The 53,988-nt window shown below is 36.6% G+C and overlaps 6 protein-coding genes across 9 annotated transcripts in view; 1 reads left to right on the top strand and 5 right to left on the bottom strand.

The window, feature by feature from the left end:
• The window catches only part of LOC110854876 (cytochrome P450 4c3-like), a 3,385-nt gene extending 2,815 nt beyond the window's left edge, over positions 1-570 (bottom strand). Inside the window, exons 1-2 of the mRNA XM_022103303.2 lie at positions 327-570; positions 168-268 (exon numbers count right to left, since the gene is read on the bottom strand). Coding sequence (XP_021958995.2) covers positions 168-268; positions 327-531 — 306 coding nt within the window. The 5' untranslated portion in view covers positions 532-570. The remainder of the gene's footprint in view (positions 1-167; positions 269-326) is intronic.
• A 15,552-nt stretch (positions 571-16,122) lies between these two features.
• Positions 16,123-19,152, bottom strand: LOC110854965. Of its 3 annotated transcripts, none has more exons than XM_022103393.2 (3): positions 18,959-19,152; positions 18,675-18,869; positions 16,123-16,751 (listed from the first exon to the last, which is right to left on the bottom strand). In XM_022103393.2, exons 1-3 carry the CDS (start codon positions 19,077-19,079, stop codon positions 16,606-16,608), a joined length of 462 nt encoding a protein of 153 aa, XP_021959085.1. In that variant the 5' UTR covers positions 19,080-19,152; the 3' UTR covers positions 16,123-16,605. The 3 variants fall into 3 exon arrangements, with proteins under 3 accessions (XP_021959085.1, XP_021959084.1, XP_021959086.1); XM_022103392.2 differs by lacking the exon at positions 16,123-16,751 and adding an exon at positions 18,407-18,607; XM_022103394.2 differs by lacking the exon at positions 16,123-16,751 and adding an exon at positions 18,407-18,575.
• Positions 19,153-20,014: 862 nt separating this feature from the next.
• LOC110855041 lies at positions 20,015-23,125 on the top strand. The gene is made up of 5 exons (XM_022103475.2): positions 20,015-20,231; positions 20,317-20,745; positions 20,831-20,989; positions 21,283-22,186; positions 22,581-23,125. The coding sequence occupies exons 1-5, from the start codon at positions 20,213-20,215 to the stop codon at positions 22,885-22,887; spliced, it is 1,818 nt and encodes a 605-aa protein (XP_021959167.2). The 5' UTR covers positions 20,015-20,212; the 3' UTR covers positions 22,888-23,125.
• Positions 23,126-28,167: 5,042 nt separating this feature from the next.
• On the bottom strand, positions 28,168-32,987 carry LOC118436895. Of its 2 annotated transcripts, none has more exons than XM_035855554.1 (3): positions 32,772-32,987; positions 31,001-31,358; positions 28,168-30,132 (listed from the first exon to the last, which is right to left on the bottom strand). In XM_035855554.1, the coding sequence occupies exons 2-3, from the start codon at positions 31,161-31,163 to the stop codon at positions 29,579-29,581; spliced, it is 717 nt and encodes a 238-aa protein (XP_035711447.1). In that variant the 5' UTR covers positions 31,164-31,358; positions 32,772-32,987; the 3' UTR covers positions 28,168-29,578. The 2 variants fall into 2 exon arrangements, with proteins under 2 accessions (XP_035711447.1, XP_035711448.1); XM_035855555.1 differs by having other exon boundaries at positions 31,001-31,341.
• A 12,900-nt stretch (positions 32,988-45,887) lies between these two features.
• On the bottom strand, positions 45,888-47,967 carry LOC110855028. The gene is made up of 4 exons (XM_022103463.2): positions 47,787-47,967; positions 46,699-46,935; positions 46,301-46,468; positions 45,888-46,223 (listed from the first exon to the last, which is right to left on the bottom strand). Exons 1-4 carry the CDS (start codon positions 47,832-47,834, stop codon positions 46,161-46,163), a joined length of 516 nt encoding a protein of 171 aa, XP_021959155.1. The 5' UTR covers positions 47,835-47,967; the 3' UTR covers positions 45,888-46,160.
• Positions 47,968-49,805: 1,838 nt separating this feature from the next.
• On the bottom strand, positions 49,806-52,037 carry LOC110854995. The gene is made up of 4 exons (XM_022103427.2): positions 51,869-52,037; positions 51,321-51,554; positions 50,626-50,793; positions 49,806-50,020 (listed from the first exon to the last, which is right to left on the bottom strand). Exons 1-4 carry the CDS (start codon positions 51,911-51,913, stop codon positions 49,958-49,960), a joined length of 510 nt encoding a protein of 169 aa, XP_021959119.1. The 5' UTR covers positions 51,914-52,037; the 3' UTR covers positions 49,806-49,957.
• Between the last annotated feature and the right edge of the window lie 1,951 nt (positions 52,038-53,988).

Here is a 53,988-nt window from a genome sequence, read left to right as displayed (position 1 = left end):
AGTTTTTTATTTGCATTTTTTTTAATTAGCTACGATTCAAGAAAACAATTCTGTAAGTATTTATAATACGAAATAAAGCTAATTTTTTAAAAATGTTATTATGAAATTTGCCACCAAATTACCAAATTTGTAATCTATAAATTCTTTCTACTACTTTGTCCACTCACCTGGACATGGTCGCAGTCCGTAATCACCATAAGAGAACGGAACCCAACCCAAAAACGGGACGACCCTTGCACAAAGCGGTTCTTCTTTCGATTGAACAAATCTACGAAAAAGTCATGTTCCCAATTTTACAATTTCTTAAAAATAAGAATTTTTCTTACCCGCCAAATTCGTCAAAGCGATAAACGACCCAATCACCGGAACATATGCCGGTCCACCAAATTTATTTACAAGTTTTCCTCTCGATGAGAAATTGCAGTAGAAAAAATGCACAGCGACCAAAATAATAATTGAAGCGGTACAAAAAACCGCAATCGGGAAGTTTGAGGAGGATAAATTTCCAAGTTCAACTCTAGTGAAGTCCATATTTCCGGAACTATTTCTGGAAATAAGAGGCTTCAACAGTATTAGAAGCATAAACGGTATGTGCTACACGATCCCATGAAGGTTTTATTAACCAACCACAAATATTATAGCATTATACGTGCAACCATACGTGTAACAATTCCATCTTATCGGCATCATTAAACCAATCTTAATTGGGGCGATTTACTCTAATTAATTAAACAAGCCCATTCCACACAAAAGCTTCCTAAATTCTAACGTAATAACTCTAAACATTTGTGAAAAATCCTTCATCATTTTGTACATTAATTTAAATCATCGAGAGTACAAATCAAGCTAATCACCTCACTCATTACAATGTCATTCGCTACTAACGTGGGCCATTGTCTATGATTAGATTGGGTCGGGTGTGCACACAATGTATACGCGCATGCAATAATAAATACCCGAATCTTGTGAATTTATCCGGCTTTCTTATGGTTATTGCAACAACTATGGCTTCAGCCAGCGTATTTAATGTGCCTGTTTGTACTCTTTCGATTCAATCTATTCGTCATGCTCAAGGTAAATGTAATATTCATGGATTAATCAGGCCATCTTGACAGGTAGAAATTAAGCTGATCACTTTTAAATATATATTTACACTCTTAGCAAAACGGTATTGAATCATCACTATTCAGTGTTGCGTTTGCACATTGTGGGGAAGATTTATCACAATGTGGGGTAAATATTATCACATTTTGGTTAAGTCATGTGGGCTCCCCGTTTGAAAAAATTGGGCTCCCCGTTTGTGGGCTCCCCGTTTGTTCAAAAAAAAAACTTCGTGGATAATTTTTTTGAAACTTCCAATATTTTTTACTGGATACGGCATGGGTTTTGAAGAATAATGAGCTTTGTTTGGACCGTGTACGATTTTTTTGACGCCCACAGGAATTTTTCGCCAAAAAGAGGTTGAAGGTCTAAAATCGCCGCCTTGGCGAAAATTAAGAAACTGAAATATACGTTTGCATATCCGGACCCTCTATATGCAAACGTATATTTCAGTTTTTTAATTTTCGCCAAGGCGGCGATTTTTAGACCTTCAACCTCTTTTTGGCGAAAAATTCCTGTGGGCGTCAAAAAAATCGTACACGGTCCAAACAAAGCTCATTATTCTTCAAAACCCATGCCGCATCCAGTAAAAAATATTGCCAGTTTCAAAAAAATTATCCACGTTTTTTTTTCGACGCCTCAAATTTTTTCAGAAAAATAATCCTGACCTTTGACCTATCTGCGACATCAAAAATCGGCGACGAGGAAATTGTCGGCAGATAGTTTTGACATTTTCGTACGGAGTTTCAAAGTTGAAACATTACGGCATCATGTCGAGATAAAAATTTTGCCATCGTAGCTAGACTTCTGTTACATACTGTTATGTATATATGATTATACATAAATAAGTGGTACACAGTGAGAGGAGACAGAGGAGAGTATTTATTAGAAGAGAGTTAAAGATGGAGTGATGTACAGATTCATAACTAATTACATATACATATCTACGTAGGCATACATATACCTAACAATACTGTAATAATGACCATAAACATAAAATTATGCAGAAGTTAAACAAATTTATTTACTTATGATTTTCCCTTAGGATTAGATAAATAATAATAATAAATTTACCCAATTCTCATTTCAAAATTCCACTAAATCGTTAAGCATATTTGGGCCATTTGCATTCCCTGACATTTTTGAAAAGAAAGAATCAAGGATTTCCTTAAATAACCATTTTCTCAAGCCAAACAAATTCAATATTTCGAAAGCTTATTTTTTAAAAATAGGATTTAAATACTGGCGCTCAATTTCTCCCAGTATTTCTTGCGTGGCTGCAAGACGAAGGTCAAGCCTTGTTTTGCAAGTGTAAAGGGGATTGATTCATACCATGTACAAGTTCTCAATATTCCCAAACCTAGTGGTTATCTCTTAAATGGACAAAATGAACTTCAAGGACGTAAAGAAAATTAGTTTTACCTCGTTGTTTGAACTTATTTTTTAAGTTCACTACAATTCACATCTACCATTTATTTTCCCTTTTTCTTTTACACCTCTCACTAGTTATCGCTAGTCTTGATACTGAAAAGTGATAGAAAATTTGCGATAAATAAATAATTTGGAGTAAATTGAAGTATAACGCTTGAGCCAACTTATTTGTTTCAAATATATTTGTTATGCCACAGTGTCACATAACAGAACCTTCACTGTAAATATTTTGAACTACATGTTTATAACTAGGAAGGTTAATGAATTTCCATGTTTGGTCCAAGCTTTGCCGTGTTTTTCTGCCACGTATAAATGTAGTTTTGCTTTTTTCCCCGGGGGCAACCATCAGTTTTATATATCCCTCCATATTTGTTCCAATTCGTTGTGTGTGTCGCATATATGTAAATTATGGATTGAAAAAACCGTGTGAATGTGGCAAGTTCCTGTTACTCTGATTTCACAATTGTTTCCATAAAAACTTTCATATTCCGCCAGAGCACCGCCTATTCCCGGTGTTTCGACACTGATCCGAACCCATAATTTTGCCATACACTCTAAAAAATCTTGTAGTCACATGAGTACTCTGTATGACCGTGTTGATGTAGTAATGATTTCCCAGTGGACAATTTGTAAGTTTTCCTTGCCACAATATGTACATATGTATGTATTACTATAGGTACTGTAGGACTACGAAATAGGTTAAGTTTTTTTTATTTCAGATAGGGCAATTTTGTGAAGCGCTGGGCGTTTAGACTTTTCTCAAAAAGAATAATTGTACACATACATACATCTCTGCGAATATAATCTATACTAAAATGAATAAACTGTCTATACTCTAAATCCATGCAGGATTGAACTTTAACAGAAATTTAGAATTCTGAGAAACTACGCCCCTGCCAGTCTCAAATTCCCTCAATTCATGTTGACGGGGAACTTTGAGACTGGCAGGAGCGTAGTTTCTCAGAATTCTCAATTTCTGTTAAAGTTCAATCCTGCGTGGACTTGGAGTAGGTACGTGGAGAGAGTATGGAAATAAAGGAAATTAACTTGTCGCGTTTTACTAACTAATACTAACCACCAAAAATTCGATTGTTTTTCACACCGCTTTGTTTTAATCGGCATTTTGATTTATTGATAAACAATTTTACACTCAAATATGCATGATTTTCCACACAAGAATTTGTATATATACATAAATTCATACCTACGCTATTCTCACAATAGGAATAAATCAAATTTTTAAAGTATCAAGTTGTCGAGCAGTTTTCGGGATTGTCACAGAACACAGTGTTCCCATATTTTTGCATTTTCTCCAATTCTAACTTAATTTGGGTGTATGGTATAAAGTGTCTTTGTCCCACTTCTATCAACTGCCATGGTGAATTTAGTTTTTTTTCATTCAAACCCTGGTGGCAAGGATGTGTTATGAATTATATGATATGGCCAGCATGCTTGTAATAATTGTGCGCCATAAATTGCCCTGGGACTTTCAAAATCGGGGCTAAGCACCTCCTACCCTTCTATTGTTTCGATAGCATGGTCGAGGTAATTCAAATGCAGTGATATAGCCAAATTTATCTCACTCATAACTAAAGTTTGTTTAAAGTATAGATAAAGATAACTTCAAGTGAGGACATACATATGTATGTATCCTTTTAAGAAACGTATAGTCCATATTAAATTAACATAAAATGTATTCCAAAATTGGAAATACCTACGTATATACATATTAAGATTTGGTATTTATGCATGATGAGTTCCAAAGCCCATATGCCATTTAATGGATTGATTGATATTAAAATATTGTACTGAACTTATTTCTTTTAGCGAATGAGCAAGGAAAAATCTGGCATGTAAAGAAAATAATCTTTTTCTTTGCATGCTATATATTTATTTGGTATTTTTAAAAGGCCAATGCAAAATCAATAGATAAATCCCATTCAGGTATACATACTTATTTCTAATTTTGGCATCTTTTCTTATCATCGACTATATTTTTCCAAACGTAAGCATACTTGAAGTTCTAGCTACTTAGCTTAACCAAATCTGAAATTTAATTTAAATAAGTAAAATCTGCCTACGTGACTGAACTGAATAACCGTGACGACACTGGTATCAAACCAGTATCAAAATTGTTCAACTTATCGGGTCGAAGGCACTGGAACTCTGGTTCTCTCGACTTAGCATTTACCTTTCAAACTATTGTACTAAGTATTGGTCCAATTAAACATTATGGACCAGCACAAACTTTTCATCATACTTGACAAAGTTTTTAAATACTACTCCAAAGTATCTCTTTTATTGCTGCTTAAGGTCGACTTGGACAATAATAAAATCATCCGTATCACAGCAAAGTCCAAAGTCAGATCAGTCTTAAGTAAGATTACCGTGTATGTCTTTACCGCAATAATCGGTATGTTCTATGCACAAGTTTTTCAAATATTGAACAAATCTCGAAAGTCCTTGGATGATGTGGATACAGGGAAAACGGCGGTCTTGGTTTTCTACACGTTAGGCTTGTCTTCACTTGTACCACTAATGATGTTAATGACACATTTCCCAGAGGTCTTGCGTAATTTTCTAAATCCATTGCAAGATTTGAAAGTCATGGTTGAAGGTGAGAAAAATTACGGTGTTGACTATGGTCCGCACAGAATTATGTAAATGACCATTTCCTCTCTAAACGAAAGTTAGAGGGAATGTTCAGTTTCGCTATATAGGCAAACCATGTTCAACCTAGATTTTTGTCATCGTCTTAAATTCGAAAAGCAACTTTTTGGGCACAATATTCAGTGCGACGTTACCACCCGTTAGCGTAAAATTCGTAAACTTTTGGCCACCGCGAGTTCTGCAATAGAAATTGTTTCCTGCGGACCCTGTGCCTTTGAGGCGGTATTTGAGGGTTTGCGCGATTTTGCGCCTTCCAAAACTTGGTGAATTTTTCGCACCTATGCAGTTGCCGCACTACAAATTTTTTCTAAACTCGTGATATGACCGCCACATGTAAGAGCATTACAGTTTCACATCACGAATTTTGAAAAAGAGTTTAAAAAGTTGCTCTTTCAGTCGAACATGATAAAAAAATAATCTGGGTTGAACATGGTTTGTGTCCCCGTTATAAATACGTGAATGCATTTTTCGCAATGTATTTATAATTTTTTGTGCACCACGCCAAACCAAAAGCATAGCATTATTAGCTCACCCTGCGTAGCACGGGAGCTATTGAATTCCTCTTGTCCGTCTGTCTGTCCGTCTGTGTGTTCACGAGTTTTTTGCATCAATTGATGCTAATTAATAATCCCCATATCCATAATAGAATAACTTAGTCCCACCATTGGCATCGAACAATCCGAACGGAAATGGTGCGAATCAATTGGGAAAGTTGATCGAGAAAGTACTCCAACATTGGAATAAGTCGCACCGTTAGTATCAAACAACCGGTTATCAAAAATGACGCTAAGTAATTGGGAGAATCGATGCAACATGCACCAAAAGTTTAGAATAACTGGATGAAAGGTGGTGTCAAAAATTTAACACCACGAGTTCAAGGCCCCGGGAAAAAACCAACATTATTTCAAAATTAGATATTTCATTTGGCTCCTTATTCTGCACCCTTGGTGCAAAATTATATCATTTTTATATGCCTGCTCTTTCTGGTTATCCTGTACCATTGGTGCAAAATTATATGACAATACTATATCTATTTGTTCGATTATCCTGCATCAATGGTGCAAAATTGTATAACTTTTATACTTGTATATTTTGCGCGATTATTCGGCACCTTTGGTAAAGTTATAGCAAATCATTATATATGCGTATCTTACTCGCGAATTGTATTGTAAGTATGGCTTGTCGGGTTACTCCGCACCTTTGGTGCGTAAGTTATAACCAAGTCAATATGACAGGGTGAGCTACTTCTAACGTTACTACGGTTTATTAGCTCACCCTGCGAAGCATGAGAGCTATTGAATTCCTCTTGTCCGTCCGTCCGTCTGTCTGTGTGTTCACGAGTTTTTTGCATCAATTGATGCTAATTAATAATCCCCTTGACCATTATAGAATAAATTAGGCGCACCATTGGTATCGAACAATCCGTGGCGCAAATGGTGCGAATTAATTGTGCAAATGGATCGAGAAAGGACTACAATTTTGGAATAGGTAGCACCGTTCGTAATGAACAGTTGGTTATCCAAGCTGATGCGAAACAATTGGATGAGCATCAACTGTTTCTCACTAGAATGGATCAGGTCCATTTTTTAATAAATTAATAGCACCGTTGGTATCTAACAATCGGTAACAAAAAATGATGCGAAACAATTGGGTTAATTGATGCAAAACGCACCAATGGTACAGAATAGCCGGGAGAATTTATTATATAATTTTGACACAAATTTTTTGAAATTTTATTTGACCCACCACGGTTAATCTCCAGCAGTGGTGCAAAATACTTTGCCATCTTCCTCGTTTTTCTGCACCATTGATGCACAATTGCATAATAATTATTGATCTATTTTATGCTTCGTTTTTCTGCACCACTGGTGCATAATTGCTTAAAAATTATTGATCTATTTTGTTGAACTACTATAATTTTGCACCCAAGGTGCAAAGGTGCCAGATAATTATCATACCCCGGATATTTATGGATTTATGACTTTTTCATTTCGAACACGTCGACCCCCAAACCTTGTAGGGTTACTTATCATCACTTGTGGTTATCAAAAATTAAAAAATGTTTTCAATTTTCAAAAGTATTTTGGACTTTTCGTAAATATAAATATTTTTATCAATATTTCGCCATTTTTTTTAAATATATTTTTTTCGCGAGGCACGAAAAAAATCGAATTAAAATGCATGAATCGTGACATTTTAATTGTTTTTAGTATTTCTCTGTTTTTTAAGTGTGTTTGCATTTTTGATTTTTAATACTTTTTCATAATTTCGTATTTTCATTACACTATAGTGTACATTATAATGTGCACATCTCAGCATTGACCAATTAAGTGCGGCATCGTTGCATCGTTCAGTCTCATTCGATGCTGCATCGTTAACTCAAAAATTTCATTCATTAATTAATGAGTAATTAATTTTGTCACAATGGGACGAATGAAAATAGACAAAAGTTCTCTGAGAAAATCGTGGATTGAGGACCTGAAAGTCAATAACATCATGAAGATTGGCGGGGCTAAAATAATTTGTTTGGTAAGGTTTGAATAAAACATTTGTCAAAAATAATCAACTTTTGTACATATATTTTCATGACTTCATAGTCATGAACATCATGTTCTCATGAACATCATGTTCTTATGAACATTAGTTTGAAATATAATTTGCTCAATGTTAACTTTGCAATTAATAATACAGGCCTGCCAAGATGGATTCAGTTTCAAAGAAAAATGTGAAATGGAGCAACACATTCAAACTAGGAAACATCAGAATTCGGCAAAGAAGTTTCTAAACCAGTCACAACGTCAAAGTCTTCTTAGTGAAACTGTCGAGGCGCCGCCGATTAAAACATTTAATTTGGATTTGTATCGTGCTTTCGTTTCGGCCGGAATTCCATGGAATAAGTTGAAGAATCCGGACCTGGAAGGGTTTCTGCAGAAATACACAGGAAAAACTATCCCAGATGAATCGACATTAAGAAAAAACTATTTGCCAAATATTTACAATTCGGTTGGTTCATCAGTACTGAACAGCATTATTTATTACTTTACTAATACTGTTAAATCATCTTAGGCTATCGAGAAAATTCGTCGCGACGTTGGACTCGACCCAATTTGGTTGCAAATCGATGAAACGACCGATAAGTGTGGGCGATTCATCGCAAACGTCATAATTGGATCCTTAAGGAAGGATAATCCTACCAAGTCTCACCTTATTTGCTCAACTCAACTGGATAAGACGAACAATTCCACAGTGTCCAAATGCCTCTTGGATGCCTTACGTAAAATTTTAGAGTCTTCCGGAAGTCATGAATCATTTGCTTTTTATTCATACATTTTATTTTCATATGACAGAGCTGTTGTGGCCAGGAAGTAAACAAGATGATATTGAAAAGAAATTTCTACTACTTATCACGGATGGAGTTGAATACATGATAAAGGCTGGGAAAAATTTAAAGACGCTATATGGAAAATTACTGCATGTTACGTGTATAGCTCACGGAATGAATAGAGTAGCAGAGGATATTCGCTCCCATTTTCCAGAAGTGGATAAATTCGTTGCAAATATGATGGCTGCGTTCAAGAAAGCACCCCGCCGAATTGCAATTTACAAAGCAAAATATCCAGATCTTCCTCTGCCACCAAGTCCAGTCATTACTCGTTGGGGAACATGGCTTTCAGCGGTTGAATTCTATGCAAACCATTTTGATAAAATCAAGGACATCGTTAAGGATTTACCGGATGATTCAGCTTCAGTGAAAGCTTTAAAAACGTTGGTTTCATCCGCAGAACTGCCAAGAAATTTAGCATTCCTCACGCTAAATTATACATTTTTGGCTGCAAAACTGAAGGAAATGCAGGAGAAAAACTCTTCGTTGCGGCAATCTCTTCAGTACCTCGATGACATTGAGTCAAAGCTATTCTCGGTACGTGGAAACGTCGGGAAATCAGTAATCGAAAAATTCAAGTCAGTCATCGGTAAGAATCCAGATCTGGAAAAATTGAAGGGAATTTCTGCAGTGCTCGAGGGAAATGACGCGGATGACCACGATGACCCTACTTTAGGATTAAATCCTGCAGAAATTGCATCCTTTCAGTTCGCCCCAATAACATCGGTTGAAGCTGAACGCAGTTTCAGCATGCACAAATTTTTACTATCAGACAGACGCCATGGATTAACTCCAGAAAATCTTGAGATGGAACTTATTTCTCACTTTGAGCTTTTACATGACGATGATGATAATTAAAATCTAATTATCTCTGAATAATTAACGTATGATGTAATGATTTTTAGCTGTAGCTCGAATTTACTACTCTTTTGACGTTCGAATGAAGATATTTTTTTAAAAATATTTCGGCGTTTTTTTCAAAAATATAAAATAAATATTTCGGGGTTTATAAAAAAATATTTACCCGGGGTATGGTAATTATATATTACAGGGTGAGCTACTTCTAACGTTACTACGGTTTATTTATGATATATTTAAACCTGTGTCTTCTTTTATACATGACAGAATTCTGCGTCCTCTGTGCTCAAGGTGGGATTATATTTAAGCCCACTCATTTATCTACCGGCCTTCTAATTACTACACAATCATGTCTAATTGTTCCTCTGATCGTGTTACCGTTTGCTGCGGTTTTAGTGGTCGCGATGGATTTCGATCCGACTAAACCGCTTTCGGAATTTGTGGATATTTACAGTCTTCCAAGGTTGCAATTCGCCTTTAGAGTTCTATTATTTTATTAATTATTAGCGCAGACTGCCACCTCGGTAAATGTGCAAATTCAATTCGGATGCATAATGGTGTCAATGTTAGAAAATTTATTCAGCTTCATCAACGTTAAGGTTGGCGAACTTCGAAATTGCACGAATTGTCTCGGTTGGACGAAACGGTTAGAAATACGGCAGTCGAAAATGAAGATTTATAGAAGAATTGCAATCTACTGGAATTACGTGGATGCTAATTTCTGTAAAATAATTGACACAGTTGGATTAATATTTGCACTTCTAACGCAGATTGTTGGAAACTATGCGCTAATTCAGTGTTGGGGCCGGGTAAGATTATCGGTGTGCTTATTTCTCACCGGGTATATGGCAGAGATGTCAGGCTTGATAAGTTTTGGAGTCCAAAATTGCTCTCGCCCGGGGGAAATGTCCAAAAAATTTCGGCAAATTTTGCTGACAGATAAACCCACAAAGTATGGAATGAAATTGATTGCTTCGTTCCAGCCGTTGAAAGTTAGTCTGGGTAATTTTACAGTTATAAATAGAAATACTGCTTTGACTTTGGGCGAAATGGTGGTAGATTATACGTTTACTTTGCTAATTACGTTTTAGGAAATGGGAATGCGTACGTGTGTGGGTATTTAGTATGTACATATGCCTATTTAAAAATATCATAAGCAAATTTAGATATCGTTAGCATGGCACGTTCCCACATTATGGCTGTGATTTTAGTCTCGATTAAATCATGCATCTTTGTTGCGCAGAATATACAATATTTACAATTTGCAAGGCAACGTAAATATACAATCATTGCATGCGCTGTTGGATCGAAAGGTAAATTTCGTTAATTCTAAGGTCTGATTTATCGCGAGAAAAAATTACGAAAATATATATAATGACAGGGCAGGTATAAGTGAGTCAATGAATGAATTTATTAATCTCTTCTTGGAACCACACAGGCCCTTAAAATAGTGTATAATGGGGTACAAGTATAATAATAATAATGTTAAGATTGCTTAATTATTAGACATAAAATTGTGGCCACTATGAGTTCCAATTTCTATGTAAGTATTCCATTCTATTTACTGTGTGGAGTGTACAGGAGAGGGCTAATTGTGGAGAAGAGATTGGAGTGGATGTTTGAATGGTAAAAGAATCGGATATTGAGAGAAGATTGAGGAGTGTCACGGATTTAAATTGAGGAATTGACAGAGTAGAGAGCGGGTTTGCAAAATAACGATCGGATGATGAGGACATAATTATTTAGAACTAAAAACCGTGGGCACATTGTCCTAATCTCCTCACCCCACCTCGGGCATGGCATTTAGGTAATGACGATGAAGGTGATTCCAAAGGATAAATGTGTTGCTTAATTTGCATCTATTTATTTGGTGTTTAATTTGCACCGACAACTTTACCGTTTTTTTAATTCTTATCGTCAGTTAAGAACGTACTAGTTTGATGACAAGCTTGTAAATGTAGAATAATTAGCATTGAAGTTTTCTCAGTTGTCGGCATTGTGCATTGTACAGAAAATTGATAACAACTGGAAAATGTGTAACAAATTCAATACAAAGGAACTAGGATTGAGTAACTGCCAACCTTGAAAGCACTATACTTGGAAACTTTGTTGATTTTATGATAAAATGGGATAAATAAATAATTTGGAGCAGCATACTAACAATGCGATGACGCCAGCGGTCTCGCTCCGATGTTTATGAAAAGAAGGTAAGTTTATTAGCATTAGGAAAATAATTTAACACGTGTTTCAGGATTTTTCATATGCCTAGCTTAAACGAAATTATAATGTAATCCATGATCGAGAGTTGGCATTTGTACAGCGAGATTTTTCTCGCCAGAGAGAAAAACACAGATTCTCGCATACTTAAAATGCGACTACATAAAGTTATTTGCTCTCATTTTGACCGTACCAATTCCACATTGTTCACCTATTGAATCAGGTGGACCCGTGTGTTTGCATTTGCCTGAATCCACGCATTTTCAGCTGTAGAGGAATTTTCGAATAAATTATTGGCCAAAATCAGAATTTTTCAAAATGCTGAACAAAAATACATTATTATTAGGTATTATTAATTAGGCTAATGTGGCAAACTCCTGCTACTTTGATTTCACAATTATTTCCATAAAAACTATCATTTTGAGCCAGAGTACCGCCTATTCCCGGTGTTTCGACACTGATCCGAACCCATAATTTTGCCATACACCCTAAAAAATCCGGTAGTCACAAATGTATGTGCTCTGTACCGGTGATGATGTAGTAATGAGTTCCTAATAATGGACAGTGGATAAGTGTTTCATTACCACAGACCACAATACATATGTATTCCCAAACGTGATGCCTATTAGATATTACCAGTGCTGATGGACTCATGTATGTCTTTAAACTCACCGCTCGTATTGATCTAATACCGGATTCCTAAGGGTGTACATACTTATCTAAGTGCCGTAGATTTACAGATAACCATATTTTTACACCTCATGGTCTTGGTGGCTTTCAGCCACCACTTTCTCCCAAACCCACAATGAAACTCGTATTTGCAACGTTGCTAAAAATTATTATTTCTTTAACAACAATTCCCCAAGGTTTTTCTGCACAGGGAAAACCAGCACCAAGAATTTTAAATTTGAACCCTACTCAGGTATACTCTCACCTGGAAAAGTTAATATCCCCGTTCCCACATTGTTTAGTGCATTTAATAAATTTCCCATATCTGAACATTCCCGAGACGCAAGTTCCCTTAGTTTTAGAGAGATATGGTAAAATTCGAGATTACCATGGAAGCCGTGTACCAAACTATAGAAAAAAATTGATGCACCGGCAGAACGATGGTTTTCGGTGGAAGTGTGTGTTTCATGGATTTTTGTACCCTAAAACTCCAAAAACTTGGAAAGGCGCCAGAGATGTCCTTAGTTTCCCACCTTTTTATACGGAATATTGGACCGGAAACTTTGTCTGGGAACCAATGGCACATCTTTATCGACATCAGGATTACTATGTTTGCTTCACGGGCGAACATTCTCTGAACAAATGGATCCAGTGGGTTATAGGAGTTCAGGGGGGTCAATCTTTTATGGGTATATATATATCTAAGTATTAGGGCATCCAAGTTCGGGTTCTCCGATTTTGCATAACCGGATAAAACCCGGTTTTCGATTTAACCGAAACCCGATTCCACAATTTTAAAAAAGCTTGTGTAAAAAAACATGTCTCAGCACCTTCGAAAACCGGTTTCCGATTTTTAATAACACAAACTGGTTTAAATCTAATACGTTTTCTTGTTGAGACAAAATTTAATCGTTGTGACATACTCACTTTCCAGTTTAGAGTTACCTAGTTTCAATTTTGTATCAAATTTTTGCTTAGTAAATTCAGTTGTATTCTTTCTGAAATTTGCACTGAAATAGGTTTTGCACAGAATTGAAGCCCAGTTTCTTCAAATTTCCCAAAATCTAGTTCATCAAGAACCACTTAAAATAGGAGAAACCGATTTTGGATGCCCTAACCCCACCTCTTGATTTTGATTTCATGTATTACACTGTTCTCCACTTTAAAATTCACTCTTTATAGCTCAATCCCACATCGGAATCGTGTATCTCTCCAAGCTCAAGAATTCTCCCGAGTGGCACATCTTTTGTCGGACCTGTTCCCCGTCCAGCTACACATTTCATCACGTCTCAAATCTAAAACGTTTAGTGTCGACTTTCACCCTATTCTCCGTCACCATTCATCCAGACAAGATTTTCCAAATTTCCGATATTAATTCCCAAACACTGCCATTCTCTGGACGAACAAAATCACCAAATCTTCACCACATCACGATCACCTCGAATCTCAACTTGCTCACGTTTTCTGCAATTTACCCCAATCACAGCTACATTTTTGAGGTAATGTCACTCATCCCAGATTCCATCGAACCGAGACGAACCACAATTCACATCAATTATGTAACCAATGCACCAATTGTTTCTTTGGGTACGAGATCATACCGATTTTTAACTTGCGACGGATTACTTGATAGAAACAAAGAAACGTTAAATTTTCTCGCTTTAATTTCCGCGTATTACCCCGAAGTATGGATTTTTCTACTAGTCGGAGCCACATTAACGGCACTAATTTTCAACAAGATAGCTTCGAACTCGAGTCAAATCCCTGCTGTCATGGTTCCAATTGCCCTCCTCCTCGAACAAGGCGTCGACCTGGCGGGAATTATGAAAGACAAGAGAAACTTAGTAACCATGGTTTTGGCGCCGTGGCTTTTAATGAGTATCGTCCTCACCAATGGGTATAAGGGGCAAAACGTGACAGATTTAATTTCCCCGCGAAAACCATTACTCGTATCAAAATTCGGAGACTTGTTAGATCAAAATTTCACCCTGTACGTCCCCGTACATAAACTGTACCATGCAAGCGTTAAAAAATTCCTGGAAACTTTCGGGCGGAAGACAGACTCAAAATTTCATAACGCCATTTACAAATACGTGACTAAATTTCCACCTGGGCCGCGGGAAGCCTCCTTTTTCGAAAAATTAAAATCTAGAATCTTCATAATTAAGGAGAGACACAACATGACCCTTTTAGACGGGCTGATTTCCTGCAACAAATCAGCCATTGTTCTTGATAATGACGGTGAAATGGATGAGTATGAAGCACAGGTGAAAATTTTGCGACAAAATTTGCACATTGTGAAAAGTAAGGAACGATTGTTTATGCAGAGTCTTGGTTGGGTAGTATCGTTCGGGATGGATGCTAATTTGGTGTCAAGATTTCAATCCATACTTCAAGCCGGGTTGATTACCGTTTGGAAAGAACATGCCCAATTTTTGAGAATAATCAAATTTCGTAGAGTTAATCATTTGGGGAGTCAAATGGGACGGGAGGTAAAAGCTTTGCAACTTGGGGGTAATTTTATGGTGGTATTTTGTCTTTATGCCGTTTTAGTTTCATTTTCTTGTGTATCGATTGTGGCTGAAGTTTTGTTTGGTAGATGCACGAAAACATAGGTTTACATCATACCTGTTCAAAAATTCAGTTTCAATTCAAAGTCGGTCATCCCCGTTTCAGATTGAAGATTTTCATTTACAGTCAGTCATTTTCGGTCAAATTCATTGCACTTCACTACATTTGACTTAATTCCTTACTTTGCCCCATGTATTAAGCTCTGAGAAATTAAAACAGTAAAAAATCCTTCCATTCATCTGACATGAGGCATTTTCATTCAAATGACAGGAATTTTATTTTAATTCATGATCATAATCAGTCTAATGAATGAAAGTGAACAGGTATGGTTCTTATGATGTGTGTAAAATCTTGACGAAAACAACGTGCAAAAAATTCAAAGGTTTATAGAGAAAGTTGAGAACTATAACTACAACTTAATTGCATGAAAAAACGTTTATTTCAATAAGTCACACGAAGTTCTAGCTGAACGGTGGCATTTTTTAACATGCATGACAAAGTATTTCACCGTAAAAAATCTTATATTTACCTATTTATTCCCACCCAATAATGGTGTTAATTAGGAGTTGAGTTCGGATTTGTGCCTAACTTATTTCTGATTGGTAAATGTATCGTTATCATAATGCTTGTTATTACCGTGTCGGTAGAGTTGTAAAAATATGTATTTCAATCAGTTATGTTCTAATACGTTTACAAGTTTTCCAAAAGTGTCTGCATAAATGAATGCAGAGTAGTTAAACATTAGTTACACACACCAGTATCAAGTTTGAGATAAGGTATCTAAGCTTATCGATTTTGTTTTGTGCCACCCGTGCTCAAATATTTGTTCCCCGTCTGCAACATTATCTGAACATCCGATCGAGATAAGTATCACGTACTTTATTCAGTTCCAACCAGTCAGCCGTGGCAAAATAACATTCACACTTCTCACTTTTTGTCGGAATCCGACTGATTTAAAGTTTAAAATGCACAAATTTGCAAGTTTCACTATTCTTATCTTCATTTTGGGGAAAAGTGAATCTGCAAATGTTTCACTTTCACGACATGGTGTGCAAGTTAAGCCAGAGATTGGTATAAAGGGCGTGGTTACAACCGTAAGATGTGGCGGAGTTGGGACCCCTCTCCAACTCCGAATTGATGGGTGCGAAGGATACTGTCAATTCAGGGCGGGACAAGTGTACGAATGCGAGGAGGACTTCATGCCAAGTAAGCTACGCAAAAAATTACAAATTTCAATTTTTTATTTAGGACATTGTTTCTGAGTGTTTAATTGTTGACGGATTTAGCGTTGCAAAAATAATTCGTATTAAATCTTGACCTATGCACGTAAATTAAGTATATGGCGTAATAGCAAGCTGAAGTTTTTGCACTGTTAGAAATCCTCTATGGGCAAATACATATTGATTTCTATGTATTAAACTGATACTGTGTGGTACTTATATGTAGCTTATATGTATGAATACCAATTGATAAATATTATTTTACTGATAGACTTCAAGAATGTGTTACAGCACAATTTTGCGAAATATGTTCCTAAATTTTAAACTTGTCCAAAATTTTATCAAAATTGTGTATGCTTAAAAATGTCATTTTTATTTTTAAAAAACCGCAGGTTCTGCCGCTCCATCGCTTACTCTCGGGGTCGAAATCTGTTATCGTGGCGTATGCTACGTAATCTTAACCGCGGTCATTCCCAACTCCTCCATTCAACCGGGTTTCAGGTACACAGCAAAATATTCCATCGTTCCAAATGACGTCTTTGCAGGGCAAACTATTCGATTCTTTGCATCAATTTGGCACACGGATAACGGAATTGTGGAAGTCTGTGTGGCCGCGGATGCGGATATTTTACCTTTGTGAAAAATTTTAACGAACAAAACTGTAAAATAATAATTATACGAATAAAGCAAATAAAAATGTGGGATCTTTACATTGTTTTTTTATCTTGTCGTATTTCAAATGTACAAATTAAGCACACTAGATTTTTCTTATATTCAGAGTATTCAGTACATATGTACAAGTTGGCATATTTAGTTAGACAAAGGCAAGGATCGCAAAAAAATTTCGGGGTGAAAATTAATTTCGAACTTGCAATTTTGCTTTCGAAATTATGTTGCGTTGTGTACATTCGAACTATTTAGCAACAAATACCATTATTAGCTCGCCCTGCGTAGCACGAGAGCTATTGAATTCCTCCTGTCTGTCCGTCCGTGTGTTCTCGAGTTTTTTTGCATCAATTGATGCTAATTAATAAGTCCCACGACCATTTTAACCCTAATTTGTAGCACAATTGGTATCAAACAATTGTTAACGCAAAATGGTGCGAAATAATTAGAGGGATCGATGTATTCCGCACCAATGGTTAGGATTGACTGAAAGTTCTAGTTAGCCTTCGCAGACATAACTTAACCTTGAAATCGTGTCAAAATTAAGTCCCAATTTTAACCATTTCGGCTGCACCATTGGTGCAACATTATATCAAATTTCTGTTATTCCCCGTTTATTCTGTACCATTGGTGAAAATTATATGATAATTATGCATCCATTTTGTCCGCTTATTTTGCACCAATGGTGCAAAACTATATCCTAACCATTATTCCAGGGTGAGCTACTTCTAACGCTACAACGTTAGAAGTAATACAAATCCCCTTGTCCATTATTGAATCAATTAGTTGCACCATTGGTATCGAAAAATCCATGAGGCAATTGGTGCGAATCAATTCAGAAAATCGATAGTGAAAAGACTACAAGTATGGAATAACTAGCACCTTTGGGGTCGAATAATCGGTTAAAGAAAATGATGCGAAATAATTGGGATCATCTATGCAAAACGCACCAAAAGTACAGAATAACGGGAAGAAATAATTACACAATTTTGATCAATCAGTGTGCAAATGGTGCGACTCAGGTCGGACAATGGATCGACGGAGGACTACAATTTTTAAATAAGTCGCACCGTTAGTATCGAACAATCGGTTGTCCAAAATGATACAAAACAATTGGGAGAATCGATGCAAAATGCACCAACAGTGCAGAATAACTGGAAAAAACAATTACAAAAATTTGACATCCCGAATTAATTCGTTCGTGCCAAAAGTCCAAATTTCGTCAAAATTAAATATTTAATTTCTCGCGTTATCCTACACTATTGGTGCAAAATTATATGATTACCATAAATATCTAATTTCCGTGATTGCTCTGCACCAATGGTGCAAAATTGTATTACACATATGCACTTATTTGGTCGGCTAATTCTGCACCTTTGGTGCAAAATTATAGCAAATCATTATTGCAGGGTGAGCTACTTCTAACGTTACTACGGTTTATTATTTTTTGAACAAGCATCCCATAATAAAAATTATTAACTGAAATATGTATACACAATGTGTATACATATTTCAGTGTATTGTATATGTATTGTATATGTATTGTATTGTGTATTGTATTATGTGTATTACACATAACTGAATAACATATACGGAAAATGGGACGAATCAGAGATAACAGTTACTTAACTATGGAAATTTTATTATAAAATTGAACAACGATACAACGACTTTGAAAAGTCATCATCCCCAATTTTCCTCCTTTTTGGTTTCCCCCGTCCATGTGCACTGTGCGTGGGAGGATAACCGGTTCTAACGTCGTGGTGAATTATGGTGTGTCCAGCAGGTGGCTTAATTTGTAAATCAATAGCGACATTATCCGCTGCAAATAATTGGAATTTTTCCTACTTTGTCGCACCTATTAGCATTTATTCATGAAGTTTTTTTACCTTTGGCCACTCCTGGATGGATGGATGAGTTGACGTCAATCCATGACTGGAGATTGGGTTTGTAATTTTTAAGCTGTCCTTTTTCATCTTCTTGAACTTCTTGGTCAAAATTAGGCTGCTTTCGCTTAACTGCAGGACGAGGTGAGGAAATCATAATGGAATTTCTCGGCTTCGGTACCGGTGGACTGTTCATTTCTTTGATTAAACATAAAATATGGGTACAAAAGTATTTTACATCCGGGACAAATACGTATCAGGTTCATTAAGTTATTTAATATATTTACCTAGCGTTTGATATAAATTTCTAGGTTTTGGAATAGGAAAATATAATTCATTGCTGTTGCCAGGAAGGGACAGAAGACGTCTCGGAAGTACCTTGGGCCTTTCTGGTACTACGATATCCATTTTGGTAATTTTTTAAGTTAGTCCCAAGAAATCTGGCTGAGCTTGACGCTCTCGGACATGAACTGGTAAAAAAAATATCGCGAACTTCGTTAAGCGTATGCATTTTATTTGGGTTTTAGGTATTTACATACATAATACATTCACCTTTACACATTTTTTGTGAAGATCAGTTAAATAATATGTAAAAATGATTACATAATAAATATACATACATACAACACGCAAATACTGAACATGAAATGAGCATTCTTGACAAGATGGCGTATGTATGTATTTTCATATGCAAACGTTAATGAACTGCACAAACATATCTGTATAATCAGAATTCAGATAAGCTGTTTCTCGTTTATCCACCCAGAATTGATTTCCTGGTCAATATTAGATCTTATGTACCCAAACTATGATTTTTTGGCTACAAATTTACAAAGTTCTGTACATACTTTAAGTTTGTGAACACAAAATTGCAAATTTGCACTATAGTTAACAGTTAGTTAACAGTTGTTAAGATGTTCAAAACTTGAGAACCTCTACTCTTTCGACTCGTAATTTGTGAAAATGTAAATTTTGCATAACTTACGGAAAATTTTTCTTTGGATGGATCTGAATGTAAAACCATGCAACTAAATATATATGCAAATAAGGAACATCCACCATTAATTCTAGGATAAATAAATAAGTGTAATAATTCCATGTAAATGGCAGAAGCGAAGGTTCATGTTTGCGTAGTTTATTTAAACAGTGGAGTCAGCGATGTTCACGTTTGATTGTTTAAGGTTTGCTTCCGCATTAACGTTTATTCGTCAAGGTTTTGTGAACATGTACATTAATGCGGAAGATGTTTGTGTGTACAATCCTAAATCATAAACAAAACAAATAAAAATATGAGGTAAAATAAAATATCCGGTATTTATGCCCGGGCAGATTGTAAAGTATTTAATTTGTCAAGTTACAGGTCGTCGACCGATTTCCAGTTCACTTCCATCTAAGTATATGCTGTTGTCAGATTTATTTGCTGGCAGTAGCTTTTGATCCGCATTTCTACAACCGTCGCAATTTCTTCTAGCTGGCGCGAGTAACTTTGTGTCTTCGTCCAAGACCCAAGTCAGGTTCATACATACATAATTGCTGCAAATATGACATCCGACTCAGTTGGTAAGACTTATTTCGTAACAAGTGTGATTTGTAGAACACAACTCAATCCAATGTGTGTATGTACCATGTTCTGTAAATATTTCAGGCCGGAATTTTGCAAAATGCATTTCTAGCCACAGACAAAAAACAGATTGTGGGGAACTTACTTTACTAGAAAACGATGTGGTGGAGCTGTTGCCGACATGTTTTGGAAAAGAGAGAGGCTTTTGCTTGGTCCGGTTCGAATCGAAGGAGGGACTATTTCCTATTGACAAGCTAGATCCTATTATCCAACCAAAAGATGACGAAGTCGACGAGCCGTATCCTACATTACTTGATCCAATTATTATACCGTCCGAAATCCCAATACCACTTCCGGCCCCTCCTGCCACGCCTATTCCTCTCAACCTTGCCGTTCTCGTACCACCCACAGATCTACAATTTCCAATTACTCCACTCATTAAGTCATCGACTATCCTAAATCTGCCCATGACAGATCAGAGTTTAGAACACCAGACCACACTAGCTCAAACAAGTACATACACATATACCACAAATACAATATTGAAATTTAAAACTTACTACAACTACAACGTAAATATTGAAATTTAATTCTTTAGAGGTGGACAACCTACAGAGCCCAGCGGAAATTTTAAGCAGGCTGGTCGCCCTTGGAGCAAAACCCGTCTCCCCAATATTTAAACAAGAACTGGAAGGTTGTATCAAACCAAAACATACTCCTGAAGAAGCCAAATCGGAAAACAAAATCCAGACTTCAGGTTGTCATTTACATTTATTTGCTTTGCACACGCAAATTTGGTTCACGTATAATAATACTTTGTAAAGTAATGCCTTTACCAACACACCTAAAAACAACGTTTTTGACAAACAATTGCACCACTAATTTTAAATCAAGTATTTAAACTATACAGCCAGAGTAATATTAATTTTATAAATAAGTTTGTCCTGGATTTGGTATGATTTATATGTTACCTCATATTGAATCAGCGTGTATCTATTTTGCAGAAGAGGCTAAGATTATAAAAATTTTAAATGGCTTACTATTACGCAGATGTATCCATGCCAATGCCACCACCACCACCTCCACTACCTCCAATTATCCCCATCGAATCATGTCCTGCCGTAGGGGACATTTCAAAACAATGCAACACAGAAGCTGACGAAGGCTATGAAGGTGAAGAGTCGAACGGTACTATCATAAAGAAATCCTCATTCTTGGCAGAGCTGCAAAGAAAAATTACTGATAAATCCATGAATCACGACATTGAACAAAAAATCATCTCAAGTTCTCTCAAAGAGAAAAACCCTCTGCTTCTGGATTCTGAACTGCAACAATCTCTAGAAAAACAAAAAGCCAAGGAGGATAGTTCACATGCTGCTGTAGATATTGACGCTAAGTTAAAAGCTTCAAAACCGCATGATGACGACAAACAAATCCCAAATTTCGGGATACATAATTTGAGGAAAACAGCTAACAACAAAAACCCAACCCCAAAAAACGGTGACGCTGAAAATGCAACTCAAAAGACCACGACAATCTTGAGGGCGTCTGCAAAACCAATAATCCCATATAGAAAGGATATGGACAATATTGACAAAGATTTGAAGGCCAAGCTTCTTAAGAGACGAGATTCCATGTCATTACATGAGATTTCAACGGCTAGAGTACCATTGCATGACAAAACAAATTCTATCGTCGAACAGAAGCCTCCAACGCTGTATGAAGATAACAAAATCCATATAGAAAATATAATATGCAATACAGAAAAAGCGACTTCAACTAACTTTGTTGAGGTATACCAAACTTGCACCCTCATAGATGAGCCATGCAAAGCTCAAGGGGCCAACGAGAAATTAAAAATTCCAGTAAAATTAACAGAAGAAGCCACCAGTTCTACTGTCTTGCAAGATTTTGCTCCTACTCCACCCCCGCTTCCTGACAACGCTTGTCAAAGGTATTACAAATATGAAACTTTCAATACGGGTGTACTAAGCTCTCTAACGTACTTATACCAAATTCGCGTCAATGTAGATATGATAAATTCAATTATAACAAATCATATTTGCAAGAGATGCATCTTTAAATGTGCATGTTTCAGTAGATACTTGAATACCGATTGGGGACGACGCGTAGTAAACTGGGAAAATGTAATAAGGTTGCCTTTCTTCCTCCAAGGTTGCACATATATTTGCCAAACCTTGTCTTTTGTCAATTTCATCCTAATTAAATTTCTGATCGATTGACCCTGGTTTGCTGAATATCTTAGAGCATGCGTTGGAAGACGTCCATTGCAAGGGATATATTGCTTTATGTCTGCCCCTAAAATTTTATATGGTTTACTATTTTAGCACAAAAATGTCCCCTACACGTCCGAAGCCACTAGCTCCTGCTGCTTTGTCATCGTCACGTAATTCCGATGGAGACGCTCGTTCAGACCTTATGGCCCAAATTAGGGGAAAAGTGGTGCTGCGGTCGATCAGCGAAGAAGAAAGAAATTCAGGATTCAGAGGTGACACTACCGTTGAACAGAAATTTAAAAAATGTGACCTGCTGAACAACGCACTTGCCTCAATGCGGTATAAAATTGCTGATAGTGAATCTAGCGACGAAAATGAGGAGGATGACGAAGTCCAGGAGGAAGCAGACTGGAATTAAGTTCCCTTTGGTAAACTTCATAATAGGTTTTTATTAAAAGCGTATTAAAACTAAAACACTTGCATCAGTTTCAATATTATAATTTATATATACGAAATTATGTCCTCAAAAAATGCACTTTATATATGTAAATCCGGACCTTCTTATTAACCGCAGTTTTCATATTTTAAGTAAAAACTTGTATAGCTTATTTACTCAGATGGACTAAGGCTAAAGAATAAAACAAATTCAAGTAACAGATGCTTGTCTCCATATATTTTACATAATTATGTAACGACATGGTTATTACACGTAAATAAAAAAATAGATACATCCATACATTTGCTAACATTCCTAAGCTATAATAAATTATGTACGTATTTACACTCTTAAAAATAGTATTACATGCTCATATGAAAAGCAAATCCATTCTCAGTTCTGAATTAGGTAAACTCTACGAAATCCATAGTAAGTTTTATTTATCAAGTTATTGTTGCCCTGGATTTGGTGGAGCTTACTTAATTTAGAAGTTGAAGAGAATTTCTCGGAAAGGTAACATTATTTATTTATCAGATTGTAGTTATTAGTTTATTATTAATTTGATTTGTATTTACATATATTCGCTTATTTATCTTGCAAATATTTTGCTCATTTCCTTTTTCGGAAATATTGGAATCAAAACAAGAATAACGTGGTAATTATTAAATAAGAAAGAAATGTCTTCCATGAAACGTGCTTAAGGTTTTCAATTTCTATGATATTTCAGCCCTTTGTTTCAAAATTTAGAATTGAAAAAAATATATAAACCTTGTCAACTTGATAACTACCTACATAAACATACATATTCACTATTTTAATAACTATTTAATAATTTTCTACATCTCAAGCGTATGCATTCTACTCTGTGTCCACTCAAAAAGGAAAACTTTTCTCCACAAACATAGCAGTCACGCTTATTTTTGCCCTCATGAATTTTCAGATGTCTGGAAAAATCTGATTTCGAGTAAGTCTTGTACTCACACTGGTCACACGATTTGATTGCTGCGTTGCTCTCAGGGTGCACCACTTTGATGTGACGTCTCAGATTGGACAGGACTGAGAATGCCCCGTCACAAAGTGTGCACGGATAATTCCTGGGCGGGAAATTTTGATGTCGAAGTTCGTTATGCATTTGCAATCCGGGTTTACTTAAACAGGTCCGTGTGCAGATGCTACATGGAAACTTAGGCCGGGTAGATTTCTCGGTGTGGATGTTCTGAAATATTAATTGAATATACACTATTATCGTTTTTATTTTATAATTAGACGATTTTTCTTACGATGAAATATATACTAAAAAGGGTATAACTTTGATGAACAAACCATAGAAATACACTCTTAATAACTCGGTGTTAATCGTCACCGAAAGGTGTACACACATACATGGCTTCACCGAGCGGTGATAAATGTCTAATGTTTCTCACTTAATGGTGGTAAAATTAGTATCATCCAGTAATTCGTCACCAGCCAGGTCAGAGTCATCCCCACGCGATGAAAAATATTATCACCACTTGGTGAAGTCACATGTATACACCGCACGGTAAAGATTAACACCGGACGTTAAGAGTGTAACTTTTGAAAAGCGAATGTACGCTAAATTTTACAGTTCAATTTGCTTAAGATAGCATATAGTAGTAGAGAGGGATAAGCGTCTACGCCAAGGATTTCTCGCCCACTCTATTTCTTATGGGGAAAAACTTGGTTAGGGTTTCTCGCCACGGATTTCTCGCCACGTATATTTCTTATGGGAAAAAGACGGATAGTGCTTCTCGCCACATGCATTTTTTTAATGGGAAAAAGACGGCTCCTCGCCATATATGTACATTTCTTACGGGGTATAAGATGGAACCACAATAGTTGGTTGGAGGAAAATAAATTTTGGTAGGGCACTATAAATTTGACCCCCCAATATATATCTGTAAAGAATTAATACCCACATACTTATGACTACACGCGAAAATTTTGCTTGCCTTCCTTTATCAGGATTAGCGACATGGTCTGATTCAAGCAAAAATTCTGGATCACTAGAGGGGTCCCGCTGTCTATAAAATTCGACCCAAATTTTATCTTGAGCCTTCCGCATGATTTCACCTGTTTGCAGATCACGGATCGTCTCCCATATTGCAAAGTCGTCCTGTCCAGTTTCTTCAGGGATTTAACCGACCCATTGAACACCCAGGATGCCAGCGTGAAGACGACTATATTCGTTCCTACGGAGTCCACAAGAATCATGGGGAATATGAGGAAGACTGGCATCCCAATTTCGTCATGCATAGTGACGCTCACATATTGCGTAAAGATTTGTATCATGGGTACTCCACAAACAATGTATGGAACGATCTTTGCCATCAAATATGCATTCATCATTTTTTCAATAATTTGAATCATTCGGTATAGTGACACACATCTCTCGTCTTGTGCTTGGGAATCAGGTTGCAATGTTTTTCTGACAATAACCAACAAAATTATTTCAGCTAGTGATCAATATTAGATAAGGTCGACCTTGTAATACATTTCTAATATTTAGTGATGTGTTTATAACAGTAGTTATTTCTACAATGATTTGTTTGGGTACATTTTGTTCACGATAGCACCGATTTTACCTCTCAAGAAGCTGGAGGTAAGACAGATTTGCGGATGATGCCACCCGATCAATCGCACCCCATCAATCGCACCCCATCAATCGCACCCCGGCTAACGCACCCCACCATTGCCACCCCTAGGATGATGCCACCCCCGATCATTCGCATCCGAGCAATCGCACCCCTGTAGATGCCACCCCTTATCAATCGCACCCCTAGGAGTATCCCACCCCCGATTTTGTGAGATTTTGACAAATTTTCGGGCACAAATAAATGAGTGTAAATATGCGATATGTTGCTGAATTTATTGGGGTTATAAAACAATGCTAGGATTATCTCATGAGTGAGATTTTGAGTTACCGTCATCGTTTTAAAATAATGGACACAATCCTTAGAATTCATGAAGGATTTACACATTAATCCTATTACTAGTAAAAATAAAGCTGAACTGATTAATTTGTAGACCTAATTGTTTATATTTTGACGATATTTGAATTTTTACTGAGATTTATTTTCGTTGATATTGACTTATGTGTTTCAATTTTTACGGAGATTTAATTTTTTTATAGATTTTTTGTCGAAATATGAATTTAATTTATTAAGCCTGATGATATTTGAATAAATTACACGCCTTAGGGAAGCATTAAGAAAGTAATATGTACATACATAGATACGTACACGTTTGCTTTATTTTTACTAGTAGCAGGATTAATGTATAAATCCTTCATTAGGATTGTGTCCATTATTTAATAGCGATAACGCCCTACCAGCACAACCTGTCCGGTTCCGGTACATGTTGCTAGCGCCGATTTTGTACCGAGAAATGGGGCATACCGGTACAAAATCGGCGCTAGCAACATGTACCGGAACCGGACAGGTTGTGCTGGTAGGGCGTTATCGCTATTAAATAATGGACACAATCCTAATGAAGGATTTATACATTAATCCTGCTACTAGTAAAAATAAAGCAAACGTGTACGTATCTATGTATGTACATATTACTTTCTTAATGCTTCCCTAAGGCGTGTAATTTATTCAAATATCATCAGGCTTAATAAATTAAATTCATATTTCGACAAAAAATCTATAAAAAAATTAAATCTCCGTAAAAATTGAAACACATAAGTCAATATCAACGAAAATAAATCTCAGTAAAAATTCAAATATCGTCAAAATATAAACAATTAGGTCTACAAATTAATCAGTTCAGCTTTATTTTTACTAGTAATAGGATTAATGTATAAATCCTTCATTAGGATTGTGTCCATTATTTAATAGCGATAACGCCCTACCAGCACAACCTGTCCGGTTCCGGTACATGTTGCTAGCGCCGATTTTGTACCGGTATGCCCCATTTCTCGGTACCGATTGTATACCGATTTCGTGCTGGTACAAGGAAATCGGTATCTTACTGGCACAGTTTTGATACAGGTGGAACCGTACATATAGTACCGATACCTGTTTTGTATAGTGTTGCAGGTACAGTCCCGGTACCCAAAATTTGTTCCTAAACTGTGCTGGTAAGGTACAGATTTCCCTGTACCAGCAAGAAATCGTTATACAATCGGTACCGAGAAATGGGGCATACAGGTACAAAATCGGCACTGGCAATGTGCTAGTAGGGCGGTAACTCAAAATCTCACTCATGAGATAATCCTAGCATTGTTTTATAACCCCAATAAATTCAGCAACATATCGCATATTTACACTCATTTATTTGTGCCCGAAAATTTGTCAAAATCTCACAAAATCGGGGGTGGGATACTCCTAGGGGTGCGATTGATAAGGGGTGGCATCTACAGGGGTGCGATTGCTCGGGTGCGAATGATCGGGGGTGGCTTCATCCTAGGGGTGGCAATGGTGGGGTGCGTTAGCCGGGGTGCGATTGATGGGGTGCGATTGATCGGGTGGCATCATCCGCACACCGTAAGACAAGAGCGAGCTAATTCCGGCAAAAAGATTGTATGTAATTGGTGCCGTTCCAATGTAGCAGAAGCAAGCGGAAATGTATGTTTCCAATAGTGGGATTAATATCACTAATCCATTCCACCGTATTGCTGAACAATTCGGCGACATGGACAGGAGAAACGGAGGTCTGCAAGGATCTATTAGAATCAGCGCAAGGATGGCTAACGGTATCAGGTAATAGTTCTGGTTCAGCACGTGGAAAAACATGAGCATAGCTTTAGTTTGCAGTGATGTTTCCAGTTTTTCTTCACCTTGAGAAAGTAAGTAAATCTTAAGCGTAATGAACTAACACAATGATAATAAAAAGAATTGTAATGTGAGGATTTAAATAAGTCTACAACTTGCACACATACCTTGCATTATGTTATCCTCGAAATTCAGACAAGTATTGATCATTTGTATTTGAGCCTTGTCCAAATCATAGTTCCAACAAGACCCCATTATTCCCAAGAACATTATTCCGAAGACGAACCCTTGAAACTTTTTTACCAGTGGCATCACCGTGAAATATAAGAGGCAAGAGACAGGCAGTGTGTATAAAAGCATAATTAGATTGAGTAATTTGAACATTTTTTTCCCAACGGGGTTATTGATGGAAACAAATCGTTTCAATATAGGGTGAAATTGGAATGGGTAATATTTAAACAGTTTGAGACAATGGCGGTAGTGTTCTATGATAAGGGGAAGGAAATGTGTTGAATACATTTCGATGTTTGGAAGTGAATCAAATATTTTTTATTTATTTAAGCTACATATAAATAAATGCAACTTGTAGTCAGAAAAGCGGTAAAGGAACCTTTGAGACGCACTGTATATAAATATGGTAAAGTTATTGGTCTTGACAACCTTACATGCGTGTTCTTTACGTAAGCAACCTTACGTGTGAAAAATATCAAAGCATTTTTTCTTTTTTCCCAATTTTGTCTGAATCGTGGCGTTTGTTCATTCGCTAAACAAAATATTTCAAGGCATGTGTCTGTCACCATGATCAAGTAGACGGAAGTGAGGAATAGATATATACTAACTTCAAACAATTGAACTACGTAGAGGTGGAATATTTTATATCAGGCATGTTGATTTTCCTTCAAGTTTAAAATATTAATTGTAACATCCGTTTCCTGTAGAGTATCGATTATTCATGAAACCCTTACATAAATAAATTTCAAGGTAATTTTATTTTCTATACATTACTTGTATTTGGCAGCCCCGACCAAAAATATTAAGGCAAGTGGGAATATATGTAAGTGGGTTGTAAATGCATATTAATTAAGGAGGATATATATATCCTGAGAATGATGTGAAGTAGTTAGCAGAAATATGACTTTTCGAAGCTACCTCTCTGTCACCATTTCTTATTTAGAATCTCTGTATTTCGAGTAAGTCCATACACGTAGCTAGTAATACATAGGTATTACGACGTGGTGATTGCACTGCAACCTTTCAGTTCAGTCACATACACGTACCCGATCGGTGATAATCCGGTGATAGAATTTCCTAGAATCTACAACATATTTACGCGAATGTGTGTTTACTTGTCGCGAGTTATGACCACAATGACAGAATGAGTGCTCGGTTGCTGCTTAAATTGTGAGCAGCGGGTACCTCACCCAAGTACCTTGCTCAGTTGGCCTTCGTACCCCAACCAGTCTTTGACCTTGGCTAGACTGGTTAATTGAATTAATTATGTGGATGCGACGTAATTCGCGTAGTGTAAGCTATCGGCTGTACAATCAATGTAATAGGCTTATGGAAAATTTTGGTGACGTTTGATTTGTCGATATCTACTGATTAATGTACCTTTGCCATGGGCAATGTTACTCTCTGCAAAATGCATATCACAACCTGTATAGTATGTATTAAATTGCGAAAAAATCAAAAAGTTTAAGTATTCCTTTGAACAAATGTGTCGGTGCGTAAGCATTCAAGAAAGGTTTCGGATTACATATTCATGCAATGACAGTCGAATCGAATTTCCGAAACGTTTGCTTAACTATATTGGTATGGTTATCAGGAATAATTTAATGGGACAATTCAATTCAAATGGACCCTGATGTAGTTTAAACTTTACGTATGCTACGCTACGATACTAACTAAACTATTATTTGTACACTCAGAATGTCTAATTATACAATTTCTGCTTTTGCACTGTACACGACCATGCGCTCCTCAGAATATCTAAAATAGGAATTTCGATATTGTTTAAAAACATGAGCACCACCCCACCCGGTAAAGCCAGCGATTAATAAAATCGCTAAAATAAGAAATATCCTAATTTTGGCGGGAGATTGTTCTTCTTCATTTAAGCGAATCTCGCCATCGTCAATCTGAGGGTGGCACGGGTTGGTAATTTCAGCTTCAAATCTGGTCCGTGATGTTGTCATAGTGGAGGGCGAAACTAGGTTCCTGGGCGAGGTCGGTGGACAAGCATGTCCACAAAATGACACTGATTTCGCCCGAATTGCGTAATCCTCCCTGTCAGAGAAGCCCCACGACCATAAATTGTGCAAATTCGGATATCCCGGTCGCAACTGGACCGAGTTTCCAGTACAGGAGGAATCGTCATGTAATTCGACACAGCTGGATGTCGGACTTCCTGACATTTGAATGGATCCCCACGTTACCAAAGGCGGGGTTTTTATGCAGTCCATGTCAGAGATCGTGTATGTCGTTCCTGCTCCTAAAACATTTGAATAAAGGAACAGGTACACTATTAGAAATCCAGTATTAAAGTAATACCAAGCGGTATTCATTGTATATGACTCTACCGAAGTGGTATTAATAAGAAATACTGAGTAGCATACCACAGTTTTACCATATCTGTATAAAATTTTTACGGGCCGGTGTAACTTTAATACCAAGTGGTAGCAACTTTTATACCGAGAAATCAATACTAGATTTCTAACATTTACGATTTAGTGAACATAATTAATTGACCATAGGGCCCCCAAAATCGCATGATTTTGATAAACTGGTTTTCGATTTTTCAAAACTTGGAAAACCCGTTTTCCATTTTTTCCCAACACGATTTAAACTAGGGTTGCACCGAGTACTCGGCCGAGTAGTCGGCCGAGTTTTCAGGTTTCGGCACGAACCAAACTCGGCCAAGTATTATGACACTTTAATTTACTACTTTTACGGTCATCATCATCTACCTATGTTGATAATGCCTATATAGTGCTCCTTAAACTCCCATGCATGTTAATTTTTGTTATTTAAGTTTATCGAGAGTGTCACCGAGTACTCGGCCGTACCGAGTATACTCGGTATGGCCAGTAAGTTTTTAAAAATACCCGTGGAACTTATATGTTCAATTAAGGTAGATATTTTACTTGAAGGTAACTCAAATAAATGGTATCCTAGTTATTTTTAAGTAAAAATATTCATTAATTGAACATACCAGTTACATTGGAATTTAAAAAAACTCACTGGTACTCGGTGTGGCCAAGTACTCGAACGGCCGGGTACTCGGTGCAACCCTGACTTAAACGCACCTTGGAAACCAGTTTTACACAAAATTATAAACATTTCCAACACAAATTTCTCACCAGAATGGACCACGTTATCGAACAGGGTAACATTTACTGGGATATTTCTCTTAATCCCGGCCCAATTCCGGGGGTCACATTGGTCAAAACATGGTCCGATTGAGACCACCGTGATGTTTTCATTTTCCACCAAAATGTCATTATCCCAACGATGTGCCGTCATTTTTCGGACATTCGTGAAGAAAAAACCTGTCTGAAGCCGGACGAAGTGTCCGTCACAGTTTTCCTGAGAATAAATGTTGACACAGTTCCCGTTCGTTTCAATTTCGTAGAGATGACCAGTTTCGGACTTAGGGATTTTTGGGATGCATTTGTCCACGTCAAAAATTTGGGCTAAATTGCTGAAGAGAAGAAAAACCTGGTTCAAAATTTTCAATATTGAAATTATAAATTGGATTTTTGAGATGAATTTGTCAATAAAAAAATTGGGCTACATAAGTACATAGTTAAATACAAAAACCAATTTTTGCAATTCCTCTTTCATAAAGTTTAAAGTCATACTTTAAAAATTATCTAAAAGCTTAGATATTTACAGAATTTGATCAAATTCTTAAGCTTGGATGCAAAATTTTATAAAATTTAAAACCCCACATAAAAAATTTGGTCAAACGTGACAACCTAGATAAAGAATTTAGAATCCTGGGTACGAAACTTAATAAAAATTAAACCTTAAAATAACTTTAGCAATTTTGGTCCTACCTCAGAAAAACTTTACAAATAAGGGGGTGATACTAATGAAAGTGACAGTTTTCCCCGCTCGTTTAATTATTTTAGGAGTCATGTTAAATTTTTCAAGCCTATTACATCTCATTCAGAATTTAATCAGCTTTCTGAATCCGAAAACCAAAATCCGTTATCTCTACTCGTTCTAAAATGAGAGCAAAAAATTCCGACAAAGTCGCAAAACGGTTTTGCCAAAACGCACCAAAATTTTTGTTTCAGGGATCGAAAAAACACTCGCAATTTTGTTCCAAATGGAGGAATCCATTGGAACAAAATTAACCGAGTACTGGACAGATACGAGGAACGCAGAAATGCGGATTTCAAAAAATCAGTTTGCCGACCTGCCCTCCTGGGATCGGTGAAAGTAGTGAAGAGGGTGGACATAGCTTTTCTCAAGAAATATTATTTATTATTTGCAAGACTTTGAATTCTAAACTCTAATTGAAAGATGTATCATAAAGAGATTGACCCCCTTCATCAAAAACAAGCATGTCATGGACATGACGACACCCCACTATGACAAGATTGTGACCGACTTTTTTCGAAGCAAAAATATCGATTTTGTTGAAAAAAGAGACGACGCTCTAAATATCCCTCAAGCGCGTCCAATTGAACGGTTTTGGGCCCTAATCAAGTAGGAATATTCCAATAGACAAAAACCACCCAAAAACTTGCGAGAATTTATACAGGTCATGACGGCAATAATAAAACTCGTTGGGGAAAATAGTGGCAAAACGTTCATGGCGACCGATCGCAAAAAGCTTCGCTCCATCGGAAGGGATGGAGTGTTTGGACCATTGGTGGACAATTATAAGTAGCTACAGTCCCCATCTATAATTTATATAAACTTCACCAAATTTCCTGTTACCATTCATTTTTTACACACAATAAACCAACTGCCACTTTCATTAGTATCACCCCCTTAAGTCAGGTTTTGAAATTTCGAAAATCATATTTACTCGTTATTCGCATAATTTAGTTTACTAATTACTGCATTTCATGAACTTAACAATCTTATCTCTTAATCACTGTATTCTTATTTTCTTACGATCGGACTCGTTCGTGACACGAATTCCAATCCTTGTAGCCGCCAGGTACTCAAAATTTGATGGAATTCCAAGATAGAGAAACAACACTGCCGAAACCGGAACTGTACTTCGATGCATTTCTAGCTTAAAATCGTTCCCAAAAAGTTGCAAATTTGACCAATTTCCAGTTCTGTTACGTATTTACATATGTATAAATTTGCATGCGTCACCTTCCAGGCCTGCCTCAACAGTGAATTACTTATCGGTTCGAGAACACTGGATAATTAACAAGTTACACAATACGTATACTTCTTTCATGGCTTGTATTGCATCTAAATACGTATTTGCATAGTACTGTGTGCATATATATATGTATGTATGTATGTATTAAGTACATATGAGCATATTAAATTATGAAAATTCTACAAAAGTAATTGACTTACCTGCAGACGTGTTTAATTATCTCGTCCGACAAGAATCGGTACATTTTTGGGTAGTAAAATACGTGCCTAGCAAGTCCAGGTAGCACTGATGATAAGAGAGTTTATATTCACTAGTGTACAAACGTTGAATTGAGACAATTGGTAAAACCGGTCTAGAAAAATATGTCTGCAGTCTAGTCACAACATGCTTAATATGCACATGCAAATATGTACATATACATATTTACATATATGCACTCTAAACAAAATTGAGTAAAAAAGAGGATGACACAACAGTCGAGGTAAAATTTGTCCAAAATTGAGTAAAATTTGCCCAACGTTGTGCGAACAAGGTGCATCATCATCATAATTTTACTCAATGTTGGACAAATTTTACCTCGACTGTTGTGTCATCCTCTTTTTTACTCAAGGTTGGGCAAATTTAGTACAACTTTTTTTAGAGTGTGCAAATACATCCTTCTTTTCCAAGGAAATAACTACAATTGTAATATATGAAATCACGTAATTGGGGCCCGACATGAAGGATGCGATCGATTTTTGGAGAATTTTGCCCCTTTACCCCACCATGTGACCTGTATGCCCCACGTCATATTTAATACGGACAGGACACGATGCTTCGACTCCGCTCAAATCGACCACGTGCTTTTTGCACATTCCTCATGCACATATGGTAGGTATCTATCCTGGATTACACGAATGCGTTTTAGGGCACATTTTATTGTTTCTCCCATCAGGAATTCCAATGCATAAATTGGTACATAATAACTAGTTCCTTGTCGACAAAATATTTTCTATCAGTTACATAAATACATAATTCGGTTAAAAATTCAAACTGGGCTTAGAGTTTACATAATTGGGATTTTTACTTCGAACAAGGATGTACTTATTTATATGTTTGTATAATCAATTAGTATAATAAGGTCAAAAATAACAATACAAACTTGTATTCTATTTTTCTGGAAAAATTTAAAATAATCAGAATGGGAATTTATCTCATTTAGGCAGTTTCATCCCAAATCCTGGGTGCTTTCTGTTGCTTTCCCTCATCCCCGTTATTTATTTCTCCTCTTCGGAAACTTTGGTTTATACGCATACACGCACAAATCAATAAATTTATCACCCTCTCACATGTTTTCCTCCCCCACTAGTTGAGCTTTCTTACACTAACTTTCTTACATGTTTCTAGTTTTTCCTTAAAATTTATCAGTCAAAACTTACGCATCTTGCGTCTAGTGTTTCTTTTTAATATTTGCGTTAATTCCCTATTTCTACCTTCCAATGTTGACCGCTCAGTTCAGGACTGCTGAGGAGATTAGGAGGGATCGCTTAATTTACGCCAAAGAGAGAAAAAGGGTAGAAGAGGTAAGTAAATACACACATTTAAAAATTCGGCAGAATCATATATTTATGTACTCATTTCTGGTATTAATTTTGTACAAATTTCCTACCGGATTTGAAGTATTTTTATTTTGATAAATTACTGGTTAAATTTTCAATAAATACGTCCAATCCGTAATGGATTATCCATTACTAAACGGTACTGGCCTTTATTACAAGTGCCAGTAGAGTTATTAATGTACCCTTGTTAGTAATGATTTATTACCGATTTTCGTTGAGTGCGCAGAAGTTCCGCACTGTAAAAATCCGGTACAGGCACATATACACATATGTACATATATGTAAATACATAGTAAATAAATATATCTGTACTTACATAAGCCATATCGGTATTGATTTGGTAGTGATTCCCTACCGGATTGGTAATGGCTTGCTTATACTTTGTAAATTTTTCAATAAGATAACATTACTAACCGGTAATTCCCATGATTATTTATTGTGTCGGTAGAGTCAGATAGTACATACATACTCCGGTCAATAACAATTTATTTAATTCCGGTTTTTAAGAGTAACTGAACAAATCAAGGAAGGCTTAAAAAGTGTATAATATGCAACTGTGAAATATCTGTGCATACTTTCGTTACATATTTGTATTGAATTATTTTCCAAGCTTCCACGCTGACAAGTTTATGGATATTTACATAATATTCTTTATATTTCAATCCTTGCGAAAAGTTTGCAAAAATATACATATTTCAAAAACGTACATAAATACGTATTTTGATGCTGTTTACAGGTTGTTTCACCCCTTCTGCTCATGCTCCACTTATTTAACATGCATTTTATTTGGTACTGTGAGCAAGGTAAGATTATAATTTGTGTGAAGTGTAGCACTCCGATTTGCTTGCAATTATATATTCCAAGTCAGTGAAACCAATGTTTCTTCAGACCGTTGGTCAAAAAATTGGTTGGGAAGAAAATTACCATTTCCATTTTCGGCAACGCGCCGCCGCCGCCGAAAAGTTTGATTTTCTATTCCTTCGACACCGCGACGCCGCCCCGCGCCGCCGAAAAATCACAAAAAACTAGCGCCGCCGAAAATTTGTCGGCGTCGACCTATGTATTGCATTGTTAGGTTTAAGGTTAGCGTGAAAATGTGGTGAAGTCACATATACAAACACTCCGTGATGGTATTTATTTGGCGATAACTTTTTCCCGAGTTGGTAATAGTTTTATTCTCATATGATGAGTTTAATAGGACTTGGTCCAAGTCCAAGTGGACTTGGTCCAAGTCCAAGTGGACTTGGACTTGGACCAATCCTAATGACAAATCCTAAGTTTAAATTACCATAACAGTGAATATTATTCACTATACTGTAATGCCGGTTACCACGGCACCGGCTAAGTCAAATATGCACTCCGGTTGGTGATGATTCAATTCAATACCGAGTTTGCTAAGAGTGTACATTGTATGCTCAATACTATTAAACATTTTAATCGAGTACATCAATTAAACACTTCATTTTGTACTTAGATCGCGAAGAAAAAATCAATGCAACCGGCATCTTGGTTCTAACCGGGATCACAGAATTTATCGGGATTTTCTATTGTTTCTTTGTATCTTGGAACTGGGTACGAGGCAAAAGTACGCAGCAAGTGAGTAAAAAAAATATTTCATTTGGAAATAAATCGAATCCTTATTCACGCAAATATCTGTTTGCTCTGTTTTTTATAATTATTTAGTAACTTTTAGACTCAATATAATTCAAGGATTACTTATTGGCACTTACATAAATACGTATTAGTAGCAAACACACTTATTATTATGACCATAGAAAAAAATACTTGAATTATGGTTCTTTTAAAAAATAGTGACATAAAAATCTGACAGTTTGATGGCGTGTAAAAAAATTATGATTTAAATTTAGAAAATATTTAATGACTTCCCCTCTATTTTTGGATTGAACATAAATTTCACAAAATTCCTTGTTTCATGTATGTGCGCATGTCTTTATTGCGAAGATATTTAGTTAAATGGACGTTAGCCCTTGCAAATTTAAGTCCTTATTACACATATGCATGTTCAAAACTCAGAACTCAACGAATCCCGAGGCCCGAGATACAAACTATGTACACTGTAATAAACTTGGAGACCAATCGACCCCCGACGGAGCTATGTACTACAATACTCTATTTACGGGTAACGATTTAAGAGACGTTTTGTCACCAATAGGAAGTAGGTAAGTCAAACCTCGTGTACCAAACACACGTGATTTAAAGAATTTTAGAATTTTTAGCTTACCATCTACTTTTTTTACATGTAAGTATTGAACTTTTTAGGTGACAACATCACGTGTACATGAGTTTTTGATTTATCTACCTAGAACGCTATAGTGCATAGCTCAATCAACCTCTCAATAATGTTTTGACAAAATTGTTACCGGCGGAGATACTACACAACTCTACCGTGTGGTAACACTATAGTAACCAATCGTCTTCTGAGGGTAAGAAATTATCTCCGTTATCAGTAATATTTGTATTACCTGAGCGCTGACATTGGGGGCTGAGCAGGATTTAGCCTCTGTATATATGTTACCCCTCGGTAATAAATTATTACCCAAATGGTAGAATTGCATATTATCTCCACCGGTAACAATATCATCAAAAAATTGCTGAAAATGCAGGTGACGATTTGTCTCCAAATTGTACATAATTCATAATATTTTTCAGTCTTCCAATATTTATTAATGCGATCAAAATTTAATACGAAAATTTATAAAATTTATTGGATCACAAATTCATCTTTAAGTAGTGCTTAGTTACCATGAAATTATTAATTAATGGGTTTCTTATCTTTGTCCCCCCTCCCACAGATTTTACAACCCTCCCTCAGAATCTTATCCGTTCTAGCGTGGTTTTCATATCTCACTTGGTTTATGACCGTGTTCTACATCGTCAGAATGCCGCTACGCCCTCCATCCGTCCAATTTAATCCGTTTCTTGTGATACTCTGGTTGGCTGTGACGTGCCTCCTCTGCGGATACAGATTGTACACGAGGAGCTTACTCCCGCTTAACGGCGAATCACCTGACTCACCTGTTCCTCCGGACGAGTTGAGAATCTCTGGGGATGAAAATGCACAATTGGTTACTCCACCAGTTCCGGTGACGTTGAGCGATGGGGCATTCGCAGTACTGGTAAACTTACAACAATCTCGGAATGTCGTGATAGCCCTGATGCCAAGAGGGGAAACTAGGGGGGAGCTAATGACAGGAAAAGTTATCTTGTTAAATTAACAAAACCTTTATTCGAGTGTTAATAGACATCAGTTAACGTTGGATTAGGGGACTCGTCGCCTGTGACGTCACAGGTTTAAAAATCTGAATCGTTTTTTCGCATTTCTCAGCTCTGGGAATTGGTCAATTTTTAGACCAGGTCAGTACCAATATATTAAAAATATAAACTCCAGTTTGGGACAAGTTTTGAAGGAGAAGACCAAATATTTCTGAAGGCCTTCACCCCTTTTGGGACGGAATTTGAAAATAAATTCCCAGAACAGAGAAGTGAGAAAAAATGTTCAGATTTTTAGATCTGTACATACGTCACAGGTGATGAGTCAATGATGAGACGTTGGATGGGTTGGATGAGAATTGTTGAGATCGTAATAAATCGATACACAAAATGATCCGTTCCAAAAATTTATTACATTCGCCACGCACGCAAATCAAGTTCCATCGTCAAAGAAATAAATGGGCGAACTCACGTCAACTTCTCGAGTAAAATATGTATGTACCGTTTGAAATTTCGCCATGGAAAAATATAGGATTGTTTTATGTAAATATTTTAGTAGATATTTCGAAGTTTGCGAAATATCTTTCTACTAAAATATGTATATTTTGAAAAATATTAAAAATATACAGGAAAATGTGTCTGTACGATAAATCCTCAAAATATGTAGAAAAATGTGTACGAAAAGCCTAAAATAAATAGGGAAAATATGGAAAACAATGTCAAAATTTTTGTGATAGTGCTAGTGATGGAAAATCAGTATATGAAGTTTTAGTTCGGTCTGATTTGGTTATGCAAAAGTTATAAATATCTGCCGTTGGGTAATTGCAAAGGGGGTGTACATTTATTAGCTCGCCCTGCGTGGCAAGACAGCTATTTACATAATTCCTCTTGTCAGTCTGACCATTTCTCCAACTAAATCTGCATCAGTGCAAAATTACATGAGCTGACTCAGGATAGGGCTAGCTAGCCCTATCCTAACAATATTAATATTTAGGGCCAGTTCACATAGCGAAACAGTTCGATAAAGTCATGCAGGATACATATTTAGCAGGTAAAAACTGAAGATTAATGCTCACAATAAAAGATATTATGCAGACAAGGAAGGAATTATTATTCTTAAGTGCATCAGAACTGTTGCGCAGACTATCTATTTAAACAGCAGAAATATAAATTTACGTAACACTTGTACACGCATTTTTGATCGGCTAACATAATCAATTCGACAATTTAATTTAATTATGTTTATTACTGTTAAAATAAAAATTATCTAATAAGCATTATCTAATATTATTCGTTTACACTAAAGGGTTGTGATTTAATTTCTCCCCAGTCAGTTTTTACTGCTCGCACGGACCGAAATTCAGCTGTAATTGCTGAACCTGTTGATATTAAATTTTGAAAATTTTACCATAAGTAGTCCAATACAAAGGGTTGATCGTGACCACCCTAGCGTTCCAATAAAAACTTTAGTTCGCAGCAATTAAAAATATAAGAAAAATCGGAGAAATCATGATGTGGCGGGAAAACGATAAGGCTACGGACCAGCAGAATTTTTTTTCAAATACAACAAAAGGCCTGCGCGACGTACAAAGATGTCATCAACTACAGAAACAACGATTAAGCTAAAGATTCGCCAGGGACCGGAAGTTCTGTACTTATTTATGAAAAAGTGTGAAATGGGCCAAAACGACTAAAAATTAGGAACACGTAAATTTAACATACTGCAATTAGAAAATTTGCAAAATCGACGAATTGGAGTCACACAGCTCATAATCTAAGTCAGGAAAGCTTAGTATATCAAAAGAACATTAATGCCCGTGCACAGTGGGCCAGGAATTTAAAAAAGTGGCCGTTAAGGCAGTGCCGCTGTTTGGCTTAACTAGTATACCATCTTACTCTTTGTAACCAACTTGACCTTGGTGTAAAATATTAAGGCACAGGTTCAAGCCAATCGGATAAACGAAGCGGTTAAAATTTGTCTAATACATTACGGAGATAGGGATTTTACATCTTCTTACATTCCCGCCCATTCCCGTGCATCTATGACTAACTACTGGCGCCATTAATTAGGTAATACTGGTGGGATGATACACTGCTGCGACCAGCTGCGACCATCAAACTTTATTAAAACCACACCCACTTTTAGTCATTAAAGTTAAAAAAGTCAAATTTAGGTTGAATTATTTTTACTCAAATATGCTTTAAGTATACTCAATCATTGGGCTTTCTCAGCAAGCTGAGGTGGTAGCAGGATAATATCTTGGCTTTAAAAACCACACCCTCTATAGTAGAGGAATATAAATTAAACATTTCTTGCTGAGAGGCTTAATGGCCGATCTTGTCATGCTTAACAACATTAACAATTGAAATTCGGATTACTTTTCAAATTGTTAAGGGATTTTTAATTTTTTTACTATTTGGGAAACCTTATGTCAATGGGCGAAATATATATGTCCAGATTTTTTAAATTCGACCACACCCCCTCCAAATTAAGGTTACAAGATCAAAGAAATTGTAAAATATAATTAATGAATACCGCCAAATTTCAAACGCGAAAAATCGAACTGCCGATCGAAAAACTATCTCGACACCCTGGTCACTACCGGCAATGTTCAAATAGTCATATGCCACACCCCTAGTGGGTGTGGCCCTCTGCGACTTTTCGATTTTAACGGAACCATGTCATGTGATATATCATTTTTTTCAGCTCGACAAGGGGGTTTCTACGGAATACCTAAAATTGGGAAACCGCTCCCCTAGTAGGTGTGGTTCTCGGAAAATTTTCGATTTTAATAAAACCATGCGATGTGTTATGTCATGTTCTCAGCTCGACGAGAGGATCTCGACAGAATAATAGAAATTTAAAAACCACACCCCCAGTGGGTGTGGCGTTCAGCCACTGAAAGTAGATGATTTTTTCCGATTTAAATTTTTCCCACACCGAAATAGCACCAATTGTATTTTTCCGTCTCCACGAAGGCTCGGGTTTCCGTTTGTGGCGGTTTTGAGTGCATTTTTAGCTCAAATATAAATTTGTCAAAAAGTTGTATGTTTTGTAATTTTAACGCTACATCAAAACCGAAAGAACTAAAACATTTTTTTCTCAAAAAGTACTAAAAATAAGATTATAAAAATACGCTTCTAAAAATTTAAAACTTTACTTTATTTCGGAATTTTGAATAATGCAACAAGGAATTGTGAAAAACTAAATTTTTTGAACGTGGGTTTTTCTTAATTTACATAATGCAATTCTAATTATTTTGTCATAGTCCCCTCATTTAGTTAAGAGAAATGATCAATTACACGACATGGTTTAATTAAATTCGAAAAGTCGCTGAACGCTGATTTTGAACCTCCTTCGCTGAACCCCCTTGTATAGCTGAGAAAAATGATATAACACATGGCATGGTTTTATTAAACTCGAAAGTTTTCTGAAAACCACACCCACTGGGGGTGCGGTTTCCCAATTTTAGATACTCCGTCGAAACCCCCTGGTCGAGCTGGGAAAAATGATATATTACATGACATGATTCCGTTAAAATCGACTTTGCTTAGAGCCACACCCACTGGGGGTGTGGTGTCAATATTTTAATGATTCTGTCGAGATCCCCTCGTCGAGCTGAGAAGAATGATGTATCATATGACATGGTTTCATTAAAATCGAAAAGTCGCCGAGGGCCACACCCACTGGGGGTGTGGCAGGTGACTATTAAAAATTACCTCATATAATATATGCTCTAGGTTATTGTTGCACACCAAAATCTAATTTTTATTTCTTCAAATTCGGCTCATATATATTTTTGGCCAAAATTTATTAAAGTTGGCCCACTGTGCCGTGTAGAAATTGAAGAAATATTCCAAAAAAGTGGCGATTTTCGTGAAAAAAGGCAAGGTCAAGATCTATGGCGTCATATCCTCAGGACAAATGAATCCTCAAATGAGCCATATCCAGAATTGGACCTATAATATATGATATACAAAACCGAAGAAAAGTCGCATGTACCACCCACGTGCGTTTCAAAATGTGCATCGAAAGTCATGGTAGCGGGATAGGTTTTTGGCGTGGAGTGACAACCCTACATTTTAGACAAATATGGCACATATTAATGCCAATAATTTTATAGGGAAATTGTGACCTGAAGGCTTTGATAGCATGAGAAACAAGGATTTTTTTTGCAAATACTATTTTGTACTTTTCATGCCGGATGATGGTGCAACTCACACTGTAAGAATGACCAAGCCGCTTTATAAGTGGCAGGGTAAAACGGTGTGTAGCGAGGGGGTGTGGTCTGATAAAAATCCGGTTGTGGGTGTTTTGGAGAACCAATTGGCCATACTTACGTAGTATATGCGCAAAGATCCAAAACCACACACAACCGAGGAGCTCTCACTGAAAGTTCATGAAAAGTTAAATTCCATATCCAAAACCAATTTGGAAAAATTAGCACAGAACTTTAAGCAAAGAGTTTAGGACATGGTTATCGTGGGTGATCGAAAGACCAAATACTAATTGTAAGGTATATTTGAAGAAAAAATTTGGTTCGTTGCGTCTCACAGATTTGAGAAATACGCTTTGGTTTTTTTGCAAGAGGTAGTGGGAGAAATTAAATCACAACCCTTTAGTAAACAAAATAATTACAATAGACGCAAATTATGCATAAAATCTGGCTTAATAAATTTGATAAAACCTTCATAAACAGAGTGTGAATCCGTATGCAATTCAATTCCTCGAAGTATTTATGTAAGCTGTACTTAAACAGCTAAAATATTTGCACATGTAAAATTTTTCTAAACTTAAATTTTCTATTATGACGGTGTTTTTAGAGCGGTGGACTAATCTCTATAGGGGATAAATTAAATCGATAGAATTCATATATGGCTTAAATTTATCACTATAATGTGTCGTCTCCTCAGATTTTTGTCGACATCATATACATATCTGCACCGAGGCAATCTTTTAACTTATGCTTCCGATTTGAGCTGCGCCACGGTTTTCAGTCATCTCATTCTTAAAAAAAAAAAACCTTTATTACAACCACTGGACCCCACGAATGGGCCATTACCCAGGGAGGGAGAAGAGTACCTGAGCTTGGCAGTGGGGAAAAACGAGAAAAACCCACTGCAGGCACTAGGACTTGAACCCAGCACCTCCATTCAGCCCACTCAGGTGGACGGTAAGCAGGACGGCATTTCTGCCACTCCGCCTCGTCACCCTTAAGTTTTTTTCATATTCCTCGGAACCTTTGAAGAAGTTTTGCCCTACCGGATTCTTACGGTATGTGGCTATGCATTCGAACTAACTGAAAATAACCCATTAATTGTCTGCATTTTACCAACATCGTTTGAGGAGACTAATAAAGATTTTTATATCATTTCATAAGGAAAGCAGTAAATTATATCGGTTCAATATAATCGTTGTTTTTCCTTCATATTCAGAAATCCCAGAGGATGCAGTCTGAGCGACCATACCAAGAATAAAGCTTTCAGTTTAAACAAATTCCGTGCAAATAGTTGAGTACAAGAAAAACAACAATATGGCCTCGCAGATAAGGACAGAGGAAAAAAGTGTGCCGTTTTTCATCCTTCCATTTTCAGCTGAATGTGCGACATCGCTAGAAGTTTTGAGGAGAAATCATATCGATGCTCTAGAATTGATCAAGGGTAATTAAAATTGACTTAGTATTTTAATCCATACACGTCTGCTCGTATTTCTTTCATTAACTGTGACAAATTAAAACTAATCTAGTGTTAAAAAGTTAAAATTTATCTAACGCGCTTGTTACATAAATATGAATTTTGAATTTAAATGTAGTAACATACTTGAAATATGCAGCGTTCTCTTTGTTTACGTCTATGTTATATTTAAATATTTGGCGGGGAGATCAGTAATTAACACTTCTAAATACTTATTTGTAGGAGAAGATGAGCTGGCATCTTACTGTTATACAGCTTCAACAAGCTGGCCACACTTCAGCCAATTCCGTTCAGTCGTAACTGGGGCTAATCTCACGGAACTTCTCGATGCTCTCCGGTCCGAACCGCTCTGTTCCAGCAAAATGCACGATGTGATGAAGGAAAACAGTGAGGCAGAAAGTAATGGACCAACCCCACTTTCGTTTCTTTTTTCTGGAGCCGGGGCAGAATTTTTCCAAATGGGCTTAGAATTGTATCAAACATGTCCAAGTTATCGTAGCCACTTCGACGATATCAATTCCCACCTCATGGATCTCGACGGTATAGATCTCCTTCGATGGTTCAGGGATGGCGAGGAAATTCCGCTTTATAGGCTATTAAGTACGTTTGCCTTGGAGTATTCCCTCCTCAAAATGTGGGAAGACTGGGGAGTAAGACCCACTTTATGTGTCGTTGGCCACTCGTTTGGCGAACTTGCTGCAGCTGTAGCTACTGGCGTGCTGAGCCTTCCAACCGCCGCCAGATTGATCGTGTATATCAGACAAACAATTTTGGAGAAGGTAATACCAGGAAGCATGCTTTTGCTCTTGACTGATGAAACGACGACCATCAGCTTAATTAATCAATATACTAAACGAAAAGTAATGGGCAATGAAACGGGGGATGAATGGATCGACGTATCCATTATCAATACCCCGAAGCAAACAGTTGTTTCTGGTCCGACCCACGTAATAACAAATTTTGCGACCTTCGTTCCTCCTCATTATATTAGGAAGGCGAAACCAATTGATGGAATTGTTCACCCATTCCACTCTCGATCTATGGAGCAAGGCTCCACGGAGTTTAAGAAATACATCGAGAAATTGGAGTTTTCTAGTCTCAATGATGAACTGAAGTATATCTCGTCAATGTATGGAAAGCAGATGGAAGTATCACAAAACCTGGATGTGTCTTACTGGGTTCAATGGTACTACAAACCTGCGCAATTTATTGACTCCGCCACCTCCGCTGTTGCCCTTGGAGCACAATTATTTTTGGAGCTGAGCTCACAACCAATCTTATCTAAATTGATGAAGATAAACTGCCCCGAGGCAAACCTTTTTTGCATTCCATCGTTGAAAAAGAATATTTCAAACTGGCAAACATTAATGGAAGCTGTTGCTTCTCTGTATTTGCACCGAATTGAGGTTGACTGGACAAAAATATGGAATAGCTTGAACGACGATTGTAGGTGCATCAAGCCAGTGCCACATCTGATGCCCGCATATTCACTTCAAGGCGAACCCGCTCTAGGTTAGACCCTTAATACGTTATTTACGGACCTGCAAATTTATCTGGGTGAAATAGGGTTTCCCTTGGAAACTTTGATATCTCCCAGAACGATGTCGAACAACTATTAACGTTATTATTGTTTGATTTAATATAGGCTTGCATAAATCATGATATTCTGTAGTTGTATAAAAATGCATTAGGTTTATCTGTATCAAAATTGTATATCACAACCCCTTAATCTTATGCTCTGCACCTTATTTTTTGGGTTTGGGCCAATATTACAGTTTATCCTCTTACTGATTATTTCATGCGTTATGCTTGGATTCTAGAGAATACTAAATATTAATGTATTATTTAAAAATGTATTAGTCTTCCAACAATTAACTAATTCTTGTAGAATAAAGTGGTTTTTGTGACTGTAATTTAAGAATCTATTTTTACTTCAAGTGATTTGCCATGGATACATGCGTAATTTATGTTTCGCCCAATACAATTAACAAATTGGCCTTTTCGGCCAAACAAGACACAAATTATGGCATCCGGTGCTTTCATGTTCCTTATCACATGCATAAGATGATACATTCTAAAAACTCCTGTCAGAATTTTAGTATCAAAAATCGCATTGCGATCCATCCATACTTAACCCAAGTACAGTTGCACTTCACATAAGTGTAATTGTACATCGGTTAAGTACGGATGGATCGCAATGCGATTTTCTATAGCTCCGTACCGAAACACCGACATGCGTTTTTGCAGTGTATGAACCGGGGAAAATGAGAATTCTACTAAACTTAAATGTGTGTATAGATAAAACACATTGAAGTTAAGTATTCCCGCGCTATCCTACGAATTGTTGGGGTGAAGTGAGACTGCAGCTTCTGTATCTGTGTTTGCCACCGTTTATTTATTTCATGTCTCACATTGTGTACATATGTTCCTCAAACAAATAAAACAAATGACATACATACAAACATATTTTAATTGTGAATGTTATCCACTAATCCAAAACTGGTTATATGCAGTCTTACTAACTATTTCAACTCTTTACCGCAAAGGCACCAAAAGAAACAAGACAACGATTATAGACATAGACCTCTGATTAATTAAGTTGAAAACTTATTTGACTCATAACTTAGTTCCTTCCAGAATTTGTTAATATTTGAAAATTACTCCCGCCGTGATCACGTATAATAATCCGTCAATTATTGCCATTGACTGTAAAATAATAATGCAAAGCCATAATTATTTATATTTATGAATACTTATTATCCTTAAATAAAATCTCGTCTTACCCCTCCCGCCAACTTGTTGGAATATTTTAACCCTTTCCACAATGATTTCCTAGCCTCGCTTGGGATGCCTTCTGGCACCATTGCCGAATCAATCCCCCTCGCCGCGGCAATCATCAAACATCCCGCGATTAGTAGAATTACTCCCGCCACGGCGTGGTATCCGGTGTCCTATATACATTAAAAATTGGTAATAAACATAAAAATAAATTGTTACCGAAAACAATCATTTTCCACGCTAGTAAATATTTACCACCAGAATGTAAATACAACTTCCGAGAAATTTAAACCTACATAGTCCCATCTCCTAACTATAATTAATTTGATTTGAATTTCGCCGATTTTTTTATCCCTTTCCGGTAACAAATTGACACGATCCGCAGAATTTTGAAATTTCTTACCGGGATTTTATTTTTTTTCGGATCGATCAAGAACCCCACGACGATATTTGCAATCGATAAAACGAAAATGATTATCGTAAATGCCACGAACGTTCGTTCCATCCCCATCGCAGAGCTGGGACAATTTGCAAACGTCTTCTTGCAAACTTCCGGATAGTTCTCCGTCCCCCAAAGCGTTGTCCAGGTGTTATTGAAATGGGCGTGGCACCCAACCACCATTGCGATGAAGAGGACAACCTATTCAATCAAATATAAATTACGCTTAAGAAACTAGTATTAAATCATTACCAACCGAAGTATATATGTCACTCTACCGGCACGGTAATTACCGTTCAGTAAGGCTGCAGTAGTGAAGAATTTACCACGCAGGAGAAAATTATGTATGTACTACCAATCCGGTAAGAAGTCATTACCAAATCAATATCAGCACGAGTATCTATGTATATACATATGTATGACTCGACCAGTTTTTAACATTTTTTAAAACCATTACTAACCAGAGTACATGCATACGTATTTATATTACTCTTTCAGCATGGACCAGGGTTACAAGTGATATATATCACTGAGTGAGATTTAGTGAGATTTAATGATATATATCAATCATCTCACTTGGGGCTGAGTGAGAAATATGAGAAATAATGAGATAAACTAGTAGTTCATGACCCCGTCCGCTAGGTGGCGCTAGTGCATGGCTCATAAATCTCACTAAATCTCATATTTCTCATGTCTCACTATTTCTCATTATATCTCAGTGAGATGAGATTTACGAGGGTGAGATGAGATTTCTGCAACCCTGGCATGGACATAGCAAACATTACCGACAATGTCGGTAATGAAAAATTTACCGTCCCAAAAAAAGTATTACCAGTCCGATAAGAGATTATTACCAAATAACTACCTGCACAGAGTATAATTATATTCGACCCCAACAGATTTTTTAGTCAGTTTTGAAAGCTTACATATTTAATACTTATACATTTGTTACCGATTAATATGTAACACAAATCCTACCAATTTATCTCTCCCAATTTGGGAATAAATGTAAAGTTTGAGTAAACTAATCATTCATATAAATAACTTCTTACCAGCGAGACGATTTTAAGGATAATTTGTGCACTTTTAATTTCCACCATTTTCGCAAATAAATATTTAAAGATATATTCAAAAATTTACTTTATTTACTTTATCGGTGTACAAATCAGTCCAAATAATTTGTGAAAAGAGCACGCAAATAACTCCTCTTCTCGCCAAAGTCACTGTCGTATAAGTACATAAATCAGGCAGGCTCTGACAAAGAGTGGTCTGATACCTGGATGCATACGTATTACGTAAATACATACATACTCAAATAAATAAACCGTTGCAAACGAAATGTGGCAAAGAGGTGAAGCGACACGGTTGCCCGGTCATTGTACGTAAAAACAATGCCGAATTTTGAAATCCCCGCCCAAAACTACGTCTAACACAGTTAATACCAAAATTTAGACTTTAACGTCGTCTACACGGTCACGTGGTCATGACACGTTAAAACTAGGTCAATCTTACAAATTCTCGCCCAAAACTATTTACGTCTAAAACGGTGGAATCAAAAAATTCGACACATTTGACAGTTTCTCTCATCCCCGTGGCGCCGTGACCTTATGACCTACAACGCCCATCTTCGAACTCATCCGTCTTCAAAAATTAGAAACATGTTGTCGAACACCGCGCGTCGAAATTTTGAATCCGTTGAAATCCATTGTAAAGGTATAGTGGATACAGACAGACAGACAGACGGGCAGACAAGACATTTCCATAAAAGGATTTCGCATCACCACTTGATAAGCGAATGTGGTGAGTAATGCGTGAATGGATACATTGTTATCAGCAAAGACAAGATAACATTTAACGAGACAAGGAATGATTCAGGCCGGATTTTCATTGACGCGAATGCCTCGCCGTGACGCGAGTTAAGCCAGGATGGGTGTCATTAAAAAAATAAGGCATACGTATTCATGTCCGGTTCCGTCTGAAAATGGAGGTCTCTCCACGTATACTCCCCGATTTTGAGGAAATTAGTGTCAATCAGTCACAAATTTAATTACAGCGAAATTTGCAATACAACACGACCTTAAAATATTCGGGTTTGGAAATTTTGAGATATCAACACCTGAATACGAGAAAACCCGCAAAATGGTTGTAAAGTTGTGCAACTTCAGGGCGCGTTTTCTCCTCTTTGGATGCAAATATCTCTGCCAAAGATTGGGAGATCATGTCTATTGCAAATGGTATACTGATTACGTTTGTGATCAAGTTGCACTAATTTTAATTGGTCAAAATCTAGGAGCATACGATGGGAGACCTCTATTGTGAGTGACACAATAGACAAGTATGTCCACACATACTTAGGATTGATAATCATTTTTTTGCATGATAATCATACAAGCCTAACCGATAACCAATAAATTCTTGTGAATATTTGTAAGTATTTCCTCTCGCGCAACGTTGGTGGCAATTTGCAAGTGAATACATACTTGTGAGTAGGGTTGTGACGGCATGAGATGTCATTGACACATTGACTTGTCATAAATGTCCAACTTGCCACACATTTAAAATTTGTGACAATTATGACATGACAAATTCAGATTGTCATAAGTTCCAAGCTTGTCAAACATTTAAAATTCGAGACAAATACAACACATAATTTATGACCAATTCAAATTGTCAGAAATGACAAATGTGTCAGATATTTAAAATTTGTGACAAAAATGACAAATATTTATGACGAAATCAAAGTGTCAATGTTCATTTGGTCCTTCATATTTGTCATAAGGCTGACAAATTAAACAGTCAAATTGACAAATATGACAATGTTTTCGCTTGACACAGACAATCCCATTCTTACTCCTAAGTACAAGCACCTAAAGCAAATCTGAGCACGTGGACAGCACGTGGAACGCAAATTCCAAAGATTGTGTAGGCCATCCTCCCCAATTATCGCCCAGCCAAGGTCGATTCAGTAGATTTACATATTTATATTGGAGCGATGCAAATATAAAATTGGCAATAGCAATTTTGCAACATAGCTGTCGTTAAAACACGAATTTTGTATTTTGCATATTTAATTATGAAAATATTCACTTCCATTTTATTTCTGTTCGTCATTTATACGTCACTATTCATTTATTGAATAATTAATAATTCAATCTTAATTTTGGTCGAATTTATATATCATCAATTTCATGTGTTAAAATCATTTCCATATCGTTTTTTTAAGTTACGACTTGAAGATTAATCCACTCGTGGCGAAGTAGAGTAATGCATCAATAATGGCGAGTGACTGAAATACAAAATTTACATATTTTAATCTGTGTTTTAATCAATCGAATAAAAATACCAAGATTTTGAACCACATTAAATTATACTGGGATTAAATTTAAATTTCTGACTAATTCAAATGTGTTTTAAGGTTTTTCTTGACTTGAATATTTCTGGAAACAACGTCATTTTTTCATACAAGTTAAAATTACGTGGGATAGATCGTTAAAACTATTCCGTTTTTTGTATGTATGTATAGTAGTCACATCGTAGCCGTATTTTGGACTTCAGAAACTTTTATTTTACAGGATTTGAACTACACTCTTAAAAATATGCGATTTGTTTGAAAAGTAAGCGATTACAAATAATATTATGGTTGTAAATCTCAATTCTAATTTGAATTAACTACATATGCTAAATCCAGAGTAGTGTTAACCTTATAAACCTTAAAGTTTACTCGGGATTTCGTATAATTTAAAATTGAGACTGCAGTTGCATACTTTCGAAAAGGCTCGTATTCTTTTTGAGAGGGTAAACGCATAGTAAAAAATCGAGAAACACGGCTCAGAAGTATACAAATATTTTCTTCACATTTAGATATATCACACATTTCCAGTTCTAACTTACCCCTCCCGCCAGTTTGTTTGAATACTTTGTATATTCTCGCAGCAATCGGATCGTTTGACCCGGCGACGTGCTGGGCGTCGTGGCGTCATCTATCTGCGAGGCCGCCGCGATGAGCAAAATTCCCGAAATGAAGAGAAGCAGTCCTGCCACGGCATGATATCCAGCATCCTAAGGAATTCAAAATTTTGAAAATGTTAACCTTCATTGTGACGTAATTTTTCGAAATTTTGGAAATGCATTATTCTTGTTGATGGATTAACCTCTAACTAGTGTTAAACATATGCACACAATTACATATACTTCATTCAAGTAATTGTCGGATCACTTGATTAAGAGAATTATTTTGATATTTAAGGGGTAAAAAATAAATAATCTGGAGGGACCTATTTATGTATTAATGAGAACTCATTGACAAATTTTAGGAGGCAAAATCTATAATTTTAAGTGGGTGATTTATTTAATCCTTTTTTAATCAGAAGAAATATAAATTTTTATGGATACAAATATATCTTTTTTATGGATTTTATTCCACAATGCGAAAAAATGTCATTTTTAGAAGGTTGTAATTTAGCTCGAAAACTCCACCACGAATTTTAAAACAGAACCTCTTCTCATCATTGTTTCAAATTAAAAATTTATGTTGTCCAAATCTGTGTAAACTAATTAAATTTAACTAGGATGTTTTTTAGGCTTACCGGGAGCCTCAATTTTCCCGCATCAATCACAAAACTGGCCACAATGCTGATGACGGATAAAATTACGAAAATAATCGTGAATGCGACGAAGGTCCGTTCCATCGCCATGGCATTGCTGGGACAGGCTTTAACCGCTTTACACGCCTCAGGAACCCCCTTTACGTCCCACCAATCTTTAAAAATGTTGTTAAAGTGGGCGTGGCACCCCACCACGGTTGCGATGAAGAGGACGACCTAAAAAGAAACAAGGTTGTCACGTGCTAAATTTATTTTATACGTGAAATTATGCAAATATCTATGACGCAATTCACGTAGACCTTAGCAACTTTGTAAAATCCGTGAATTTAGTAAAATACATAATTTACCTATGTACCTATGTACAATAAGTTTTACAGAATAAAATGACAATCTGTGATCCTATATAGGATGAGTTTGTAAATTTAAAAAAATTCGTTAGAAATAATTGTAAAATTCTGTAAAAGTTACGTAATTTTACAAAGTTACCAAAAACTGCGTGAATTGTCTCATTGATAAATTTATATATTTACCAGGCACACAATTTTGGCAATGACGACTTTACTAATCTCCTTCATTTTGATGGGCACTAATTTTAGGCAACAAAATAAGGCAAAATTTTTCTCCTTTATAAAATTGTGTTTAAACCGAGTCCGCAATTGCGACGTAACCCGACTGGCGAGTGCGGTGTTAAAAGTGACGATTGTTATGCAGAGTTTGTTATCTTGTGAGTTTGATAAGCTTGACAATAATTATTTTCCTCATGGACAATTTACCCGACATTCCAGACCAATAAATTTTCGTTCTACACGCAGTGAAAAAGTTCGACTTTTTTAAAGTTCCCCATATTTGAGCAAATCGAAAATTGCAAATTTTCAAATCATACCACAATCTTATAAACAACATGCCATAAGAAAAGTATATCTAGGGGATCATGCATAAAAAACGGGCCCACAGATTTTATTCTCGTCAAGATCACCCAAACCACGTGATTGAAGATAGAAAATTGTTTAATGCAATTTTGTCCACATGCTTTATGCACGGCGCGTATGATCACATTTATATGTACAAGTGAATATAAAATGACCGTTGCCCTTGATAACTGCTTATCACTAAACAGCAATAAATGAAAGGTTGCACTCTTGAAAATAAAGTTACCCTTTCGTAAAGTAAATTCTATATTAAGTTTATAATACTAAATCCAGAGGATCCTTTACTCTTTATCAAGTCACCGTTACTCTAGATTTTGGATACTTTGCGGAATATAAAATTTACGTAGAGAATTGATGTACTTCTCAAAAGGGAAACATCATTTTTGAGAGTGCACTCTGCCAAAAAATGAGGTAATCATCTCTCACAGTTCACCTTGTGTATATGCTTTCGTGATAAGCATTACAAATCATACGTTCTCCCCTCCTGGACAACTCAATCTGCAAACAATTCCACGCATCCGAGCTATCACATAGTGCGATTCACACATATTTATATATTTACATACATCTGCACTGGTCAGGGTTATCATTTACTCCGTGTATATGAACTAATTGTAAGAGCGAATCAATTTACCATTCCCGTATTAACAAGATACGGCTTAAACTGGTATCAAGTACAAAACTCGTGTACATTTTACTGCGTCTTTAATCTTTGTGCGGTAAAACCTTATTGGGGTACATATGTAATGTACCCCAATAAGGTTTTACTCAGGTACATATTTCATGCCGCTGGAATTTGTGTAGAACAAAGACTTTTACAGGGTCCAGGATGAGAAAATATGTAAATGTAACCAATTTTAACCCTGCGGTAGATATATGCATGAAATAAAATAATTCCAAGCCGAACAAGGTACTTATCTTAATAGTTAATTAGCTTATTCAATTAGGTTAATTAATTCATTACAGGTATAATAGGGCATGACAAAGGGCCCAATTATACATACATACCTAGTACATATGCACAACTGAAAAAATTGTGGTAATACTGGATATGGATATGTACTTATGTATTTAGGATGAACACGTCCCTTTCCTCTCCTCTCATGGAATATTTTTATTGTGTTAAAGTTTTTAAGGCTGTTAACCACCCCCACTTTTAAAAAGCAGGTCACCACTTCCCCATTCATCCTTGTGAAGTAGTGATCGTGAAAATTTGGGAATTTTTACTCGCCTTCGTGACCTTCTAGGCCTTACCGAATTCCGTACTCTTTTACTGGACTTCTACCCCCTATGAGTGGACTTTCCTCACTACCGATACCACTAATAATTTACCTTTACAACGGAGGATACCCACTACTTTGTTAGTGAAGGAGGGTCCTGAGGGTCTGCACCCCCAGGGCACGGCGCGGAGTTCTGAGTGACCGTTACCTGCGGGGTTGGCCATTCTCGCGCACTTAACGTGCCTATCTCAGGCGAGAAAGATTTCCTTCCGCTCTTCTGTTTGGGAAAAAATGTTTTAAAAAAAGATACAAATACATTAATATATTTTTCTATCCCTGTGTGAGTCCGATTGGTCTCTCTTCGCACTCAGGGCCCACTACAGGTCACCATGTCGTCACGTGACGGGATTTCGGGTGACCCTCCTGACAACGAATCCCAACCACCATCTTCAGCGCCATCGCGACCAAGAGGGCGACCCCGAAAATCCCTCCTCTCTGCAA

This window comes from Folsomia candida, unplaced genomic scaffold, assembly GCF_002217175.1.
Source record: "Folsomia candida strain VU population unplaced genomic scaffold, ASM221717v1 Fcan01_Sc011, whole genome shotgun sequence".
NCBI lineage: Eukaryota > Metazoa > Arthropoda > Collembola > Entomobryomorpha > Isotomidae > Folsomia > Folsomia candida.
Note: the sequence above shows the minus strand (reverse complement) of the source record. Positions and strands in the feature narration are given on the sequence as shown.

Excerpts from the sequence above, each read along its gene's own strand:
- LOC110854965 (XM_022103392.2), bottom strand. The coding sequence starts at position 19,079 with ATGGATATCGTAGTACCAGAAAGGCCCAAGGTACTTCCGAGACGTCTT. Across the intron at positions 18,870-18,958 it reads AAATTTATATCAAACGCTAG|AAATGAACAGTCCACCGGTA; the intron begins GTAAATATATTA and ends GTTTAATCAAAG. Across the intron at positions 18,608-18,674 it reads CCATCCAGGAGTGGCCAAAG|CGGATAATGTCGCTATTGAT; the intron begins GTAAAAAAACTT and ends AATTATTTGCAG.
- LOC110855041 (XM_022103475.2), top strand. Across the intron at positions 20,990-21,282 it reads AAACAAAATCCAGACTTCAG|ATGTATCCATGCCAATGCCA; the intron begins GTTGTCATTTAC and ends ACTATTACGCAG. Across the intron at positions 22,187-22,580 it reads CCTGACAACGCTTGTCAAAG|CACAAAAATGTCCCCTACAC; the intron begins GTATTACAAATA and ends TTACTATTTTAG.
- LOC118436895 (XM_035855554.1), bottom strand. The coding sequence starts at position 31,163 with ATGACGGCACATCGTTGGGATAATGACATTTTGGTGGAAAATGAAAAC. Across the intron at positions 30,133-31,000 it reads CGATAACGTGGTCCATTCTG|GAGCAGGAACGACATACACG; the intron begins GTGAGAAATTTG and ends CAAATGTTTTAG.
- LOC110855028 (XM_022103463.2), bottom strand. The coding sequence starts at position 47,834 with ATGGTGGAAATTAAAAGTGCACAAATTATCCTTAAAATCGTCTCGCTG. Across the intron at positions 46,936-47,786 it reads TCCTTAAAATCGTCTCGCTG|GTTGTCCTCTTCATCGCAAT; the intron begins GTAAGAAGTTAT and ends TTGATTGAATAG. Across the intron at positions 46,224-46,300 it reads CCAACAAGTTGGCGGGAGGG|TCAATGGCAATAATTGACGG; the intron begins GTAAGACGAGAT and ends ATTATTTTACAG.
- LOC110854995 (XM_022103427.2), bottom strand. The coding sequence starts at position 51,913 with ATGAAGGAGATTAGTAAAGTCGTCATTGCCAAAATTGTGTGCCTG. Across the intron at positions 51,555-51,868 it reads TTGCCAAAATTGTGTGCCTG|GTCGTCCTCTTCATCGCAAC; the intron begins GTAAATATATAA and ends GTTTCTTTTTAG. Across the intron at positions 50,794-51,320 it reads CGGGAAAATTGAGGCTCCCG|GATGCTGGATATCATGCCGT; the intron begins GTAAGCCTAAAA and ends TGAATTCCTTAG.